At 39.1% G+C, this 62162-nt stretch overlaps 2 protein-coding genes and 1 long non-coding RNA gene across 3 annotated transcripts in view; all 3 read left to right on the top strand.

Annotated features, from left to right (window-relative positions):
- The first annotated feature begins 19525 nt into the window (after positions 1 to 19525).
- LOC145455264 (protein PTHB1-like) lies at positions 19526 to 45521 on the top strand. The gene is made up of 24 exons (XM_080333210.1): positions 19526 to 19800; positions 23271 to 23412; positions 24271 to 24449; positions 25245 to 25419; positions 25729 to 25807; positions 26820 to 26907; positions 27728 to 27826; positions 27889 to 28015; positions 29056 to 29237; positions 29952 to 30034; positions 30945 to 31004; positions 31067 to 31169; positions 33032 to 33142; positions 33200 to 33340; positions 34683 to 34772; positions 35070 to 35227; positions 36944 to 37096; positions 38004 to 38183; positions 39979 to 40107; positions 41913 to 42012; positions 42075 to 42204; positions 42762 to 42907; positions 42969 to 43037; positions 44238 to 45521. The coding sequence occupies exons 1-24, from the start codon at positions 19689 to 19691 to the stop codon at positions 44360 to 44362; spliced, it is 2961 nt and encodes a 986-aa protein (XP_080189336.1). The 5' UTR covers positions 19526 to 19688; the 3' UTR covers positions 44363 to 45521.
- Positions 45522 to 49062: 3541 nt separating this feature from the next.
- LOC145456588 (uncharacterized) lies at positions 49063 to 50411 on the top strand. Its single transcript, XR_013920654.1, has 2 exons — positions 49063 to 49203; positions 50220 to 50411. It is a non-coding gene; the product is annotated as an uncharacterized LOC145456588 (long non-coding RNA).
- A 9761-nt stretch (positions 50412 to 60172) lies between these two features.
- Positions 60173 to 62162, top strand: part of LOC145455560 (uncharacterized) — a 13063-nt gene continuing 11073 nt past the window's right edge. Inside the window, exons 1-2 of the mRNA XM_080333546.1 lie at positions 60173 to 60422; positions 61825 to 62162. The exon at positions 61825 to 62162 is cut by the window's right edge and continues 399 nt beyond it. Coding sequence (XP_080189672.1) covers positions 61851 to 62162 — 312 coding nt within the window. The 5' untranslated portion in view covers positions 60173 to 60422; positions 61825 to 61850. The remainder of the gene's footprint in view (positions 60423 to 61824) is intronic.

Genomic DNA, 62162 nt, shown 5'->3' with positions numbered 1-62162 from the left:
ACGCGAGTCTATCTAGTTAATATACGATAGGCATTGGGTTATATACCATGTACGAATAGAGATCACGTGATCACGTGCATGCATCATCGGTAAATGAATTGAACAGCGGTACCAGTACAAAATGTAAAATTAAGGCAAGTTTTTGTTGCAGTCAAATCCGTGGAAAGTTGTACTTATTTTTCATAAAAGTTGCAGTGAAAAGTTGCATTTATTTTTCACAAAAGTTGCACCAAAAGCTGCAGTTATGGACAAGTGCCTAGAAAGTATTAGGGTATAAGATATTCGAATCGTTCTATATTCAAGGCAATGCAGCAAAACTTAATGTTGGCAACTTGAACAAAGTCAATAGCCTGAAAAACTTGACCCGGCGGTCAAGTTCGAGTGTACGTCAAATCAGAAAGGACCTCAAATTTAAACGACAGTGAAATAATCAAGCGATCTATTTACATATAGTAGCAAATATTTCCAGTAAGAAATTATTTGTATAGAAAATCGAAAAAAAAACTTGCTAGAAGTTGCATGAAAAATCGAAAAGAGTTGCAAAATTTGCAATATAATAAATCTTCAAACAGCTTAGATTGGTATAGGCCTACTACATAACTTCTGAGTATTTAGGAATCTGCCGAAAGTTTTAAAAAAAATTGCAAAAACTTGCCCTAGTAATAATTGTAATATTCAACTGTATAGAATAGCCTATATGTTAACGCTGTAAGGTCGAATCCCGTAGTCAATGATATTATTTTATAAGGGGATATGGCTTGGAAAAGGCAAAAATCTTTTGTCGAACGCAAAATGTCAGTTAGTCTGTGATACAGATGACCACCATTTATTTACAAGGCCGCATAGGAAGCCGCGAAATTGCCGAATTGGTAGCAACAGTCAATGCTCAAAGTTTACGAATCGATCCACTATGGGATCAGCGAAACTCTGTCGCGGTAATTGTGATTACCATATATAATCGCGATATGACTTTCGCAACTATAACCGATTTAGTTGGTCGAGTGCGGAGCTGAACTACTGGTGCGGTGAACATCCGGTTGCAGATCACATTCATATTAGTGCCGCACACTGCATTCGTAGCTCATGCAATTAGCGACCAATTCCACGTGTCCGGTGTAAATATCGGACAGGTAGTGAGTAATTGTCTTTCGAAAGAGCATTTCGGAATTCAGCAATTCACGCGGCAGAAGTCGGCAGAAGTATCACGACAACAAACGAAATGCACATTTACTAAACAAGAAAAATAATAACAATAATAATAATGTAATAATTACAATAAATGCGTATGCAGACAATAGGAATGCAACAAGGCAGGCAACTAATCAGATCAATGACGTAAGGAATCTACCAAATACAAGTATATTCATGGAATGGTATGACCTTTGGACACGGCAGACACAATGTGGTGCATTCTCACGTCCAATTTCGTGGCGCAGCAGATGATTTTAAATAGTATCCACGCTCGATAATCTCGAAATTTCGCGATTTGGCTATCAAGCTGATCAGCGGAGCAGCAAAGATAATTAAGCCAATTAGGGAAGCATACTGCGTCCGCAGACATGCAAACACAAACACCGCAGCTGGATGAATCCGATTGTTTGACCAAACACTTCAATTTGTACCCCCCGTAGGCCTACATGACACCGGGTGGTGTTGTTCACGTGCGGAAATAAATGCTCAATGGGTGAAGGGCCAAGTGAGTCATAAATCGTGATATATTCGTCATCACTGCTGACTGTCAACAAGATAAAATGCTTTCGCCAAAGTAAAGGGTATAACAAAACAAACGAGTTTTGGGTTTGGTTAGCATATTTTGGGTATAGCGAACGAAGCGACTCCCTTTTATACGATTTATTTGCCAGTATTTCTGCCGTCAAATCCGGATTGGCGCAGAAAATTTGTTTTTTGGGGTTTGTCTTGGAAGCAATTAAAGCGGAATTTTCGATATATCGGTATACCATTGTGACTGTCAACCAGCCATTGGGATCGGAAGTGGTTTTTTGCCTGCTGGGTCCGGGTCTGTTACAGGTAAAATCAGACAATGGTCTTGTGGAGAGTATATCGGACCAACAAATGACGTTTGTGTCACATTTAACGGCTACAGTATTCATATCTTCGATATTTTCCGCTTGATGCCAGACTTTATTGGAAAGTCTAAGGCAACACCCTTAGAATGTTTGTGGTGGTAACAGCCCAGGAAAAGGTGCATATTTCAGATACGCAGGTATTGTGTACGCGCATGCAACCAGCATGCTATTAGTCGATTCCTGTTCTCGAGATTCCTGCAACGCAACGACTGATGACACTGAATTTTTGTATTTCAGCCGAGATTTGTAGATTTCGCCATGATAATACGAAGTAATGATTTTTCCGGTTTTGTTCTTTTTGAATTTGGATTCAATGAGTTCCGTTCCAGTTCCAGTGTTTTCAGAGCCAATTTCATCATCGAGATTAACTAGACCAGATAATGGACCATTAACCATGAAGCCGGATTTTTCCACTGTGTCATATAGAACTGCTTCTGTATTACATTGACAGCAGCTGTATAAAGCTTAACAAAATGGGAAAGGTCATTGGCACGAGAATTTTCGAGTATAACTCTTTTCAAATATCCGAAATGCTGCTCGATACAACCTTGTGTTCTGTTATTTTTCGACACGTTTTGACATTCAAGACCGCGGATCTTTGCAAATCTCGACGAGAAAGTATTAAAGAGCGCTTGTTGTTCCAATGTCGTTTGACCATCTGCTCGGCAATGGCGAGACAAATCACCCAGCATCAATTTGGAGGTCGTGGATATTTTACTCAAAATAACACTTATTACTTTGTCGCAAAATGTTTCGCTGTAGTACACGTTACTGTCTTTGTGTTTCAAGCAATCTTCTGATTTCCGGAATTGATTTGCCATTGCCTCATATCGTTTAAAAAATGGAGGTCAGCACTAAATAACCGTGCTTCAACGAAGTAATTATTAAGAATGGAATCCACTTACTCATATACACGCACCAATATTATTGATCAAATACTTTGATTTGCTCAAAAACATGTACGCTCCGTGCGACTAGGTCCGAAATGCACACTATGCTTTTCAACTGGAATTTTGGATGCGTATTTTAAAGTATTTCGCTGACTATACCTTTAATGATGTGATAAAATGAATGCATTTTTAGAATAGTATGATACTCTATGTACATCGTGTGCAAATATAACCGTCTTAATGATATATTGCGATGCCCTAATGAGTGATAGGAATAGTTTGTATTGAAGGTTGCGTTGCCGCTATTGTGAAATCGTAATCTTGGATGCGTATTTTAACCCTACTCCCGCGGTCGGCCTCCAGGCCAAATTTTAATGCATCAACCAAAAAGTTCATAAAACGCGAACAACGGGACTTGAACCGACGCCCAATATATCGCCGTGATCAGGAAATAGCAGCCTAACCAACTGAGCTACTCGGAAGGCTCAGGCGAGAGAGGTGACGATGATATTGAAACCAGTGTACGCGATTTCTCAAAAGGGAAAGAGAAATTTGTTATTCGTTTTCACGTGACGTGATACATAATCCTTCCCATGGTGAATGACCACGTGGTTGTCTTACATATCAATTTCAGCATTCAAACAAGACATTACTGAGCTTGAAATCTTTACGCAGCCTTGCGCACCGCGACTGGGAAGTATTCGTTATAAGCGTTACTCACGGCCGCCGCTGATTACGTCATCGCGATAGAGGCAACGCGCGTTGTAATTCGTGTTTATTTGGCTTTGCCTGGTCCAGTTGTATAAGTCCAAATCCATGTTACTGATCTTATAGATACTATTGATCGTACATAACTAACAAAACCTTCAATTTGCAACTGCACAAGGCCATCGGAAGTATATATAATGCCTTGTTTGACACTTCTCATAGGCGCGCGATTTCTCATGTTGCTTCATTTCATATCAACTTGAAACGTGTTCTACACATCGAATGTCCGATACAGGTTCGTCAGTATATGAGCATATGATCACCATCTATTCATTGAAGTCTACAGTAACTTCGTATAACATATAAAACGGATGATTCAACTGTCTGTATGATGTTGTTATTACAGGCGCGAGTACCGTACACTCGCGGCGACTTACACACCCATGTCTGCAGTGTTTAGCACTGGCGTCGTGTAACTTATATAAGACCAACCTTCGTGATACTGATCTTGTTGAAGTGTTATGGACTGCATCTAACTATGTATGTGACATTCAACTGTATAAGACAATCGTAAGTGAATGTATATGGCCTTATGCGGTAATGCTCATACGTGCGCGGCATTTTTCACGTAACAGAATATTGCTTCATTTCACACCAATTTGAAGCGTGTTCTATCCAACTAATTCCCGATATTATGGTTGCAATGAACTCTTGCGATCAACAACTACTCCAAAACGACAACTGTGTCTGCTTACGACGTGTATAACGGAAGATATAAGAAATTATAAGATTAGCGTTCATTCATGCGAACTGAGCTACACATTGTATTTTGCGGGAAACGTTTTTCTGAATTCAATCTGCATTTTGAACAGGTTATGCCATAAGGCAATGGGTTATATATAGCTGGTCGTATGCCTATCGACATTCGCTATTCATAGACGATCATTGTAACCGTTTATGAACCCTACAACGCAAGATGTCGTTAATTGATTGAAGCGTGTTTGTGAAAAACTGTGCATGGATCCTATAGGATCCACCCGCGGCGAAAGGGTTAAAGTATTTCGCTGACTATACCTTTAATGATGTGATAAAATGAATGCATTTTTAGAATAGTATGATAATCTATGTACATCGTGTGCAAATATAAGCGTCTTAATGATATATTGCGATGCCCTAATGAGTGATAGGAATAGTTTGTATTGAAGGTTGCGTTGCCGCTATTGTGAAATCGTAATCTTGGATGCGTATTTTAAAGTATTTCGCTGACTATACCTTTAATGATGTGATAAAATGAATGCATTTTTAGAATAGTATGATACTCTATGTACATCGTGTGCAAATATAAGCGTCTTAGTGATATATTGCGATGCCCTAATGAGTGATAGGAATAGTTTGTATTGAAGGTTGCGTTGCCGCTATTGTGAAATCGTAATTTTGGATGCGTATTTTAAAGTATTTCGCTGACTATACCTTTAATGATGTGATAAAATGAATGCATTTTTAGAATAGTAGGATATTTTATCTACATCCTGTGCAAATATAAGCGTCTTAATGATATATTGCGATGCCCTAATGAGTGATAGGAATAGTTTGTATTGAAGGTTGCGCTGCAGCTATTGTGAAATCGTAATTTTGGATGCGTATTTTAAAGTATTTCGCTGACTATACCTTTAATGATGTGATAAAATGAATGCATTTTTAGAATAGTAGGATACTTTATCTACATCCTGTGCAAATATAAGCGTCTTAGTGATATATTGCGATGCCCTAATGAGTGATAGGAATAGTTTGTATTGAAGGTTGCGTTGCCGCTATTGTGAAATCGTAATTTTGGATGCGTATTTTAAAGTATTTGAACAGTTGGTTTGTGGTACAGAACTTGAAGATAGCTTTCAATACAACATCCATTGTAGTAAAATATTTATTCAACTCGAAGACTTTTCGGGTGCCTCTTTTCAAGAGTTAACGGCACACTAAAGGGATTTAAACAGAATGAAAAGCAAAACCAAAAAGGCAAAGTATGACGCAACAATCAGAAATTACATACCATGAAGTCCGCAATGTAACGATGGCAACAATAACAAACTTGAAGAGTACGATACTAGTAACATAGCATTTTGAAACCAAACAATAACAAACACGAATTAGAACGCACTAATGGTAAATTTGTAAGTTATACAGAAAATCTTTTTGCCTACATAAAATAGGCTTGGTCAATTGGATGATTGTTGATTCTAGGGCTTTCAAATGAAACAAGGATCTGCCTCGCGCAATGACTGTAAACATTTGGTCATTATAGTTTTGAGCACAAGAAGGGTTCTCACTTAAATGTTGCCCAATTGCCGAAGCGTATGCTTGGTAATCGTCGTAACAGTCGGTTTTGGCGGCTGATTTGCATTGTCGTGCGAACTCCGTACGGTCATTTGCGCAAGTTTTTGAGCGAATCAATTTGGGAATGTGTTGCGTTATCCGTTCAAACAATCTTTGTGATGTACGTCCCACATACCTACTATCACAGTGGCACTTAAATTCGTAGACGACGTTACTTGCATTTAAAGCAGGAAGTACATCCTTTCGGAAGTTTGGCAGAAGTGGTTTGGTTGTATACACCACATGCGCATTTACACTATAATAACAACGGTGCACGGCCGATTTGATCAACTTTTCAAACCGATTCGACACATTGCCTAGCCAAGGTAGATGTAAAAATGCCGGGCATTTTTCCGGTCCATAATTGGGAGGTTGATCCGAACGTTTTAACACTCTTGCGAAGGAATGCGTCGAATTACGCATAGTGCCGAAACGCATCAAGATAAGAATAGATAAGTCTCGAGCGCGTCATAACCCTAACATCGAACGGGCCTTTCTTTTCGATGAGATCGAGAAGAAGCAATCATCTATACCGCATTGGTGGATGAAATGTCGATCGCTTCAGCGAGATATTAGAGATTTTTTATCATTCTTCGACTTGATGCGTTTTTGCCGTTATCTCAGTGTCATTGATGTTCGTAAAGAGAAAGAGAACCAAAGAAAGTATGACCGTAACCTAAGAGTTTTATTTCGGAATCGGTTTGGAAATTCACCAAGGACTGGAAAGAACATCATAACCAACCTATCAGATTATAAACTTAATGATATCGAAGAATTTGTACTGTCACACGGACTGGATTTTTGTTTGCCTCCCAACAACGCAAAGAGAGAAGAAATATTCGCCAATTTTGAGGTATTAGTTGGTCAACTAAATCACCATCGACCGTTATCCCTCGACCATTTTTCCGCGATGAAAGCTAAACTTAGCGATCTTGCGCATGCGTATTGTGGCACCCCCGTGGACTGCGGAGATTTCTTGATGAACAAGGATTGCCTTAAAGCCATCAAATCCTTGCGTTGCAATGAGAACATCTGCATAACGAAACCAGACAAAGGTTCTGGTGTTGTAATTTTGAACCGCGCTGATTACAACTTGAAAATGGAATCCATTCTCCAAGATTCGTCTAAGTTCATTAACCTTGGTCCAGCTGATACTAACGACAACACACGAAAGCTCGAAATGAAGCTGCAACGTCGCCTTCTCAAATTGAAAAAGGATGGACTTCTTCCTGTCAATCTGTACGAGTCTTTACGTCCTTCGGGTTCGCAGCGGCCGCGTATGTATGGTTTACCTAAAACACATAAACATGACGTGCCCTTGCGTCCCATACTGTCTATGTGTGGATCGGCGCAGCATAATTTGGCCAAGTGGCTTAACACCGTCATTGAGCCAGTTCGATCCATGTATACACCCCATTGTCTTCGTGACTCTTTCACATTTGTGGATAAATTGAAGTGTGCTGAATTAAATTCTTCCAATGTATTTCTTAGCTCTTTCGATGTGAAAAGTCTTTTTACCAATGTGCCACTGTCGGAAACTTTCGAAATATGTGCAGATGCGCTTTATAGTAGCTCCCTTGAACCTCCTATAGTACCACGTGAAATATTTCTGGAATTGTTGCGAACTGCTACAAGCTGTGTTGAATTCAGCTTTAACGACGTGATGTTTATGCAAATCGACGGCATTGCCATGGGATCACCTTTGGGCCCTAGTCTGGCAGATATATTTGTGGGTACCATGAAAAGAAAATGTTTGAAAGCGTCCCAAAACCTCTCCTTTATTATAGATATGTCGATGACACCTTTGTTGCTTTCAATAATGAGCGAGAGTGTAATACGTTTTTTAAAAAATTGAATTGTCTCCACCCAGCTCTACAATTTACTGTGGAGAAAGAAACTGATTCAGCACTTCCATTTTTAGACGTGTTGGTTGAGAGATCTGGAAATATGTTTTTGACGTCAGTGTATAGAAAACCGACGTTCACTGGCCATTATATCCGTTGGGATTCTTTCTGCCCGAAGCGGCGAAAACTCAACCTAATATCATCTCTGGTTTATCGGGCCTTGCGTATCTGTTCGCCAGAAAAATTGCCACGTGAATTGGATGAGATCCATTTTATCCTATCAAAAAATGGCTATCCTGAGCATATATTGAAATGCTCCTTCGCAAGAGTGTTAAAACGTTCGGATCAACCTCCCAATTATGGACCGGAAAAATGCCCGGCATTTTTACATCTACCTTGGCTAGGCAATGTGTCGAATCGGTTTGAAAAGTTGATCAAATCGGCCGTGCACCGTTGTTATTATAGTGTAAATGCGCATGTGGTGTATACAACCAAACCACTTCTGCCAAACTTCCGAAAGGATGTACTTCCTGCTTTAAATGCAAGTAACGTCGTCTACGAATTTAAGTGCCACTGTGATAGTAGGTATGTGGGACGTACATCACAAAGATTGTTTGAACGGATAACGCAACACATTCCCAAATTGATTCGCTCAAAAACTTGCGCAAATGACCGTACGGAGTTCGCACGACAATGCAAATCAGCCGCCAAAACCGACTGTTACGACGATTACCAAGCATACGCTTCGGCAATTGGGCAACATTTAAGTGAGAACCCTTCTTGTGCTCAAAACTATAATGACCAAATGTTTACAGTCATTGCGCGAGGCAGATCCTTGTTTCATTTGAAAGCCCTAGAATCAACAATCATCCAATTGACCAAGCCTATTTTATGTAGGCAAAAAGATTTTCTGTATAACTTACAAATTTCCCATTAGTGCGTTCTAATTCGTGTTTGTTATTGTTTGGTTTCAAAATGCTATGTTACTAGTATCGTACTCTTCAAGTTTGTTATTGTTGCCATCGTTACATTGCGGACTTCATGGTATGTAATTTCTGATTGTTGCGTCATACTTTGCCTTTTTGGTTTTGCTTTTCATTCTGTTTAAATCCCTTTAGTGTGCCGTTAACTCTTGAAAAGAGGCACCCGAAAAGTCTTCGAGTTGAATAAATATTTTACTACAATGGATGTTGTATTGAAAGCTATTTTAAAGTATTTCGCTGACTATACCTTTAGTGATGTGATAAAATGAATGCATATTTAAAATAGTATGATACTCTATGTACATCGTGTGCAAATATAAGCGTCTTAGTGATATATTGCGATGCCCTAATGAGTGATAGGAATAGTTTGTATTGAAGGTTGCGCTGCAGCTATTGTGAAATCGTAATTTTGGATGCGTATTTTAAAGTATTTCGCTGACTATACCTTTAATGATGTGATAAAATGAATGCATTTTTAGAATAGTAGGATATTTTATCTACATCCTGTGCAAATATAAGCGTCTTAATGATATATTGCGATGCCCTAATGAGTGATAGGAATAGTTTGTATTGAAGGTTGCGCTGCAGCTATTGTGAAATCGTAATTTTGGATGAGTATTTTAAAGTATTTCGCTGACTATACCTTTAATGATGTGATAAAATGAATGCATTTTTAGAATAGTATGATACTCTATGTACATCGTGTGCAAATATAAGCGTCTTAGTGATATATTGCGATGCCCTAATGAGTGATAGGAATAGTTTGCATTGAAGGTTGCGTTGCCGCTATTGTGAAATCGTAATTTTTGATGCGTATTTTAAAGTATTTCGCTGACTATACCTTTAATGATGTGATAAAATGAATGCATTTTTGGAATAGTAGGATACTTTATCTACATCCTGTGCAAATATAAGCGTCTTAATGATATATTGCGATGCCCTAATGAGTGATAGGAATAGTTTGTATTGAAGGTTGCGTTGCCGCTATTGTGAAATCGTAATTTTGGATGCGTATTTTAAAGTATTTCGCTGACTATACCTTTAATGATGTGATAAAATGAATGCATTTTTAGAATAGTATGATACTCTATGTACATCGTGTGCAAATATAAGCGTCTTAGTGATATATTGCGATGCCCTAATGAGTGATAGGAATAGTTTGTATTGAAGGTTGCGCTGCCGCTATTGTGAAATCGTAATTTTTGATGCGTATTTTAAAGTATTTCGCTGACTATACCTTTAATGATGTGATAAAATGAATGCATTTTTAGAATAGTATGATACTCTATGTACATGGTGTGCAAATATCAGCGTCTTAGTGATATATTGCGATGCCCTAATGAGTGATAGGAATAGTTTGTACTGAAGATTGCGTTGCCGCTTTTGTGAAATCGTAATTTTTGATGCGTATTTAAAGTATTTCGCTGACTATACCTTCAAGGATGTGATATGTGATGCCGCTATTGTGATATCGTAGTGCTAATGATATGTTGTGATGGTCGTATGGTCGGTGCGAAATTCGAAACTCAATGTTTGAAACCCTTCTAAACTGAGATTATTGCCGTCCTTATTTTATTACATTACTCATATCACCACTTAATACTCTAAATCACGATACTGATGCGATACTACAACATGAATTCATATATTACCGTGTTGAATATTTGATATACTGACGGGCGACGCACTCTCATGATAGTGATTCAGCATAACCGTATATATGACGTAAGCATATTCCGGCGGCTTCACAGTGGTGTTCCATGTGCACTGCCCAGGTGACACACTAACTAGATATGTCATGCAATGAACGTACGTAGAGTCAGTACACAACAAGACGTACCGTATTTATTGTCAGTGTGTCAGGTATGTTTCGTTTTGTACTTGAAAATCCAACTTAAAAATGAAAATCTGATTAGTTATTTGACGGAAGGACAGTCTGACCTCAACATTTACTGGACCACGATCTGCTGACATATCAATCTCGCCTTCCGTCACATGCCACACGACTTTGTCGCTTATCATTTTACATTATCTTCTTTTACTTTCATTCACTGTGCTGTGCATGCCTCCTCTTTACATCGCCTAAGCCAGGTTGGGGTTTGGTCTCAAAGTCTACTACTGCTCGTTTCGGCACCATCCTATCTTTCATTGTATCGCAGTCTGACTCTTGTGATTTTTGATATGAAATTTTATGAATAAACTCGAATTGAACATGCAAATAGTTTCGATAATTGTCTAAGCTGCATGAGCTTTTTTGTCATCATTGCAAAAGCAAAGCGGTGTCCTCAACAGGATATCAGAATATACTCTGACAGCCATCTACAATTCCTGTAGTTACATAACCACAATATGACCTGTACAATTATGACATGAGGTTTCCTCATCTTTTATTAATTTTTTTTATTAAATGAATACACCACACGATTGCGATATAACGTAAAGATAGGAGAGCGCCGTAACGACTCGCAGTAGTCTTCAAATCAGACACCCACATTGGCCTACAGCATGTAAATAAGAACCGTGCACACTGGATAAAAGAAATGATAGCATAAAAGTATGCGACAAAAATGAATGCTGCATGTGTCGATATGTCAGCTTGTGTTGCTGTAATCTAGAGGGCAGACTAGCATTGATTCAGTAGAAATTGCTTGTTTTACAATTTGAATATGGACGTGCTCGACGACTGTTGGATAACTGGCGAGATGCTGTTCCACACTACGGGTCCATCATACGTGATATGGTGCTGCGTTTTCTTTTAGTTGTGGTCAACGGGGGTGAAGCAAACTTGTATTGGAATGCAAAATTGGTAGAATTATAGCTACAGTTATTTCCAAATTAGATTACAACTGCAATTATAGCTACACAGTTTTTTTTAAAATTAGAATAAGAATTACTCAATTCATGAAAATTAGGAAATTGAATGAAGTTCGGTTCATATCAAATCAGAGTTCATTATCATAAGCACGGGAATATCAAATGTGTGCAGCAAAAACTTGACTAATTTCGCATTAAAACACTATAAACAGTTCTGTAGCATTTCAGGAAAATCATAAATTACATTAGAATTACCATTAGAGCAAAGAGACATGTAACAAATTAAACTAGAATACCCAAGTCCGGTCTCATCGTCTTGTCATGTTACGTCACAAGTCACAGTTAACTTGCCATCGACAAAAGTCATTGCCTCAACGCAGTAGCGGTATTTGCGGGTTGAGTATGGGGCGTTGATATCATTTACAAGCGCCACAGTGAAATTTTACGTTTTTTTTAGCAGTATCTGTACCGAATCTGCCTTTTCGGGTCAACTGTTTGATTTGGAGGCCCGACTTGTTTCTTGGAGACAGCGATGTGCTTTGATCGCCTCGACAGAAAATAATTGAAATTTCATCGGCAAAGGATTCCGTCGTTGTAACGATTGGTGATAGAATTTTCCATAGCCTTTGCTGGATTGGCTTTTTCAAGTCGATGCATTCTTCTCAATTTTGTCTCGGCAGGGACTGGGCCGGTCTGGAATAAAAATAGGGGGGTCAACACTAGAGTCAGGCCGATTCGACATCACACTAATGTTATACATTTCTACTCCAGTTCAAGTCTAAGTAGCGATTTACAAGTAAATGAAAAGTAATGCCTAGTTTCGTCGAAAATCATGAAAACTATGAAAGAAGTCAATTACATGTTTTGGAGTTTTGGAAATGACCTCCAAGCCAGATGCCATATCTCTATGATGTCGGCCGAATATATCACTATATCACGGTCATCGGTGCATGTACTAGTTATTAGTTGTATTGGTATTGGTTCAAATATTCGATATTGACCTCAAATCCTAACATGATCTGTGGATCTCACACCTATTTTGCGTCACCCTTTTGAAAGAAAGATATGAGGCTGGCGACGCTCGGCCAGTATACAGAGGAGTCAAATAACGAAGTACTACTACTGTATGACTTACTCAAGTAGTTGTGTTTTTATGCTCTTGCACTTCTGACCAACAGTATTTTAGAAAAAAACTACTTATTGCAGTTTTAATTTTGTAAAATACAGAGTAGTTTTGTGACACTTACATTACGCACTCTAATGGTAAAATTTGAAACACTTTTACTCGACAATTTTCAGTGTTTTAGGCAAAACCAGGCTTAGGATAGTTAATTCTTTACTAATGCGAAAACAGCTACTTCTACTTCTACTAGAGTTGCAATTTACGATGTTTTTACTTTGACCAAGTCCGCTTTTGAAACACCGACGTAGATTCCCCCCCAACCTCAACCTTCACCCACAATCGTTACCCAATATCACATTCTCCATCTGGTTCTTCTTACTTTCTGCATTATCTTGTGATCACCCCAAACCAAAGATGGGGTCGGTGGCACGTTCTGTTACATCACGCCTCCACTGGATGGGTGACCCTTGACTTTCTGAGTGCCGGGCCAGAAATCAGTCTGGAATGAGGGAGCGCCGGAACAAAACGAGGTCAGTTTTGAGACCATCGTGAAACAAATTGTGACACTCACTCTGGTTGGATTGTTGCATCCGCTGGGCCCTGGTATTGCATGCAAGAGTATCTGCAATCTCAGGTGTCGTTTTAACACCCTGTCAACAGGGGGATCAAATCATGCACCCATCTGTTCAAAAAATCATCAAAAAGGATTTGTCCATCAGCATATATCAGATGGACCGATCTGTATCATTTCATGAGTGAATCTCTAAATGTAGCCACTGTATCGCTTTTAATGAATATCATTCCAAAACCGTGAATATTTGTTTATAATGCGTTATTCGCAAATATTATTCTGATGATTCTGAAAGCGATCGCTATTGATTGATTATCAAAGTATTCAATTAATGGACGTCATAATCTACTTCCAAAACCTACTTACTTTTATTTGAGTTCTTTTCGAACCGCACATATTTTACTTGTACTTCAAGCTGTTTAAAAAAGTCATGTAAATTGCTACTTCTGCTTGCAATTGAGTAGAAATTCAGTATATTACTTCAATGAACATGATAGAGCAGGGGTGGGCAAACTTTTGAGCTGGCGGGCCGCATTCAACATCTGAATCCATTCGCGGGCCGCACTATATAAAATCGGGATTATAAACCAAAACGCAATATTGATATTTGATTATATAGTGAGGACATGGAGATAATATATGTGCTTATTTAAAGCAAGCCAAACATTGCTTTGATGATGTCGTACACGTGAGATTTCATATTCTTGCGGACCTCAATAACCAATTCGTCAAAACTATGGATGAAAGTCGGTTGGCCCGGTTCTTAGAACAGATTTACTAATTCCACTTTTGGTTCAGTTCCAGGGCACACAATGCTGACAGCATCATAACCACGTTAGCGTCAAACACGCTTCTACTATGTCTAGATAAAGTATAAATACCCTAATTCCACGCATACAGACAACGAATCTATGCCTAAGACACGCCCGAATCATTCTTATAAACACAACACTGAAATAACTGAAAATGTAGTGGCCAATCTGAAATCCCACCCGTGATCCAATTATGTCAATCTCGTTGCAGCTATCCCGCTGTGATATCAAGTATTTACCTCATAGATCAGTGGTTATCAAACTTTTTAGGACACGCCCCCACCCTTATGATGGTGAAAGATTTCGCGCCCCCTTATCGTCATATCACAAAACGCTACCAGGATGCTAGCAAACCTATGGGGTAGTTTGATGGCATGGAAGGTACGAGTGCGGATGAGAGATATTTGGACGTAAATCGCGCGGAGCGCGAAATTTTTTTTAATTGAGCTCAGCTTCGCCCCCCCGCCATCAGATGCTTTCACACCCCCTAGGAGGGCGCGCCCATCAGTTTGAGAACCACTGTCTTAGAATAATCATGGTGAAATATATACCAAGAAAAGTTAATCAAGTCCCTTTATTAATTCGATTTTTAGTACGCATTTTATCAATGTTTCTAAAAAATTTCCTTAGACTCTCGCGGGCCGCACAGAACGGTGCTGCGGGCCGTAGTTTGCCCACCCCTGTGATAGAGTATTAGAGTAATGGCAGAACGTCGGCTTCTCGATCGGTAGGTTGTGCGATCAATCCCAGGTGGGGTCAACCAAAGACTTGTTAGTGAAACTGGTATGAACTGCTTCCCTACTATGCGCTCAGCACATCGGGGTAATGTTCAGAGGCATAATGCTGTTGTCGATTCGAAAACCTTGCAATTCCTTCACATCTCCAAATTCAAAGCTACTTGAGTGTGCTGACGAAAATAAACTGCCTCCTACTTGACAAACATCAAGGATTACTTTATTAAAATATGATTATTACTGAAGGCCCGCCACGAATGTTTGCAAAGAACTGGGGCACGGGTTCCCGGCCTTTTTACACAGTGGTCCTCAATGACAGATGTTGTTTCAGTCAGAAAACTGGTAAATGCAGTAAGTGTAGTAGTTGAAATTGATACACCCCAAAATAATCATGAGTATATCAATTCGTTATAAGTCATTCAGTCAATGCGATGGTTGAGCTTGTTTTTGCTCTTACAATATCTTAATCCCTAGTTTGGTGGAAGGAAAAAAAATAAACTCAATATCAAGCAGTTGCTAATTGCTATACTAGTATATTTATTCGACTTTTTTCTTCTTCCTTTTGCTATAGCGAAGTAGCCTAAGATATGATAAATTTTCTCAAATGTTCCCATTGCGCCCCTGAAAAAAGGCTCATTGCCCCCATAGCTTAGGAACCCCTGATCTAGGGGCTTTGCTGATAACTTTATTGTGACAGGACCAGAGATCACTAATGTTCATGGCAGTGTTGGGATCAAGTCACTACCTTCGAGTCACGAGTCATTGCAGATTTTGACTCGAGTCAAGTCAAGTCACTCGATTTTCAAAGGTGACTCGAGTCAAGTCAAGTCACCCGATCTTTGGACGTGACTCTAGTCAAGTCGAGTCAAGTCAAGTCAAGTCAAGTCACGAGTCAAGTCACTAGTCAAGTCAAGTTGAATTTTTAAAGTACGATACATGATTCAAGGTCACTGCATTTTGCTAACTGTTTTAAATACAGATGGAGTGCCCATTTATTCTGAATCGAGGAGCGACAAAAGAGTTGATTATACACACATGAAGGCGCTCTTTATCGCTCATGCATACGTAGAACTGTCAAACTACGCAAGTAAAGCGGTAGGCTATATCCTCAGTCTATAACAGGGCTCCGAAAACTGCGACTCGTGAGCCGCATGCTGCTCTTTGAGTCTTTGATTGCGGCTCTTCAATGAGTGTGCAATGTTCAATCGGTGATAATGAGCGTAAGCAACGGTGCCTTTTCCGTCAAGATTCGCCCAATAATCCCAAAGCTAGAATTGAAACGTCATTACGAAACTAAACACCAAAACCTTAATTTCCAAGAGTTCCCCAAACAATACATATTTACGAAGTATAATGATTACCGATCTCAGCACTGTGTGACGTCATATAAGTCCGATTTCAAACACCTTGCAGCTTAGGTTGAGACGCATCGTCTTATACGGCCGTAAACCAAACTTTACGCTGATTGGTCGAGAGACAATGGCCATGGATACGACGCAGCAACGGAGGACGCTGCATTTACCTAAACCTATAGTCGGCACTACGATGTATTCCTATAGCCGTGTAGACTGTATAAAAACGACAAGATTACAGTAAAATGTTTATTTCTTTATCCATAATAAAATTAGGAAAAGAAAATAAAATATTTAATAACATATACTGAAATATAATGCCGAAATACTGCAGTGAATGCAGTGCCACCAATGACAATGAACTGGGGAAGAACAGATCTTTCCATTCATTTTCTTCTAACGTAAAGGACAGGAAGGCTTGGGAATGCAGAGTATAAGAAGGCATAGGACTATTTGTGACATACATTTGGGCCTGAATTTGATGCCAATAAGAGTGATTTACTTGTAATTATCTAGCAGCAGTCAAATATAAACTAATTTTCTGTGATTTCTGCCCAAGTTCAAATTTCATGAGCTCATCGCATGTGCTGTTACGATACCTCAAGCACACCAGTGCGGATGAGGTCTGCTCAGCTAGAATCACTCTATCATGTGAAGCGCACCCAGATATCCATATGGAAAAAGAACAAGACCGATCTTTGCTACATTCCCATGAGTGATGCTTAGTAGTCTTGAATGGCCCTTTCTTCGTGCAATAACCCCCACGATATTGAATACCTGTTCATACTGTATTGTCCTTGAAGTGATTTGAAAAGAGATGTTGCATATGGAGTAGGCTACCTGCTGTCTTGTTCCCCTCAAAGCACTCCAAAACCCTACCAAAATTGCTACTTGTGAGTCGAAGAGCCCTATGTATTTACCCCATTCTGCACATCCTCTCTGTTCTGATGTCCTCTGGGCTTAGGTAGCTAATCTGCATATGACTGACTTCGTTGGCTTCTAACCCTAAGATTCAGGTGATGGATTTGAAGATTCCATTTCAAGACTACACGATGGCGATTCTAAATCATGATCACCCGATAACAATGTAAGATTTGCATGTGCAGCATCCGCAACATTGGAGGAAGACAGTTGACACGGCATGGAGTTCAGGGTCCGCCTCTTTGCAATGCGCATATCTTCTGCTTCACCACGGAGATTGCGACTGGGAATCGCACCTCTCTTTAGACGTGACTGTATTGGTGTATCTATAATGCACTAGCAGCAGAATCTTCCTTGCAAAAGTGGTGGGAGCAAATTATTATTATTATTATTATTGTACACAACAGTGGTGCTTTTAGTCTGTTTAGGGCTTTGTGCTCCACGACATGACAGTATTTGAACTGATCAATGCATTTATTCTTGTCTTTGACATTCTTTCCACGACTTGTATCTTGGCTCACTGTGATTTCTGGGCTTTTTAAGTGACTGCAACTGCAGTGAGGTCGGCGATGAGGAGCAAATGAAGCTTGTGGAAGTAGGATTGAAATCCTGCCTCCTTACTCTGCCTTCCCAAGCCTTCCTGACCTTTGCGTTGGAAGGAAATGAATGGAAAAATCTGTTCTTCCCCAGTTCATTGCCATTGGTAGCACTGCATTTATATACTCAGCAGTATTTCGGCATTATATTTTAGTATACGTTACTAAATTTTTAATTTTCTTTCCTAATTTTAATATTGATGACGAAATAAACATTTAACTGTAATCTTGTCGTTTTTATACAGTCTAGACGGCTATAGGAATACATCGTACTGCCAACTAGGCTTAGGTAAATGCAGCGTCCTCCGTTGCTGCGTCGTATCCATGGCCATTGTCTCTCGACCAATCAGCGTAAAGTTTGGTTTACGGCCGTATACCACACAATAATAAACTTCATTAGATACCCTACATTTCCTCGTGACGGAATAAATCACAGTATAAATAAATGTTTGTGTTGTGACTCTTTTACGGCAAAGATTTTTGAAATGCGGCTTGAGGGTGAAGCAGCTCTGCCCAACCCTGATGTATAATTATCAGCCAAAATATAAGATAGCATATATGAAGCATCAGGAAGTTCACTAAAATGATATGGAGCAATACCCTACCCCAGGGGTCACCAACACGCGGCCCGCGTGGTCATATATTGCGGCCCGCGACTTGATTTGAGATTTCGTAAGAAAGCTAATAAAACATTTTGAAATGCTAAAATTGACGAGTAATGGCCTAAACACTGCCAAGACCGAGATGATTAGAGAACGGCTTATGACAGTGGTTCTCAAACTCGCGGTGCGTTTCGTTATGGGGGCCTGAAAGCATCTGATGGGGGCGCGGAGCTGTGGTCGAATGAAATTTTTTGCGCGCTCCGCGCGATTACCTCGAATTCATAATCATACTTATTGCTCTGTGTATAGTCCGGAATTCATATTATACAATCCTACCATCATCATTCATAACCTTCCATGTCATCATACTATCCGTTGGGATTGCTAACAGAATGGATTCATTCTGTGATATAACGATAAGGGGGCGCAAAATGTTTCATTATCATTAAGGGGCATTTCTGTGGGTTTCCTCGCAAGATCAAGCTTTACGTGGAGATGGTCTTTCAGCTCGTAACGTATCTAACCCCCAAATGCGTTTCCAGGTATCGTGCATAGCTCACAGAGTTCACAATAAAATGAAATTGATTACAATGATCTTTCGTTGTATTGTTATTTCTTTAAAATAAAATATTACTTCTTTTGTGGTCACTATGCCCATCGCCTATGTTAGGTAGCATAGCGTTGTACTGACGTAGCGTTTTAAAACGTGGTTGCCTGCTTTATATCGATATTGAATTCTTGCGGCCCGCGGCAGCCACGAAATTTGAAAAGTGGCCCGCAACCCGTTTTGAGTTGGCGACCCCTGCCCTACCCGCATGGCGATGGATTCAATTCACCTTGCGTTCTGACGAAGAATATGTTACGATACTGATAAATATCACAGTTCGTTGAAACGATGAAAGGCGATATCATTTCATTGGGGTCGGGAAAGTGGTTCAAAATGTCCGAAATTTTATTCGAAATTTCAATAGCAAAATATGGACCGCCTGACAAATAAATCTGCTAGCGATCGAAGAAGATCAATTTTTCAGATACTTGTTCATTGATTTTTACAGATCAGTGGTGTGTTCGAATCATTATAAACCTAACGAACCGTAACTTATCACAAATTCTGTGGTCGGTTTTTGTTTCCATAGAAAGGAGTGAAGCTAGATTTGCAAACTTAGCCTACTTGTACGATAACTTGACAAGAAAGAGTGCAGATATATGGTTATTTCGTGAAGCAATTAAATCTTAACTACTTCCTGTGCGACCATATCTACTTCCTGAGATATTGTCTCGATGTCGCTATTCAAGTCGATTGAGTGGTGGAGTGCACTTCATAGCAGCGACGAAGAATGTGATTTTGGATGCTTATGCGTCGGGGATATCACGAATGCACACGATGGATCAGGTAGGCAATTGGGCGCTTCTTCGTTTTACGATCAGAGAGAGCCAGTGTTCCCCCATGACACCAACAAATGTTTCACATGAACACGAACAAAAATTTATAAACGTCAAAATAAATTGTTTATTTTCTGTGTGTGGTGGGGGTGTTGGGCTTGGGTATCCCAAGATTAGGGTTGGGGGGATATTAGGGTTATGGGTTAGGGTTGGGGAAAGGGGGATTGGATGCGGGTTAGGGTCAAGGTTGGGTATCCCAATATTAGGGTTGTGGGATCAAACAAAAACATGGGGGCTCTTTAATAAACTTTTTAAATCAACTGAGCAAAAAAAATTTCCAACTAAAATCAGCATAGACAATACAACCGTAACATCTGAACTTGACATATGCAAGGCTTTCAACCAATACTTTGCAAATATTGGCAGAAACCTTGCTGACAAACATGTGCCTACCAATAACTACAAGAAATATCTCAATAAACCACAACAGAACTCTATCTTTGTCCAGCCAGTCGTTGAGAATGAAGTCATTGCGATAGTTCACTCATTTAAGAATGATACAGCCACAGGCCCTGATGGTATTCCAGTCTTTATTCTGAAAGAGATCATATATACAATATTACCTATACTCACTAAACTGATCAATAAATGCTTCGAGCTTGGGATCTTCCCTGATATTTTGAAAGTAGCCAGAGTCACGCCTGTTCTGAAGAAAGGCAATCCTAAAGATCTCACCAATTATAGACCAATCTCTATTTTGCCTATTTTTTCTAAAATTATAGAAAAATTAATACTTAAAAGGCTAACTTGCTTCGTTGTGAAATTTAGCATAATATCCAGAAAACAATTTGGCTTCAGAGAGCGTCACTCAACCCAGCATGCAGTTATAGATAGTATAAATAACATCTCTAAAAACCTTTTCAGTAATCTATCCACCATCTGCATCTTTCTAGATCTAAAAAAGGCATTTGATACAGTGGATAGATCAATACTCTTGGAGAAATTATCTCACTATGGAGTTAGGGGTAACATGTATAAGCTACTACAGTCCTATTTATGTAATAGATGGCAATTTGTTAAAAATGGTGAAGTCTCAACAGATAAGCTCGAAATTGAAATGGGTGTACCTCAAGGATCAGTTCTGGGTCCTTTCCTATTTTTAATTTATATTAATGATATAGACAATGTATCGGACTTCACAATTCAACTGTTTGCAGATGATACATCTCTCATGCTCTCATCTTGTAATACAGCTGACCTTGAGTATTCATGTAATTCAAATCTAATAAAAATATATGACTGGATGTGTAGCAATAGACTAACAATAAATACTTCAAAAACACACTGTATGTTCTTTGGTAAAGGTACTACAAAAGACATAGTACTGAAGCTCAATAATCAAAGACTTACTTTCCAGACGTCTCTGTCCTATCTTGGCATAATTATGGATAATAAGCTATCCTGGGGTGATCACATTAATTCAATTTGCATTAAACTATCGAAAGCCATAGGAATCTTAAGAAAAGTTCGTTTCCTATTACCACTTTCCACACGACTAACAATATATCAAACACTCTTCCACTCGCACTTGACTTACGGGGTCGTATTGTGGGGTTCAGCTAAAGCCAAATACTTGAATCGGATTAAAAGCCTGCAGAATAAAGCAATTAAATTGACTTGTCTTGCCAATCGCAGAGATAGTGTAAATCCTTTATATAGTCGCTTGAACGTCTTGAAAGTTGAAGATATCCACTTTTATGAAATAGGTAAGCTCATGCATGGCTGCTACAATGAGAGCCTACCAGAAATCTTCCTAGACTATTTCACTCATCTCACCAGTCACCATTCACACAATACCCGAGGCTCTTCTATGAATCTATTCTTACCCCGAGAACATCCTAAGACTATCGGTTTCCAAGGTCCTCGTATATGGAACTCCATTCCACCCCATATTAAAGATAAACCACTCCATATCTATAAACAAATGTTTCACGAATATCTTGTAGGAAAATATGAACATTCTTAATAAATGTGTCAATCAGCATCTCTTTGCCTAGTTTGTGTTCCTGTAGCCAGTGCAATTGTTTTATCTCGTCTATTCAGTTTACCTGCTGTGATCCCACTTAGTTTTTCATCTGTTTCTGATACATTGCGTATATGTTATATTTTTTGCTTGCAAATGTGTTATATTATGTGATAAGTTTCATATTACAACCATCCTTTCAGGCTGTAGCTGACTTGATGATCTCCCGATCCCTTCGCTACAGCCTGGTTCTGAATTATATATACTTTGCTTTGTATTTATCTATATGTGTATTATCAATGTTCATGGACCGAATAAATTCTCTCTCTCTCTCTCTCTCTCAATATTCGGGTTGGGGTGAGGGACACGATATACAACTCTATTAGCCCCCTACCCTAACCCTAATCTTGGGATACCCTAATATCCGCCCTTCCACAACCCTAATATCCCCCAACCCTAATCTTGGGATACCCAACCTTGACCCTAACCCGCATCCAATTTTCCTTTCCCCAACCCTAATATCCCCCTTCGCCTAATATCTCCTCAACCCTAATCTTGGGATACCCTAATATCCGGCCTCCCACAACCCTAACATCCCACAACCCTAATATTGGGATACCCAACCTTGACCCTAACCTGCATCCAATCCCCCTTTCCCCAACCCTAACCCATAACCCTAATATCCCCCCAACCCTAATCTTGGGATACCCTAAGCCCAACACCCCCACCACACACAGAGAATAAACAATTTATTTTGACGTTTATAAATTTTTGTTCGTGTTCATGTGAAACATTTGTTGGTGTCATGGGGGAACACTGGCTCTCTCTGATCGTAAAACGAAGAAGCGCCGGCAATTGTAATAGTATGCGATTTAATCATGTGTTCATCATCATCATCTATTTTCAGCGGTTATCACATTTTTTCATGGCATGTGGTCGTGTGCTATGGATTGAGATGGACCATAAAAATCTTTGACATCAAGGATTCGAAATTGATTTGAGTCATGCTTGAAGCTGTGTTTCGAATATCAGATCTCATGTTTAAAAGCGATTCAACAGAAATAATCACATTCTGGATACATTGTACTTTCTCATTCATGACGTCGGTTTATATTGACATTGCAATTGCCCAATTTGACCAAGTCAACAGACTTGCATTTGCATGCTGCACAAAGATACCTTAAGATTCAGATCAATTGCTTATGCAAGCATATTAGCAAAGGTATCAGGCCTATACCATATAATTATAACTGTAATACATGTGCTCATTTGAGACGGTGGCATTTTGAACTATGGTGTCTTATTCAAAATAATTTTTAAAATATTGAAAAATGCAATGCCATTTGATTTAGTTTTGAATAATACAGTCCGTTTAAATTGGATTGGAATCAATCTGACCATATCTAATTGTTGATTTTTGGATTCCTAAATGTCCCTTGTAATTTTCTACTTCACAGAACAAGTCGCTGTTGGAAACTACGCTGGTCTACTGCGTATATATTCTCCGAGCAAAGATAACCAGGCAGCTGCCAATGATCTCTTGCTCGAGTCAAAACTGGCCGGACCGATATTGCAGTTAGCGTCTGGAAGATATGTATCGTAAGTTTCATTTTATTTAGGTATTTCTAGCCAATGGTATGGTTCCAACATTTAAGCTGATGCTACAAGGATCTTATCAATCAATATATTTTAGCAAAACATTGCCAAATTATAGCGAACATTATAAAATTTAGAATTGCGTAAATTTCCATGCGAAAAATATATTGTGAAAGGTGTTGACTATTCATGCTTTTATGTAAGATATTGTATTCTCACTAATTGCAAATCCTTCTCAGATGTTAGTAAAAACCTAAAATTATGAACTGTCAAACTTTCCTTTACTCTGACAAGATTTGTTGTTATGGATGTTTGTGGCGTTCATTGTTTCGACTGCATTGGTAATTTTACTGCAGGGTAATATTCTGTACTGAGATTCGGCATTTACCGGCTTTCCAGGCTTTTTAGACAACACTAACGCGAATCAGTTGGCGAGGAGGAGCCTAGGTAAACCAACACTTTCGTTCTGGAGTCAACTTTGGTCGGACTCAAACCCTCAATCCATTGGTGTGGTAGCTGTGGAACGTACCACTAAGCTATCTCGCCACTGACGAAAGGTGTAATACACATGTTTGTTTATACTCAGGACGTAAATTCAGATAACCATCACATCATTGCTGCTTTACTCACGGACACACCTTGGTCATGATCCTTGATCCAATGATTGACATGGGCCTGTTCATGTCTAAATCCAGCCAATACCACTGCCATAAAGCTGACTCCAACATATTGCAATAAATTCATGACAATGAAATATGTACCAATTTTTCGTTCTCGCAATATTGTACTCTTATATGCATGGAGGCCAGTCATATTTCTGTGATATTGAGAACACATTTGCTTTATATTTTACTTTTCCAGTGTCTCGAAAGATGTACACCTTGCCGTTCTGCAGCCTAGAAGTATTTCAGTGTATTCCATTGACATCAAAAAAGGCGCAGTAGACCATGGGAACCAGGCTGTCCTTAATAAAGTATATGAGCACAAGCTGGAGCGGACTTCTGCTAATTTTACGTCGGGATCTTTTGGTGGAGTCAGAGGTTTGCTCTATAAGAAAAAATGAATGACTTTGATAAAACAGCAAAAAGACGTCATTATAATGATTATAGACTTGCTATTTTATCCAGAGCTCTATGATCCTAAAGTTAACTTATGTCGCCAAAACAATTTTTTTTTCATTAGACTAGGGTTATTATTTGACATTCGAATGTGCTTATTGTGGCGTAATACAACCACTTTATTTAAAGTACTGTACAGCTGCTTAGTTCTATGCAATTATGTTGTCGATACTTCCTGACAAGAGTCAGCTAATGATTTTAGAAGAACAAACTTTATTAGGGATCAATCCTGTTTTGTTTCGTGAAATTATAGGAGGAAATTAGCAAATTTATTTTAACCAAGGTTTCTGATTAATAGTTTTTCAAACTCTCCCATAGTGTAGAAGTAATTGCAAATGAGACATCCTTTTCCTATGACGACAACACTTCTCGGGAAGCAATGTGGAACTGTCATGAAGTTTAGAGGTACAGAACATCAGTATAAAATTTAATACTATATTCATATTGAAATGAACCCGAATATTTTCGGCCGACATGTGAAGGGTAATCGTACAATCGGAAATCGGTAAACATACAATCGTATGACCAAACAATTTTTGTGAAATCTTCACATTGACAACAAATATCGTCTTCTACATAGAACCAAAGTTCAATTTGTCAAATTTGAGGCACTGTCATATTTTAAAGATATGCCAACTCACGAATGTCATTGAAGTTTTGACTTAATTGGTAATTTATCTACTTTGCCTCAGTATTTAATGTTATCCTTGCTTGCAGAGAAAGAATTGATTTGCGTGCAGTCTATGGATGGCACGATATCGATATTTGACAGCGAGAACTTTGTTTTCATGAGGTTTATACCAGGGTTTGGAATGCCTGGGCCTTTGGCGTACTGTGCTGGAACTGACTCATTTCTCACGGTCTCCTCAAACAGACAACTGGAATCGTACAGGTGAGGGCACTGTGTGAGGTGTTGCATTTGTACTAATTCAGATATATTTTGGTACTTGACGGTTAGAAATTGCAATATTGGTGACCAATCTGAACCTGTGAAATTGTATGTAGTGGGATGAAAAAGGCATATTTTTGCTCTTATGTTAAAAATTTTGTGACTTAAATGCCTTCCTCAAATTATTGCTTACAATTTTGCGCGATCACAATCTGATGTGACCTCCCTGATATCACTATGATGGTCACTGCGTTGTAAACAATGAACTGAAGTGACTTGACCAATCAACTGACTAGCCTGTTTTATTTCCAGTTACCAGGTTCTAGCCGTTGCTGCCTCTTCCAAAACCAAGGAGGAAAGTCAAAGTGTCACTTCTGGAAAGCGAATCAAGGTATCTATTACAATTCCTGTTGGATGTAGGCCTATAATTATTTGTTATTGCCTTAGGTGCTGCCAGCTCCTTGTGAATGGGGCTGCACACAATGATCCTAGTATTCAAATCTAAATCGAATAACAATGGTAATGATTCGAGGGGAGCAGTGAGATAATTTTCCAGTTTTGCTCGTTTTTGCAATTATTTCTCAACACTTTCTTGGACTAATCTCAGTTATTGCTAGCATACAACACAAATGTAGGGTCGTATGCACCACTGTGTGCCCGGAGTTGAACACAACCTGTGCTTCTGTGATCAATAATCAAGTTCATTGTTCATGACTGAGCACCATTGTCACGTATGAAACGTTCATATGTATTCATTTCGAGAGTTCAATTCTTCAAATCTCACCCTCACTGGCGTAAATATTCCAAGGGCAAGTTACAATACGATTACAAGGCGCCAGCATATTGTTAATATGCAGTAAAATGCATGCCTATCAAATCAGGTTGGAGTTCATGGCAAGACATGGACATGTCCATGAATTTTTGTAATCATTAAAAATCCGCAGTTAGACCCCCATGGTCTATTAGAACATCAGTTTGATTTGGGCACTTAATGGGCACTGTTAGTGCTCCAAAATGCCTTCCAGTTACTGTTTCTTCATCCCTCCCAGTAACATTAATTTTTCGCCAGGATATCCAACTTCTAGCTTTCAACTTGTCCTGTTATCGGTGTTGTCGAAATCGAGTTTGGTAACCATTCTATTTTTTGTATTATCATCTGGGAAGCTCAGTATGAAGATATTCGAGTTATTGATATATTGACCAGTTTTAAAACGCAGTACCAAGTAGCTTATGAAATAAAGCGGTGCAGTTTTCATACTTCAAGCTTAGAATACGACACTTGTTCAAAAATTAAGTAATTCAATAGTATTTTAATATGACTGAGTGTAAAAGAGAGAGAAATTGTTTAATCATTTTCTACTTTTCCCACATGCTTTGACATTTGTGCAATTCTCTTTCAACAGGTCGACTGGCAGTTGAGTCTTGGCGAATGCGCGCTAGACATCAGAGTCGTCACTATCCCAAGCGCCGCAACGGTTATCATGGTTCTTGGTTAGTTAGTAGTTAGTTGTTCCTATTTTTAACTGCTATGTACTCCGCCTTTTTGACATATTCTTTTACTTTATACCTTCTTGCTATGTCTTACTATATATGACGATAAAAAAATAAGCATAGTAGTATCATTACTACTATTTGGTTTACGGCTGCCCGAAGCAACTCTGTTTAACAATTTGGGTTTGATAGACCATGTCATACATATGGATTACTAAATTTCTGTAAGTCTGCTTCTATAAATTCTCAATTCATAACATTGGGATAGTCTGCTATTTGGCATTATCTGCACTTGCTTAAGACTAGGTAAGGACACAATGATTTGAGTCGAAAAGTGAAGTTATATGCTCCTTGCCATTAAGAATTAATTTATCGAAGAGAATTGTAGTTTCAATACTATTTTGCACTGTGAACCTTGATTGCTCGTATCGCAATATACGAAACGTGTAGTATAAAGCGACGCATGTTGCTGCAGATAACATAACTGTAAAGTTGTGATCGAACTACAGCATTATCTCAATGTGCAATGAACTAGGTATGGTCGAAAATATATCATACCATCTTTAATGTGATGTAGGCCTAGAACTGGCATTATATTCTTTTTGGTCGAATAAAAGTTACATATTTGAGCTCTACACTTCTCTCATATAGTTATAATAGGGATATTCAAATATTTGACTTGACTCGGAGCCTCATAGTCGATTCAGAATCGAGTCTCTCTGAGCGCTGGATATTGCCCAGTCATATTCAAGCTAGATCTGGAAAAGCACATAACAAACCTTCCAAGTAATATTTTAGTCAATTTTGACTTCTGATTCAGGGGAACGCAATCTCTACTGTGTGGAAGAATCCGGGCAGTTAAAGTACATGAAGAAATTAGGATACAGCCCAGCGTGCTTTTATCCTTACGTTCCGGCAGGTTTGGATATTGTACATTTTAGTTGTCCTGCTCATTTAACACGATAACTTTATCTGGTTTAGAATCATCGAGCGTCAACTGCGTGGTGGCAACGCACTCTAAACAGCTTTTGGTTTATGAAGGGATCATCGTGAAGTGGGCCACGCTCGTTGATGACGTGCCGGTGCATGTGTGTCTTGGAAATATTAGGTCTGGATCGTTATTTGCTCGCTGGAGATTGCCTTGCAATTCGTATTGAAATTAAGCTAGTGCTGGACGCAGTTAATAACATTTAATCAATCCAAACCGAGTGTTTTGAAATAGAGTGCAATCCAGCCTCTGACAAAACAGACACGGTCTAATCACAGTTTGTGAAAATCGCTCTGTCAGGGGTGGAATTAATGTCTGTGATTTCTGAAATTCAAATTGTAATCGATAATTTATGTCTTGTCAACTTCATCGTGATCTTTCATTTGCTTATATACTTGTACGGTATTGTACACGCACACAGAGTATTCTACTTACCGTTGATACTTGATACTGAAAAGGAAGTAAAGGTCACAAATTTCAACTCCATCGCAAGTAGGCTATAAGTAGCGAGTTGTAAGCAATATAAAAACTGCTTAAAGAGGAAGTAGAAATGAAGTTTTGAAATTTACTCAAGTGAGCAGTTTCAAAACATAGATTTGGTGGGAAGATCACAATATGTTTTGACAGTTAATCAGAGGTGGATGCTTCCGAGATTGAAGGACGCATCTTCGCGACTAACGAAAAATGACTGATGACGAATGAGTGCATGTTTTGAAAATATTCAGATGTCGTCGTTTTGATGGCAGTGCCACTTTTAAGCTCGCTGCTAACATATCCCCAAACCAGCTACTTTATAAATTCGAAAGTGCGCAAAGTAAGTGTTTTTTCCTGAACACTACAAGTAGCCGAAGAGGAGATTGTCTAAAATATAAACATTTGAAAAATAAGTAAAACCTAAGCCGTAAACGTAACAAGTATGGCTACCTTTGGTTGCACAACTCTTCAAAATGATACGATTTGAAACTGCCCCCATGATTTCAAACTGTTAAACTCTATATCGCCGATTAACCTCAGTAGCTTTATCCTGGTTTTAGCCTACGTGGACTCAATTCTCAGAGCTTGAGACAAATTTCATAAGCATCCTATTTGAAACGCGTGTTTGATTATTAGGAGTTTACTAAGCCTTTTGTGTTTAACTGAAGACATTTTTTTCCTTGCAGCGGTAACGAAGGACTAATCGTGACGTTGACGGACAGCTGCCGCGTGTCTTGCAGTTATCTGGGCACCCATCCGTCCATCTTCAGCTTGCCCCGGTCCAATGCTAGAGAAATGGATCAGTCTGCCATCGACAAGGAAATGCTGGCTGTCAACGATAGAATTCGGAAACTGCATTCCACCAAAAGTAATACTCGTCGCTATGAAAACATATGGTAGCAGACTTATAATTATAGTTTACTATGATTTGATGTGATAATAACATCATTAAATGTCCACGTTTTCGCAAATTCACTGATTCTAATTGTAATCTGCTTTGGAAAAAAATGTATAGCTATAATTCTAATTCTAATTTAATTTGTAAAAGTGGAAATTTTCTAGTTTTCCAAGTTGGCTGTTGAAAATGTTTTGCCGATTTTCGCAAAATAATAAGTCGGTGAAAACCAATTGACCGAAACCAAGAAAGACATAAAAAGTAGCCTGTGTTTGAACCATATGTTGCATACTCTTAGATGTTAATCGTCGGTGACTACGAATAAGTGCAATTTTTATAAATGAATATACTTCAGTTAAAGTGATGTACGGTAGGGTTTATTTCGCCCATTTGTTATCGCGAAACTACCTTGTATTTTATAAGAAGTAAATATTTTTGCCTTAAAATTTGTTTAGTAGAAGTTAAGCTGTCTAATATAACTGCATGAAAAAGTAGGGCAAGTTGCTTGAGTACTATGAAAACTTTTGTTATTGACCGCCTCTGCCTATGAGGATTTATGATAGAATATTACTGCTGTCTTTAGCACATAGACCTACACAGTAGTGTAATTTTGCGATGAGACTGGTAGAGCAAATTTTTACTGACTGATTTGTCTAAGCCATTGAACTGTGCGTGTATTGTTTTTAGAGGATGACATCATTTCGAAAAATCGCGACAATGAAGACATAAAAGTGAAAATTGACATGCCGCCGACCATTGACAGAGTGTCTGTAAGTTTGCATGTTTAATAAAATGATTTTATATTTGGCAAATATATTTAACACTATTTCGTATCAAGAATGATTGAATGATGTCAAACTGCTTCACTCAGATTTAATTTCAGAAGCATTAGTGTTGTGTGCTGCCACCAATTACAAATGATAGTTTACCCATATGACTCTGGGCCGTCATTCATCTGTTTCTTAGGTGTGAATAACTCAGATTTAGTACAAAACTAAGTTCTCTCGCGTAAAAACATTCAACTGCCAGCTAGAGCGGCGATTTTTCACTAGTTTGATGTCCAAGTTTGTAAAATGCATTGTAAATTGTTTTTTTTTTTCAGTTGGCTTGCGTCACAGAAATAGGTTCTGACCTGAATCGCAGCATGTTGCAAAATAATGACTTTGTTTTCAACAGAAATTGGGATGTGTTTTGAACTTGTTTGATATTAATAGGAAGTGTAAATGCCGTAAATTTCTACTCGGTTAGATGTAGAAAATGAACATTTGAGTAAGTGGTTTCTAGATGTGGATTGGATCGAGGAGTCGCAGTTAATCGGGGGTTACCGCTTTTGAAATCGCAGGCCGCATATTTTCGTGTAACTCAAAATCGCCAATGACACTACAAATACGGTGGGTGAATTGTCTGAAAGATATTTATTGTTCCCCCAGTTATCATAACCATTTCAGTCATAACAGTGATGCAAGCCTAACCAAAAGTACTTTCTATTTTACAAAATCTGTGGTCTTGAAAGTAAGTAGAAGTGGAAGTAGTCTAAAAAAAGTAAATCATTACTAAAATCGTATTAGCTGTGTAAAATGTATGAAATATATGATATATAATGTATATTATACAATACAGAAAATAACCATATCATTTCTGTGCTGTAATATAACAGTTCACGTTGAATTAAATCTCCAGGTCAGTGGACCTGATGCGCCCCCGTCTGTGGAAGGACAGGTGCCATCCATCACGGTCCAGGTAAAGAAACACATCTCAGTTTCAAAACTGGGCTGTGCATAATTAGCCTGCTCTGTTTCCAGATCATGTTGAAAGCGTTGCGAAGAGTCAATAACGTTTCCGTTATGATCCATGTGGATGATCCTTTGACGTGCACTCAAAATCATATCAGTATTCCTTCCATCGGTAAGGACCAATGCTTTCCTACTGTGAAATTCTACAGTTTTAAAAGTAGCCTTGATGACTAGTTAATTAAGGATGATGTGTCTGAGCTTTGTAGATTTCATGATACAACTACGTCCCTAATATAGAACGGTTAAAAATACTACAAAAAGGTGTATTTTCAATTCTATTTTCCTTTATCATAACACAATAGCTAGACTTCCACGCAGCTATCAGGATTTCACTCATAACAATTATGCAGAACCGCTTACAAACAACTTACCACTACAGCAAGATGAAAAGGCTCTTCGAAAATAATACTCAATTAGTAATAAAAGCAGTAATTGGTTAACCGTCACATAACTAGATTGGTAGTTTGTAAAAGCCTGGGTTTGAGTGGTACTATCAAAGAATTTCACAATTTCTACTTGGTAATCGAATGTTTATGATCAGCTGCTATCCAGTTTCAACAGAACCACTGATGTTGAGTCTTTATCCATAATGCAATGCGATTTAACTCGATTCATATTCTGACTCAGCCATATAAAAGCGTCGCCAATCTTATATTTTGATATAATCAAACCCTTCTCTTTTGATCGACAGATCCATTAATACAAGGTATCTTTTTACAGCTTTTCTAAATCTGTTGCACTGTTGTTCTGTCCGTTTGATCATTTTCACCTGTGGCTCATTTTTGTCCGGATATCCATGCATGATATGTGTTTTGTCCTTGTTTACATGTTGCATCGATTTGTTTCTGTTTCTTTGTTCTCATTAGCATGTCACTCTTCATTATATGTTATTTTTCATCTTGATTTGACCTTTGACCTCACTCTTCCGTTTGACCTTATTGTTAGGTTGCAAGTAATCAGGCTGCTGTCTTGGATATAGAATTTTTAAATTATCTGGCCGATAAGAGAGAAACCAGTGCTCTTCAACTTTGTTCGCAATGGTACACGCTTTCAACGTTTACTCAAATCCCGTAGGCCTACACCCCAGACAATACAGTACTTCGAATCCGAAGTAATCCTAGTCGGAATCAGATACATAAGGCTGGTATAGGAAACGCTAATGCTAAATACTAATCGTCGCCTGAGATTACCTGGCCACAACTTGACACAGTTTTTCTCAATCGGCGTCGAAGCATTTTCAGGGGATGCGCGCAACATCTATATTTGCAACATGATTGATAATGATCTAATAATGTAATTAGTCTAATTTGTTATTTTGTAAGGTAGTGTAGATCATATGAAACAGTTTTGGCTTCAAAACTAAAACATCATGGCTGACATTAGGAAAATGGCCATTTGAAGTGAAATATCTTAATATTCCAGCTCATATTATTGCGGTATCTGTGACACTCCATCAGTAGCTTACACCCTGTCAAATTGGTACACCCTTATGCAATTATGGTACACCCCAGGTTGTACGATACGCCCGGTTGAAGAGCACTGAGATCAGTTTAGTATGCTTCAACTTCCATTAAAAGTACAAAAATATTCGCATAATAATTATACCTGGGCAGTCACAAAACCGACTAAGCAGTTATCAGACTTGCTGCCCATCTAGATTGACATATTCAAGAGAGAGAACCATGCAAATGTTTATAAACGTATTAAACTACATATTATTTGCCATTTGTTGTTCGATAACGTTAAATTTAGCATTTGTTTTTTAAATACTCAATAAGTTTTAGCATTGTAAGGTTTGAGATTTTACAAAATCAGTAATCAATGTATTGAAATCCAGTGATCTCGCATATATTTGAATAGTTCTTGGCCAAATCGTACAGGCCTACCTGACTGATTCAGTACAGAGAAAAGTATTAGCTGTCCAGTGCAGTATCGCATCAAATCGAGTAATATTAAAATGTTTGCTCTTTTCAGCCGAATCCGACCCGATACCGTGTATGACTGTATCGTTCTTCCTTGGAAAAGAATTTTCGCCGGCCTCACTCAAGTTTGAAGTAGTCGTCCATTATCAACAGAGCGGAAGTGGTAAAATGGTACCGGCTATTCAAAATGTGAGATCGCTAATCTCGTAATGTTTTGTAGGTAATCCAAGAGTTGCGACGGCTGCAGCAGAATTGCCGATTACATTGGTGTCGTGGCCGCACGATCCGATTAAGACAATGCAACACAAAGTCACTCTCGAAAGCAACGTACGATGCGTTAATCTGCTCGATCTATTCTCAGGTACGTTTTCAGGCGATGGCCAACTACTCAGAGCCCAAAGTTTTTTTGTAGCTTTCGTTGGCATGAGATCGTTGACGTTGATATTTTAGATAAATGTCACTTAAAATGGCAGCAACGATTTAAATTGCAGATGGTTAAACTACGGTTTGCCAATATCCCGTATAGGTTGGGCACAGTGATTGGAGTTCTCAAATCTGAATCGAGTACTAATTCTAATTGTTTGACTCAAGTAGTGAGATATGGCTTTTTCAAGTACTTAAATTATACGGTCCTAGTTACGAAGAGGTAATATATCAATGACAATTATAGTTTTTGATACTATTTCCCACTGTGGAAGCCTTGAAACATCTATAGGGAAAGGACGTAGTTTATTTTTGTCCTTGATGTTTTTTTTTGCGGCATATACACCGACTCATGATACACATACACACGATCTGCGCATATGCATATCATGAGTGCATGACGTGCATATGCCGCTGGACAAGGAAGGTGCAGATATAGCCTTGTACGGCTTTCTAAGTCTTGCACCACCCCTCCATGCTATCCCAGTAATGCATGAGCGCCAAGCAGGGAAGCCATGGATACCAGTGTTACTAATCAGGTCTTTGGTCTGACCCGGCCGGGGATCGAACCCACGACCTACCGATCAAGAAGCCGGGAGGAGTATAGGGAGTATCGTACCATACGAAACATGTATTGCAAAGCTGCGCAATTAGGTGCTGCCTACTTCCACAACTTAGTCAAGTGATTATGCGTCAGACTAGCCTACTTCCACTTCCAACTGCTTACTTTTGACTCTTTGGATTTTTTTTAAGGAGAGTTGTTTAGTGATGAGCCTGTATCACTTTTACGACCGAAATTGTCATAACAACTGGACGAAATTGCGCCTATTAGTAGTGTCATTAGTCATTTTGCGTTTGTTGCTATTTACAATTGAATAGTATTGATATTGAAATGAACCGGAATACTTTCAGCCGACTTTTGTCAGGAGTAATCCTAAGCAACTAGCGCAGAATTGGCAAGAACATTGTATATCAACAATCGTATCACAAAATATGACATCAGCGGCTTGAAAATTTGAACATTAATCAAAGCTAACAGATAGCTTAAACTCAATGTACTAATTTTAGATCATACACGAACTCCTTTTGTTGACGGAAACTCGGTTGGCATATTTAGATATAATCCGACCATTGCTATGCTTGTCATGACAATCCTTGTAGTCTGGTCTTTTGTCAATACCTGTGTTATTTGATGTTTGTTGCCTTCAGAGTGTGCGGTGTATGCATGCTGGAAATTTTATCGAAAAACAAGCGGGTGTCATCGGATTTATTTTGTTTAGAGCTGACGAGTGCCGACGCGGGCCCTCATTGCGTTGGCCTGAAACTTATCCACGGTGCGACAGCTACCATACTGACTTCTAAATCATCAAGTAAGTCGGATTTCGATTCATCTCTGCGACTACAACAACGCTTATACATCCATCGACGATGCAAATCTGTGTGTGTGTATTGAATATCAGACATCTTGTGAAAGTGATTTTAGAAATAGATCACACCCCGTTCTTTAGACCTTCTCTAATTGAAACAGGTTTTGTTGTCTGGTCACTGCTTTGGTATTATTGGTTTGTCAAAGTTTACATGAGCCACATACACTGGCACATTTCTACTTTCTTCCAATTCATGTTAATCATGTGCAGGTATTTGTAACCATGTCAACTTTCTTGCAGACCGATATCGCGTACAGAGCGACGCTTATCAAGGATTATGGCTCGTCACGAAGGATCTGCTGAGACGCATACGGAATTATTCAACATCGCACAAAATCACTCACCCGCAACCCGTTACTTTCGACGAAATCTACCCTGTAATGGACAGACACTTCCAGGTATTCAACATTGATGCATTCGATTTTTGTCGGTATGAATTAGGACTGGGCAAAGTAATTCGATTTTGAATTGAATATTAAACTTCGAGTTGAGTATTGGCTATCACTAGGGCAATTTTTTTTTGACCTAAAAAACGGAAGATTTTGACCTAAAAAATCTAAATTTTGACCTTTATTGACCTAAAAAAACTGAAATTTGACCAAATTTTGACCTCACGTATGCAAATTAGGTGTTTTCGCATATAATGTTAAAATTGTACTACTTATCTTCATTTCTGGTTGGAACTGTCTGTCCTTACAAAGTAGATTGGCCTGAAAAACGTTTTTGGCTCAAAAACTGACAGATTTTTACATGAAAAACTAGTATTTTAACGAAATCTGGCCCTATGAAGAATTCCAGTAGTTACATTACGTATTCTGGTGGAAATAATTAAAATTTGTTGTAGTACAACAAAAGATACTTTCCTACATTCTCGGGTAGAAAGTGTCTGTCCTTACTACGTAGCTTGCCATGAACGGAGAAAGAACGTTCAACAGCAGCATTTGTTGGCTGACAACACTCAAGTTGTGTGCACACTGCTGGTGACACACCGTGTTGCTTCATTCTGACAATGTTGTCTATATCACAATTTTTCAGCTTGCGCTTCTTGATATAAGAACCATGCAATGTCCAAGCAGTCTTGCTTCAGCTAGGATATTGCGGTACGTTGACCATAAAACCATGTCACTATTTGTTTCATTTGACCGTTTATGATTCACAATGAGCAGACGATGGTCCGTTTACAACGGTAGGCCTATAAAGTAGGCTACAAGCTGTAAAATATCAACTGATAAGTTCTCCGACAGCGCAAAATCTACGATACAAACGAAATGCAGAGGTCAAAAAATGTTTGACTTTGTAAACAATTTTGACAAATTTTGACCTAACGCTACAATTTTGACCTAATTTTGACTTTTTTTGACATGTCAAAAAAAAATTGCCCTAGCTATCACTCATTATGACATTATGAATGCTGTGGAAAGTTCAATTATGTAGCTTATATGCGACCACAATGAATCTAATCCCAAATCTGCATGACATTCAAGATGATTTGGCATTTTTCCGATCATACCTATAAGTATCAGGACAGACAGACGAAATCCAATAATGTCGTAACTTTACTGTTCTTCGATGTTGCAAGGAAATGACTGTCTTAGCTGTCCTAGTATTAAGTCATATGACCTGGTTCGAGTCATGCAGAATGAATCGAGCACCAGTCGGGTCCATTAAAAAATTGACTCGGGTCGAGTCATTTTACGCATTTTAAAAAATGACTCGAATTGAAGTCGAATCGGACTCGAGTCGAGTCATGACTCAAGTCATTACAATCCTGATTTCCAGTAACCTGTGTATCTTTGCACGACATGTTTCATATGCTGCGCTATGACCAATCGAGGTTTACAGCCTTTCACAGTGGAAAATGGTATCGAAACTATGTACTACTACTATCGCCACTACTGCATTGTCTGTGATAGATTAACTGTTGTTGCTAGTGGCGAGGAGCGTTTAATACCTAAAAATTCAGCTCTCACTCCACCCGACTCGAATCATCAAAATGAATGCTAGATTCAGACTCGTGTAAGCAAATCATTGTGCCCAGCATTGGTAACAATTTTCGGTGACTTGTAAAATGTACATTATGCCAACGAGTAATCCTTCTTACTATTCTCTGTTAGTTACGGATGTCAAGGTTGAGTGTGCATCAGCTGCTTGATCAAAGAGCAAAGCAGTTCCGAGCCATACAACGACGGTTGCTGACAAGATTCAAAGACAAAACACCCCGGCCTCTCAACTGTCTGGACACGCTGTTGGAAGGGACTTATCGTCAGGTGGGCAACGTTCGGATGCCTGCTATCAATATATCTTGCCAAAATTGATAACCCACGACTTTTTCCCGGCACGTTTCTGACGGTGTTTTGTTTGCAATGCGCACTGCACCACGCTTGTTTCAACAGTCCTTGTCTGTTGAAAAATGTTAATTTGATCATTCTTTTTCCACTGATGCTGTTTCGTGAAACTTCCGCTCTCTTTCGACAATGTAACCCCTTTTTCAAGATCATTAATTATAGTATTAAGATGGAACCTGGTTATTGTGCTGTATAGTTATTCTGCGTTTCAGACGAGATGCATGTTGCAACGCATTCAACATTTTTTTGACGACTCTGTCACGTGATCTTACTACACCACATTTGGAGCTACTCACTTGCATACTTTTCAACTTTAGAATTTACTTCGGGTAATTGAAGCCATTGAATTAGTTGCTATTTTTACTTGTTCAGCACCCAATTACATAAGCTACTACGGTACTTAACAATGTAGCAGTGTCTCTTGGAGGTACAGAATTTCAGTATATGCAGTTAAGTATTCTAATCATTTTGAAATAAACCAGAATATTTTCGGATGACACTCATCAGGGGTAATCGTCAGCAACAAAAAGACAATTTAAGGGAACACTGTATATCAATGATAAATTTTGTGATACGATTGTTGATGTACTATGTTTTCTTTAACTCGCTACTAGTTGTAGCGATTACTCCTGACAAGTGTCAATGGAAAATATTCAAGTTTATTTCAATATGAATATTTATGCAATTACCAGTGTGGCTTCTGCTTTTGCTCAACGCGTTACTGATTACTATGCTATGACCTTATCCCTGAATAATCTTACCCGTGTTCCGCTAATTTGTGACTCTACGAAGCCCCAGTTTGTCAATAGGAACGATTTATGTTTCTCAGATCCAAGCGCTGGCCAACGCATGCGGCGAGAATGCCTACATGCTGCTCATGTCCAACGTTGAACTTTTGTGCTCGTTGAGATTGGTGATCTTACTGACGAAACTGGCGCTGTCTTTGTCGGACACAGAATCGGAGCTTCTGGAATCCGTGCTTTGTATCAACTTGAGAGACGCAGACATGGTGACTACTGAGCTTTGCATTCAACGTTCTGAGCTTTAGATCAGGGATCTGCAAATATTTGTGCCGCCTCCCATAAATAATTGTTTCGATTTACCACGACTAAAAGATTCCGTAGGGTGTAATCTTTATAAAATTCTCGGGCTGCGTGATATCGAGTACATGATTAATACGACTCAGAAATGAGAATCGGATAATCTCGCGCGAAATAGTGCGAACATTGACTAAAAAATTGTACTTGAATGAATATATGATGGACTGATTGGACAGAAAAGATATACAGGGTCGATACCCTATCGTTCAGCTGTAATATGATTGCTCGTAACAATGCCAATGTCATATTCGTGGGCAATTTTACTGTGATTTGATTGTCTTAATCTTCTCGGAGTCAATTACTATGTAGCGATGTGATAGGAACCAATTACTTTCAAAGGATTGGGTTAGCTGATGTGTTGATGCTATGCTTATTTTTATGTCAAATTCAAATCAAAGTTCTAGGGTCGTACTGTTTGGGTGCCAATCTTATGGATATTGACTTCATCAAACACTCTCTATCTCACAGTATCTTGGTGAAAGATACGTATCTGTAGATGAATATCAATATTCGCAGATTACATAATATCAATTTCGAATTACGTAAATTCGAAAACTTGTCCAAGTTGTGAATCAGAGTCTATTTGGAACATAATGAGTCACAATTTACTTACAGCTCATTATAATTCCAAAATGTCTATCCGTCTGCCATTATACACCAACCCAATCATTAGGAATTGGTAACTTTGTGATGAGATATCTCCAAATTGCGTGCTAATGATAATGCCGATGAGACTGCCTGGTGTGTGTATCCACATTAATAATAATTCTTTATTGATCACGATCCGAAATGTTTTGCTGATTGTAGGTCATATTTATGTTATAGCAGTATGATTATGTTATGCAAGTATATACGATATGTTACTGCATAAAATGTAATGTAATAAATGAAATAATTATAAACTAATGTTAAATGCGTATTTTGTCGTATGAAATAAAGATTCTTGATTAGTCATCTGACATAGAATACACGGTATTTTTGTGACATGTCACTTGAATAAAATATTGCATGAGTGTATATTATCAATTATAGGTTACATAATGATATATTCTGTCTTTGATTCAGTCATGTCTATACAATTCCGTTGTGTCTCACTATTCAATTAAATAAGATATCCATATTGAAAGAAACATGAATATTTTTTGGCTGACAGTTATTGGGGTAATTGTCTGCAACTAATAGATACCAGTAATGGAAAAGAGCATTGCGTGTCAACAATTGTATACAATGTTCTTTCCAATTCTCTACTAGTTGCTCACGCTTACCACTGACGAGTGTCAACCAAAAATAGTCGGGTTTATTTCAATATGAATATACTATTGAAATGAATACTGAAGTTCTGTTTCTCCAAGAATCTCTCTCAAACCCTATTCATTTTGTCGTGTTGCATATAATGTTTTACGTTTTCAATCTGTTTCATTTTTATTTGGACTTGGACATATGAAACAGCGTACGATGTATTCCGTATGAACAAATTTCAGTCATTACTGAATTAGGACTTTGATTTGGTCACGATTTGGATTAAAGAATATTAAGTCTTTACTGTTAGAGCGCTGTACATGATATCGATACCCGGCAGATTATACAACTATTTTATGTCAAGCGATGTTTTTGGGTGAATCCTGTATATTTTCGGCAGTCCGCCCAGTCACACAAAACTGACCGAGGCGAAGCGACAATACAAATGTGCGATGCCATTTTCAGGGGTGGGAAGAAACGGTGGAGACTTCGATTTCCGCTCTGCTAAACTCTGTGCTGTCAAAACGAGGGAAAGGTGATGAACACCGGGTTGCTTCAACAGCACCTCCGGAAATTCCGAATGATATATCCAAGGTGGGTGGCAGGGTTGTAATGACTCCAGTCTGACGCGAGTCGCGAAAATTTCGAAGTATAGTAAAGTTATCACTAGCGCAAGTTTTTGTTGCACTAAAATCGCGAGAAAGTTGCACTTCATTTTGACAAAAGTAGCAGTAAAAAGTTGCATTTATAATTTTTGTTGAATTAGTAGGGTATGAGATACTTGAAAGGTTCCGTTGTGTAACCTATAGTTCCTGCAGCGCCGTCAAATTTGTTACTTTGCTATTTCACGGACATTCTGGCGAGGCCGCCAAAAATTATATATGATCCCGGTACACAGCAAGAAAGTTAGACAATGAGGGAATATTTTCCATCAAAAAGCCGAACAGCATAGCGAATACCCCCTCCCCCTAAAATAAGTCAAATAACACACCCCTCACCCCTTAGGTCTGCAAACTTGACCCAACACGTTGCAGATAAACTTGGTTACTTTAACTAAATGAGTAGCCTGAATAAGCTGACCCAGTGAAGATGCAATTTTCGGAGGTCTCGTCTGGGCGTTCGTGAAATGGAAAACTATCTCAAATTTAAACGACAGAATTAATAAAACGATCAATCTACATATTGTTCGGACACGGTCGTGCTTGGCAGGGGTAGTTGAACGTCTTGCTTGCAAGCCACTGCGTCACGGATAACACAGTGAGATGCATCTAACCCATCATATAGCTCTTTTTTGTGCAAATCAAAGAGAATAGAACCATACTAGAAATGGTTTATAGAATGTTTTTAAATCACTCCTTCACATTTTGACGCAATATTTGATAATGGTTGCAGTCAAAATTGGTGTGAAAAATATATAAAAGTTGCAAAAAGTTGAACTATAAAATCCCTCCAAATTGCTTAAAACATCATGGTACATAGATTATGAGTATCTAGGAAGCTGTCGGAAGCTGTAAAAAAAGTTGCAAAAACTTGCCCTAGTTATGACACTATCATTATTTCGTCTGCCAGTACTAATACTTGAAAATGCTATCAGAAACTGTTTAAAGTGAGGAAAACTAGCATATTCTAAATTCGAACCATTCGATATCACCAAACAGAGTTATAAAAATTGGGTTTAACAAGACTACAGATCAGTCAACACAGTGACTTGGACTCGGACTCGAGTCAATACACTATGACTCAGACTCAACACTCTACTCACAGACTTAGACTCGGACTTGACTCGGTTGTGATTTGAAAATGACTCGACTTGACTCGAGTCAAAACTATAAAAGTGAGATTGACTTGTGACTCGGAACCTTGTGACTTGGTAACAACCCTGGTGGGTGGCCGCTGCTGTTGATGGCATCTGTTGCTACTCAAGTAAAACTGGAAGTAACATGAAAATTTCAAGTCAATTACAAGACGTAACCAATTCCAACACCTTCAAAACCACTTTGAGTGAAAGCGTGAAATGAGAGGTCTCACTTAAGCACTTTGAAAAAGTACAAGTACTCCGTTACTGAGTACCTCTGTGTGTAGAGATAGCAGTGGTTCTTGTCCTTATTTAGTCTCACCGTGCCACATAAGGAGATAACCCTTTGCTATGCCTGGATTGCCAACAAAGGCTATTACTCCATAGGTATCGGAAAATTGTTCTTTGTTACCACCCACCTCTGCTAAAATGAATTTTTACACTCCTTGGTTAGTCCTATTATGTATGCCGCATGATTATGGTTATGGAAAATGTAACATATAAGATCTATAATAATGGCTAACATCGATTCATCGGCTATCTTTGTATTTTGTGATTCCTGTAAAATTTTCACCACGTATTCTTGAATCGACCTGCTTTCCAGCTTAAAGACTCGATCAAAACCATGTTCGACCGATTAGCCAGCGGTAAACGTCTCATACTGTCGAGCTCTCGCGAATCCGACGCGGGCCCGATTTCTAATAGTGAGTATTGCTATGTTTGCGTGTAGATCCGCGTTTTCATTCTTTATTCCTATCATCGACAGTATCGGTCGGACATCCTTCGACGCGTGGAGATAAAAAACTCAACTTTGCAACTACGAGGGGCGGAATTGGCGAGGAACCCACCACACAAGAAGATGTCGATAATGAAGCTTTTCTTGCAGATATTTTAAAGTAAATATTTCAAAAACACAGTTTGATAAAGGGCTATATCTGGTAGAAATGTGAAATTTACAACATGCGCTGAGAATATGTTGTGTATTTAATTAGGGATGAGCACAATGTTTCCAGTACTCGAATCGCAATCAGGTAGACTAAGGGAACAGATTGTTGTTCAGAGTTACTAACAAGTAAACATATGAGAACCATTGATGTACTCAAAGCACACAGTGCGCAGAGTGTGCATTAATATTATGAAGGAGTAATTTCTGTGAATCAATTACTTTTTAAATGAATCATGTTTCATAGACTGTGTAGCGTACAACTAGTTGTCTGCACCTTCTCTATTTAGTAGCAGTACTTGTAACAACGTAGCATACTAACATTAGAAATTCTTTCAATGTGGGAGGCTTGGATTTCGAAATGTTAATAAAACAAAGATGTGGATCGCTCTCTAAAATGTTTGAGAAGAACTGCATTTTTTGATACATATACGGCTTCCTCATTGTTGAAATCTTCATTAATGACACTTACTAAGTAGACTACGCTCAGCATGCTCAATGTGCTTCCAGATCAACCCCAGTATCATCGGTACCCCGGAAAGGCCAGTCGGACATTCTCAAGCCTCCTTCGGAATTGGAGTTTAGTGAGCTGCAAACCGGTGACCATTCCTACAACGATCCTAAACCGCCCAAATCACCAGACATTGAATCTTCGAGTAAGATGCTATCTCCACCTAGCTAAGTATGCGACGTGTCTTAATTCTTTTTTTTACGCAGTGAGCAATCTGTCTTTGAATGCGCTCGGCGGTGAGGAAATTCGGGATTTAAAGTCAGTCGTTACGGACGGTGAGAATTATTGCATGATATCGATATATTGTAAGCAGATGTGGTCAGTAACAAAGTACTTCTGCTTTTTCAGAGTCTAAATTTAGTAGCGCTTACTGAAGCAATCACGTTTTTACACTAATCACTTTCCCTTTAAACTTTTGATTTCGTAGAGTGGAAAGTAGTTTTGAGATATGTCAAAGGAAAGAGCGTTATGTATTTTTGTCCATGATGTTTTTGCGGCATATACACCTACTCGTGATATACATACACACGATCTCTGCATCTGTGCATATGCCGTAGACCAAGGAAGGTGCGGATATAGTAGATATACCATATTGTGGAAAACTGAAAAGAGGACACTTTTCAAAATTTTCATACTTGCAACACCGGAGGAAAATCCTGAAATAAATTTTCCCACTTCGTGGTCGTTTGACTGAAGTAAAAAAGGTCAACTTTCCGGCTCAGCTTTTGAAATAGCAGCCGAAGCGGTACTTCACTGCTAATTTACTGTATCTCACTCGAATTTTACCCTATATTCACACAAAATTCTCATTTGGGCGTCCTCCGAGGACACTTTGAAAAAGTCAAAAACGAGGACAAATCTTCTTAAAAAGGACGTATGGTAATGTTAACCCTAAGATATAACCTTGTATGGTTTCTAAGTGTTGCACCACCCCTCCATGTTATCCTGGTATACCGAGCTCAGCGCCAATCGGGGAAGTCATGGATACCCGTGTTGGCGTGTTACTAATCAAGTCTTTGGCCTGACCCGGCCGGGGATTGAACCTATAAACTACCGATCAAGAAGCCGGAGGCTCCACCATTTCTCTAGCTTGTCAGTCTTGTCTCCATCATGTTTATAGGGAATTTGCCAAAAGAAATGGGTAAATTAGCCGTTGTATCACTGTCACTGGATCTGCTTACGAAAATTGCAGCAATTTCAGTGGCATTAGTCATTCTGCATTAGTCGCGAAGACGCGCTCTAGAATTTCATAAGTAGCCACCTACATACGCTACTAAAAGCGCGCGGCTGTTGACCAAATCTAGTTATTAAAGCTGCTCACTCGATTACTTACTTGCTGTACAGACATTTGCCTTTCGCATGGTCTGATTTGATATGAGCTGAACTTGATTTGCGCGATATCAGTAATTTTCTAGTCGCCCACCTCTGCTTGGCACATTGTATCACGTGTAGATTTTCCCATGTTTCATTCTTAGAACCATCAATTTTCATATCAAAACAAGTTCTCGGCGCCACAGAAGATCCATACGGCGCCGACGAAGATCTCATCGAATCCTCCTCGTTTTTCGACAACACGGCAGACGACACTTATGCAATGTGATCGAGTCTCTTGCTGCTATAAATCTATATGCAATCCACCTGATGCAATTTGCTGCCTGTAGGCAGTCTGCTCAAACTCATCCGGTGCTGGTCCTGAATTTGTGTCGTAACTTACGTCTGTGCTATGTCTCAGTAAATATATCTGGAGTTTCCAAATCTACAACGAGTTGGTGGATGTCAGTTCAAGAATATTCGTTATTACTTACGTAATAACATCTGAGATAAATGATAGATGACTAACCTACCAGTAAATGCGAAACGGTCGACTGTACGTTTGGGTAAACAGATGGGCTAGTAATTCTCATGGCTTCGTAAAAAATATGGTAAAGCATGAGACTCGAACACTTATTAAAAGTGGTCTTGAACGTGAGCACTGTGTCGGAGAATATAAATTCTAATCAGCTCGTGGGGCTGCAACTACCAAAATGGCCGTGAACGGTTCAAGTTTGTATTGTTTCGAACTCGAACAATCTGAGTGCCTTAATACGATGACTATAACAGTGACCCATTGTAGCAATCAGGTTGTTCAGAACAATGCAGATTTCTAGCTGTTCAGTCATTCCTAACGTACCCATCAGTAAGGTAGTTATCTACAGATAACACACATAGACGTCAACTGGAGTAGCGTTTAACCCAAACATTACCTGCTGTTCTATCCACCTGGGATGTGCCATAATTACCAGCCCTTTATGGAAACAGCGATTGATAGGTTATATTCAAAAACGAATTTTCCTTTTGCACCTGCTTGGCATGGGTTTAGCCTTGGGATCTAGAACAACTTTTGCACTGCTGTGCTTTTTAACATAAGTGTTAAATTATGACATCATAGCCTTGTTGAAAAGTCATTCGTCCGTTTGGAATTATTTCCTGATAGCGTAACGTTTCTGTCTCCCGCGCAATGTCGAACGTTTCACGGTGCAAACGCGCTCATTTCAATTGTCTGATCTGAGAGTTGGACCAAAACTTATGTCAAACATTTTGCTTTGCATTTGGGTTGTTATTATGTCGTAACATACCTTCAGTAACAAGTTTTTGCGGAGTGCTGTCTGAATAAATAAAATTCATGGTATTTATGCATGATATTTCCGCTTACTTCATGGCTTACTTGACTATTTTATGATATGAATTTTGTAATAAATGTTCGTAGCATGTCGTTGTGATTTGCAGATCTTTTTCAGTGTCAAGCGTTGGCTTTGTCGGAGAGTTTTCAATTTTATCTTGGAATGAAGTCCAATGTATTTTCCTTGAAAAATATGCGAACGTTATAAGTGAAACAAGATTTCCATTCAGATACTGACTTTATTGCGTATAGTGGTGTTTCCAACTGCGCGTCGGGTTGAACAAATTAATATCGGTGTTGTGGCGTTTGCGCTAGCTTCGTCGGCATAGTTATTACGAACTGTGCATCACTCCAAACAACCGGACCACTTTTGCTTCTGAAAAAAAGAGGCGCCTCTTCTCGTGCCACTTCCCTGTTGGATGGACTAAGCCGGATAGTTGGAATGTTCGACTATAAACACAAAAAGCATATGCCCCCTCTTCGGTCCATCTCAACATTCTCAACGCAGTTGTTGCAGATGTCGAATTTGTAGTTAGTTGTGGTCATCGTCGTAGCTGCCGGTAGCCGGTATAGACGTTTTGTAGTCGTTATTTTATCGTTTATGATGGTTGGTGGATGGTTTGGGTTGTGTGTTGGGTATTCGTCGAGGAGTGATATAGGTTGGGGAAGGGTTGAGAGAATGGGATGGGAGGTTAGGGTGTTTGGGATAGGTTGTGGGTGATATGGCTGGGCTGGATCGATAAATACAATTTATCGCGTATTATCGGATATTTTGGATTTTGCGGTAAATTTCACTTCTTATATCGTTGCGGCGTTGGTCAATGTTGTGGGCGTATTCGTTTTGGATTTCGAATGCATTTTCCCATTCCCACACTAGGGTTTTGAAATTAATAAACGCTTTTATTATTGTCGGAGCTTGCGGTCCGTCGTACACGCTGCGTATGATTTCGCCGGGTGTAGCGTCTATAGCCGTTTGCAATACGTTCTCGAGATCCTCTGAGAAGAGAAAACATTTTTTGTAAGTTGCACATTCCGCGAAGGTATAATGCAGATTATCTCCTTCGTGCTGTCAGAATTTGCATTTGATTTTCATGCAGGCGTCTTTTCTTCGTATCCAAACCGCGTTGATTTTTCTGGAGCCTGTAAAGTTGCTCTCAGTGTCAATGCGATACGAAGTCTCACGTTGCTTGATATTAATGTGATCTTTGATGTTGGGTTGGTATAGCCATATTTATTTCCAGTCCGCCATGCGACTTCCTCCTTACTTCGTCTTCTTTTTAAAAGGTTTGTGGTAGATTTCCTTCTGGCTTATAGTTCTTGTACATCTTGCGATTGGCTTTTGATTTCGTCGAAGATTTCCTTTTCATTCCTCCATTACCCCGTCAAGGGCCGCCTGGTTGGATGGCGCCGACGCACGAAAACTATCTTGCAAGGCAGCATCACTTCCAATCCTCGTATTTTGTCCTGGCGCGATATGCGCCGATACCTTCATCATCCTTTTCTTGCGTGATGATCGTAACTTGCGCTCAATAAGTGTCACTGAATAATTAGTCTTTAAGTGAGAACTGCGTTCATTGCGAACGATATTAGAAACTGCGCCACATACTACAGTTGCGAATTGGCAATCAAGTTAATCAAACAAGATAGGTGCGCCTTGGAGAGTCGCTGCAGTCTATTCTTCGTTTGATTGTTTATTTGGTTGGTAAGAAATGAAGTCAATGTTCCATAACATAAAAAACGGGCTCACCGATTCACATAATATGAACTTGAACAAGATGCCTGTCCTGATTGGAAATAACGAGAGGGTTCGTTTCTGATGATAGAAGTGTCGCAATCGAAAAATTCGTATAGCATTTCTGAACTATTTGATTGTTTCATCTAGAAATAATGAGCAATAATTTATGTGACATTAGTGGTGTTGCTAACCCCATAAACGTTCTGGTTCGAGTGAACACAAACATATGACGTTCCCGTAGTTCAGAGCCTAGTTTACAAACACAATAACCTCCGAAATACCGTGGTTCGCGAGACGAACGTGAACACCGAACCATCCATAGCATGAAAAATCATTCGCCTCATGAAACATGTACATTGTACAATTGTACAGCAAGATTGTACGCACACTGTACATTAGCAATGTACATGATCCGTATTTTATAATTCTACTTCAGCTATCGACTCACAGAAAGGGCTGGACCGGATTTTTAGTCAATGCAGGATGCAGACCACGACAAGATTCCGAATTTATAATTGCTTACGCTTAGATTCATTTCATAAGGGCGAAGCATGGTGCACTTCCGTTATGGGCTTTATATAATATTAGACAATAAATGATAAATCGATAAATCTAAAATGTGTACGCAGCGATTCTGGCGTCAACCTCGGTGGAAATCGAAGCGGCAAGATATTGAACAAACCAATATGTTACGAGCCAACACTGCTTCCATATGCAACACTATTTCATATTGTTACGCTACACTCTTAGAAATATTCGTAGATTTACCCAAATTTTACCGGTAAATTTGTCCCGTCAGTTATATTAACGGTAAATACCCGTTAAATTAATATGCGGGCACGTCAAAAGTAAATTTACTTGTTTTTAGAGGGTAAAAAAATTACAGATTAAATTCGTAGAAGCAATTTACGGGATAACCAGTATTTCAGATTTACTTTTGGATTTGTAAAAGCAATTTACTGGATAATAAGTATTCCGGATTTACTTTTGCATTCGTAAAAGCGATTTACTTGATAATCATTATTTGCAACATTGCTATTGAACTCACAATTCGATCATTTTACACGCTTACGGTCTTATGTACATATATATATGTGATTTTCGTAATTACATCATGTTTCAATCATCAACCAAATTACGACATCGATGGCCGTGCTGATTGCTAATCGGTGAACGGTATCCGAACATTTGGGCATTGCAGATACCATCGTTTATATCGCTTCATAAATAGTATCCTTTGAGACATCAAGGTCTAGCAATAGTAGCATGGCAAGCGAATTTGGTATGTTATGTAGTTTTACTGCAGGTATGATCTTTTGTGTAATTATCTGTTGGACCAGTTCTGCCACCATTGTAGACTCCTTAACGCATGTACGATGCAAACTATATATCGAAACACTGGAGCTGGTGTTTAGCCGCCATGCTCCTTTGCCATTGAGACGAGAGTAGTAAACGTCCTTTACCTTTTTCCTGCGAATGGCCTTGTGAATTGTTTGATCATGAATTCGTAGCTGCTCGAGCGAACAGTACATTGTGACGTCATACATATTCCAGACATAGTGGCGTCAGACGTCAGACATATCTGAGCCTGAACACGTGCGGCTGAATGTTCCGAGATAGAGATTATATCGACGCGATGTTTTCGTATTGGATAATAACAAGATGCGTTGCTGTAAGATATTGAGGGTTTCGAAGCCACAGCTTAACTCTATCTTTAGAATATTGCAGGTGTTGATAGCAGATATTGTAGGTATAGCAGTATCCGAGCTCAAATCTGCCAAGTTATTCTCAGTCCTGTTTCTGAAGACGTATGTATTTTCGTTACAGTTTAATGGTGAACAGAAGCTATGGCTTATAAGAATGTATTACATTTTCTGACATTGAACTACACGAAAATGGAAGCGTTATGGCGTCGAATGCTTATGTGATAGAAAGGGATCATTTCGCCTCTCGCTTCTAGCACGATGCCGTGCGAAATACATTGGACGTGCGATGCAAAGGAGTATTGCCAGAAAAGTTTGCAATCACGCTGGAAAAGATGATTCAGGTACGAAGTCCTAGGCCAAGGGTATTCGTATCAAACTCAACTTGCGTCGCTGGCCAGATTCAAACTTTCAAACCGCTCGCGGGCCGGATCAGTCAAATCATTCCAAAATGTTACGGTAGATCAAAACGCCCGACTTTACTTTTCGCTTAAATAGTTTATTATCAATCCTGTATACATTTTGGTATATTACATAACATTCACGATCATATCATATGGATTCTAGCAGCACCTTTACTCGCAAACAACGGAAGTTTGGCAAAAATTCGAAGATTGATCGTTTGAATTCAACCGCTTAAACACTGACTCTAACCACGGAATAAGCTGACATATTTGTATGCTCCCTTTGTTTTAATCGTAATCTGCCGTTAACTCATCGTATGCGCTTTGAGGAACACAAGTGATCTAATTGTAAACGCAGACGTTAGAATTTGGCTCATTATTAATCGTCATTCGGGTTTCTCTGTCTGTCTGGGGCCTTAGAGTAGAAGTGATACAGCAGTGCGACCAAATATATTTGAATTGTATTTTTTATAACTATTATATTTTCCATGCGACCTGCATATAACAGTTTTTTTTCACTTCACGAATAACTACTTTTTGGCTCATTTCTTCATAAAAATATGAACTCAGTGTGCACTTTTTGGAGTTTTTGGAATTGGATGTCAGTATCACCAACTTGTTCCTGATGATGAATAGAGTAAAACCATAACACCACTGTCGGATAATTATATCACGGTCTATGATCTTGACATTTGTGGCCTTGCGGTAAGCATTTCTTACAATAATATCTCAACATTTGTTAGAAAATGTGCTGGGTAATACAGGGTCTTTTCAAACTACTCAGAATTGCTTCGCAGGCCGCATGCGGCCTGCTGGCCTTATGTTCGACATCGCTATCCTAGGCCATCATTATTTGAGAAATCGACAAGAATATGAAAAGTCGCAGTATGTCATACTATAGCGTCTCAAAGTTTCCAAATTGTAACGGTGTTGATGACAGCATAATCTTTGTTCAGATTATAGAAGAACCGACAAAAGAGCATGGCCCAAAGTACAGTCCTTCAACTGCTGCTGAAGTTTTGATGAAGCCCTCTTCATTCAGGCAGTTGCTGACCGATGATCTCCACAAGAAAGACTGGATTTTCGTCATGATCCACACTTACTTTTTTTTACGTGTTCCCGCACCAAATAAACCTGATTCAAATTTACTGGTCTCAGGAACGTAAAACTGCTGCAAGGGACCAGACGAGTATATTGATATTACAGCAGATTTCTGTTACCTTAGGTTACGGAAATTTTCCGTAAAATTTCCTATGGTCAGCATATGTAAAATCATATTACGGGGAGAGTTATTTCGAATTTACTGGTCTCATCAGCGTAAAACTGCTGCACTGGACTAGACCAGTAACTTGGTATTACAGCCGTTTTCCGTTACATCAGGTAACGGCAATTTTCCGTAAAAATTTTAACAGTCAGTCTTTGTAAAAATAAATTACGGTCAATAATATTTACGGGAAAATATTTTTCAAATTTACTGGTCTCAGAGTCGTAAAACTGCTGCCAGGACCAGACCAGTAATTTGGCATAGAATATTTTTAACAGTGTAATGCAGTGGTTCTCAACCTGGTGGGCGCGAGAAATGGATAAAGTCTGTATGAATTCTGACTAAACATGTGTTTCACAACCATTCTCGTCGATCGATTGTTGAAGATAAACTTATTTCGTATTCAAGAAAGCTTACCAAATTCAAACGCCAGCGCCCAACAGTCGTGTTCAACAGGCTGATTTCTACTTCATTTGAGCAAATGTTTGATATTCTTTGAAGATTTCGAGCAATTTCCACGAGTAAGTCATTCATCACTTCATATCTTTGGCAGTAGCCCAAAGCTCGGTATGCTGGGTAGCTGTTGTTAATAGCTGACGGACTGCAATGCCTAAGACAGACTTAGATGCAATAAAGGTTGTCCGGTTTCACCCTCAAATCGGCTGCCCTAAATCAACACAATTTAATGCAATACCAAAACTGATCAAATTTAGCATGGCAGGACAGAACGACGCCGCGCTCTCTATAGTCACTACCAGCATTGGGATTAGTCTCAGTGCAACCTACCTCGAAATAAATTGATGTCCTGTTCAATGTTTTTTTTGCTATTCTCAAACAAGTTTGGGGAAATTTGTCAAGAATGTTTAAAACTCAACAACTGGAATGCGGATTCAAACTTGGCTTAAGATATGTCATATGTATGCCATTAGATCAGGGATGGGAAATCTGCGGCCGTATAAGGGAATTTGTGCGGCCGTCGACACCCAATACAATTAGTATGTGTTGGCGGCCGTCGGCGTGCAAATTGAAATTACGAATTCACTCCCGACTTTTTGAGAGATTTTAATTAATCTTGAAATTTTTTTCGCGCTTTGAGCAATTCAACGTTACTTCATTATTCGATTTTAATGTAGTAGCTCCCTTCTCAATATGAATCGGAATCGGAATCGTGTGCTCCTCACGAACGAAATTTGTTTATGGCACATTTGGGCGATTTCAATATATTTATACATACAATGGACAATCCGGATGGGCGGGGGGTCGAGAGATAACAGCATGCAACAAAGTGACTAATAACAATTGGCCCACTCGAAGATGCATTATCATTTATAACTTGCCTTAAATTTTCGAAAGCACTGCCTCCAAAAATTCCACGGGGGAATCTAATGACATGGGCTGAGAAAGGATAGATATTTCATAGTAATATGCGATACTTCTACTATCAATTACGGAATTCATTCGTGAATCTGAAAAATGTTCGAACTCCGCGCGACAATAGACAATCCCAGCAACTATTCATAACATTGCCATTCGCGATTTCGGTGCGTACAATAGGCCGTTGTGAAAAGTAGGAGAGTCCGGAGTTCACCGGGAATGGATATGGACAAATTAACATAGGTTTTGCGTCCAATTATTTCATTACCGATGTGCCCTGGAATGCGGCCTTAGGTTACATAAGAAATCGAAAAGCGGCGTAATTAGCAAAAGGGTTTCTCACCTCTGTATTAGATGATGTGCTCTTTTTGACATGACGATAAGTGCAATGGGGTCAGGGGGCGCAATTTTTTCGACCATCGCTAAGGGGGGCGCATGTCCAAAAAGGTTGAGAACCGCTATGCTAATGCATATTGAATTGAAATTTATGAAAATCAGGCCTTACATCAGGGAATTATATCGCGGTCATAAATCGTATACGGGGCTACATGCATGACCTTCCTACGTTCGTACGTATACATGCACAATTTGAATTAAAAATGTTGTACTTGATTTATACCGCGGTATAAGTCTGAAGTAGGTGCTGCTTTCGTGTTCCCTGGGAGCATATTCACAATCATATAGTTGGGGTGGTATACACGGTTGAAAATACACCCTCCTTTCGCTAAGAGGGTACTGTCCACTGTAGCCGGGTATTGTATTCAGAGTATAATGAACCATGACACGTAGCCTATAGCTTACATCCCCAGCTTGAAATGATTATTAGTCGTAATCAAATGAAGAATACGTCACATTATATATACATATAGGTCTAGCTCTGTCTGCGTTCAGACTTTGAGCACCATCACCGAGGTGATGGAAGTAACCATCAAAAAAGAGAGCATCAAGGATTTGAATTATAAATTAAATTTCCCGTGAAAGTGCTGCTTTTGAGAATGTCCTGATGTCGGTGTCGTTCCGATTGAGGACATTGTTCATCAGCGTTGCAGAAGGTGCTTCTTTTTTCGTTCTCCTTTCATCTTCAAACGTGATTGACTTCACGACACTGTCATTAGGTTTTCGAATTATGTGTGCAAGAAATTTAGCTTGTTGGTGATCAATGAATGATGAGAGGTCTTCAGTGCGACAGATTCTATGAAGATTCTGATTGCTAATTTTGATTGCGTGATCGGCTTCCCTTCGAGTGTAGCCTCCGTGTACCATTTTTCGCAAAAATTGTCTGTAGCAGACATCCAGGACGCTTCTTTGATTTTCCGAAAGAGAACATACACTGCAGCCATATGTGAGTTGACTTCGCACAAAGGCATTAAAAATTTTTATTCTTGTGCCAATCCAAATTCTGAAGTTTCGAAGCAGGTATTTATAGGATTAGAAAGCTGCATGAGCCGAGCTGATCCTATTGTTGATTTCGGATATCCCCACATTCGTTTCGTTATAGTGAATGATACACCCAAGGTATTTGAAAGTTGATTGGCGTAATGCGACTCAATGAAGAGTGGACAAGTATTATCGCAATCGGACGACATTGCTTAATCCAGCGTTGATTTATTTCAGTTGCATCACTCACATGGTGAATATGAATTGTTAAAGGAACCCAACGTAGACGCAAAGGCTGATAAATATTCTTCAGATCGCGGCTTATTGGATCGAACACTCCGATTATTCTTAAAACCTCATCTATTCCTCGTACCTTTGTTTAGATGGCCGTACGTGCGGTCGTTGGCTAAGTGCTCTTATATTCATTTCGCTATTACTGTCGTCACATACTATACGCTACTTGAGGAATTGGTTTGCGAGTTAGCTTGACGAAGGTAAAGGCGAAATTCACAAGAAAATGCGCTCATTACAAGCCGAGGATATAGCAGTTAGAAATATTAAGAATATTTCCGATGTTTTAGCCATTCTCCGTATTTATTTTACAAGGAAACGGCACTAGAAATATTTGAAACATTTACGGATGCATCACAGGCGAATCACGTATTAGTGTTAAGATGAAAAGTCCGAATTAGCCAGCATTTTACCGACTTTAAATATAGCGTATATGATTTCAATATTTGTTGAGTTTCGGGAATGATTTGAAAGTGATTTAATCTGCCGAAGATTATTCGCTTCTGTAACCAACCAAGAGTTTTCAGCTCTTCATTTATATGGTGAGAATTTATTTGTAGATTATCTTGTGATCACCCTTTTGCTATTGACGTTGTGACGGATAATAGAGTACATAGAAGTATCCAAATATAAAAAAAATCAAAATTAATCAATATAGTCCTACAGATCAGAATGTTGTACTACGCGTTGCATTTCTACGTTAGTGTCATGCCTAAAGATTTAGAATCGGTTCACCGTGACATTCGATTTATTGTGGACAGAAATAAAGCCTGTTTCTCAATTTATGACCGACCAAGCCTTTATATATATATGCATAGTTAGACTATAGCTACAGTACTTACCTATGCATATGCCAGTGAGGATAAAGCTAATATATGTCGCCATTCGTTCATGATGTGATAATCCAAATAAAATTGTGTTTCGTCAAGTTAGTGGTGAATTGATTCAATATTACTGATGTACTGGCCCGTAAGATCATTCAAAATGCCTTTCGCGGGCAACACTCATACATTTTGGGTGGAGGTTTTGAAGCGAGCGCGCCCCCAAGCGGTAAAGTTTTTTGCGTAGACATCAAATGAAGCGGTGTTCCGCTGTCACGTGTCTCAGGTGCTGAAATGACGTTTAAGACAAAACAAGATATCATGTATTGTATAGGATGATACGGTTTCTTTGGATTTGCATATCCATCGTATGTCTGAATAAGTGATTGGCGACCATTAGGGTATTAGCCGCACTGTAAATTGGGGAGAGATATGCAGTAGAAAAGGGGTGCATTTAAAACAAACCTGTTTTAAACAGTGTTTTAAACAAATTTCATTTTGAAAAAAAGTTAACGTTGTTTAATTATGCCATAAATGTGTAAATTCTCTCGAAAAACATGTAGTATTAGACTACTGACCATTTGTATTCAATATAGTCGAGGTATATTATATGAAATGGCTGAAACCCTCGAAATCGTCGTGGATTCGACAGTTATACCATCTAGATATATATCAATGGTACGGAATGGGCGTTCTGATGATGATTACCGCCGACTGTAAAAATGCTGCATAACGATGTAGTCCTGGTTAAGGATATTTTTGGTTTGTTTACGGATGTGATCGGAAGCCCTTTTCCTCAAAAAAGTCATATATTTACCCAGTATTTGCAATTGCCGATGACAATCCACGGTGACGTCACAATTAAAGATTCGTGGCGTCATGGTTAGTAAAAACAAACAAAAAACATTATAAACATGTTATAAACATGTTTGTTTTAAATTTATTTTTGTTTTAAATGCAACCTACAGATTGATTTAGAACAACTTCTCTAGTCCGCAAGGCGGATATGGGATAAAGTAGCAGGCCTACTTGGCGGGCCGGATCCCTAAATCGACACATTAATCGCGGGTTTATCCACCTATATACAAGAAATAAATCGAATTTAATGTAAACGTTAAGCTAAGGGCAGGGCATAGAGACCAAAAGCTGTATTCAATGAATTTATTAGCCTAATGTACTTTAATAGCTTTGAACTCTGACTGTATGCCAGACGTAGAAACCCTTAGTAAAGACTGCACGTGGACATCAGTTAGATTAGAACGAGGGTTTGTCATGTTAATGTTCATTGTCGTAAAGGTATGCAGACCGTCGGGCCACATTACCATGTAAGACATGAAAGTGTCTGCGGCCGCTTGAAATCCCGCGAGCCGTATGTTACCCGCCCCTGGTTTCTACCTTGACGTCTTTCACCGTCTATTTTCGCATCGCATGGAAGGCGGGCTCACCCATTCATTTATCCCTTTCTTTTCACTAAATCTTCCCGATTTCTCAGCCTCACATTGTTGCAAACCGAGCGTTGAAAGTAGATAGGCTACTCCACGAAGGAGTCAGACAAGTGTGAGAAATTATTACTATCGTACACCACCGCAGAATTAGCCCTGCACCATGTACATCAGTGGTTCCCAAACTGTGGTACGCGAGATCTTTTCCAATGGTACGCGAAGAGTTAGGCGGGTTTTCATGATGTTTAGTCTAAATTTTTCTGTCTTTTGCTGTGGCAAGAACCGCTGTAAGTATACAATGTAAATCACTCCGATCTGAAACTATTTCATCGCAATCAAGTACGGAGAGCAATGTTTGTTGCAATGTGTTGTTTGTGTGAAAACCCTTTCTAACGCGGTCATGCAGCTCAGCGTGTTAAAACGGCATCGTAATTCAAAACTTACAGAAAACAAAATTCCTGCCTCGCCATGGGGTGTTAGCAAGGGTTCTCGGCCTTAATGACCGTGAAGTCCTACAGCTGGAATCGCCTTGACATAATCTAAGATGTGGAGTAACACGGATAGCTTGAGCGTGCAATCTAACCAGTTCCATCTGTCAAATTAAACTGTGTTCTTGTAATTAATTGATGTTATGATACAGTAAAAATGGCATTACTGACAGCGTCATGTAATATTCACTAGCGAATGCTAGCGTGGGTAAGGAAAACGAAGGTGCGATATGATATCTAGTCAGCCCTATTATAGTTCGAGAGGATACAGGACCGGTTTAATTTAACAACGGCTGCCTTCACCTCATCATTTTCGGCCCACGCTAGCTGTGACCAGTGCAGTGGATTTTTATTTCGATGTCGAGTGTTGGGATTTAACCTATGTATATAGTCATTGTGTGCAGAGTTCATTCTTACTTCGCTACTCATGTCGCTTAGATAAACCACGCGCACGCAGCACGTGTAACGATACTATAGGTTGATTTTTGCGTTGCCGACATGTGCAGAACGGCTTGCGGTGATTGTGGGCACTCGGAAGCGGAAGTCTGCGCAAGTGCGCATTGTCGCGTACCACTGGGCTCGTTAGCTCGTGACGGCTATCGTTTTTCTTTTGATAAGTAGCCTATAAACTGTTGGGAATATAAACTTTCACTTTCGCACCTTTAATTACATTGATTGATTGATAGTTCCTTAGTTATAGGTAGAGTTGCATTTAAAACAAAAATCAATTTAAAACAAATATGTTTGAAACAAGTCCCTTGTTTAAAACATTTTTTTATTGTTTTTATTGTTTTTTAAGCCATGATGTCACGAATTATGGCTTTACATTGACAATTGAAATAATATGGTAAATATAGCTCCTTTGACGAAATATCTGTACTATCGCTGTTGTTCAACCGACTATTTTGAGGATTTCAACCATTCCACATCGATGCACGTCGGCTATATCGGGTGGTAATTGTCCGTAGGCTCATGTAACATGTTTTTGGAAAGTATTTACACAATTATGGCATACTTTTAGAACTTAAAAAACACAGAAGGCCTATGTTTAAAACACCGTTTGTTTTAAATGCAGCACTACTTATAGTCAAGGGATGTCAAACTAAAATTATGTCGCGGGCCGGATTCAAACCTTCAAATTTTTAGTGGGCAGAACCATTTGCATATCACTTGAATACTTCATTATCAAGCATATATAGAAAATAGTATATTGCAATTTTCTCACGGATCATAGGGGTTTTATTCTAACAAGTAGCAACATCGTTATTCGCGAATGATGAATTGATGATGATGATTGGTCGGTTGAATACAGTTTTGAACCACTGCTAAAACAGAGGCGGTAACGACGATATAAGTTGGTATATTTCTACGCTCCTTTTGCTTTAGTCGTAATGTGGCCTTAGCCTTGTGTATGCGGTGTGAGAAATGCAAGAGAGTAAGCTGTAAACGCGGACGTTGAAATTTGTTATATTCCTATTAAATCACGATCCAAGTTTCTCTGGATTCCAGGGACCTTTTAAGTCCGAAATGACACATCAGCGTGACCGCTGATATTTGAATTATATACGATCTAGCATTGCTATTTTCGCTTCTGTGAATAACTACTTTTTGGCCAATTTTCCAATAAAACTCTCAACTCAGTGTACATTTTTTGTCCTCTCGGAATTGGGTGTCGATGTTAGCGAAAGAAATTGCGTATTCACACACGTGTACCAACCGTGATATACGGGTGTGAATATACGCACATAGTAAACGAAACGGGAAGCTACCTCACAACAAATATTCGAAGACATCCCTCCCAATTGAGTATATTTTTTAAAGTATTCATAAATGTTGTTGCACCTGTTTTTCGTACATCATGGGACAGTCTCTATACCTGATACGTCCGTAACCCACCTCTGTTGGGAACACGATATAAATATCATAAACAAGATGATTCTACAAGTCGAACACAGTCCATACTTGATATTAGCTATTTTTTATTCGCCCCCGTTACTATATCTGTTTACAAACAACATTATTTCTGAGAAATGATTAATTTTATCAGCATCATATTGTTGTGCCGTATCGGTGTATACTAGTTACGAAATATGACATCTTACCAAATGGCAACCCTGTGATTAAGACCCCTTGCTTTGAAGGGTTAGAATGTGCAGAGTTATACTATAAATGAAATATATCTAATAACATTCTTAGATATAGCGTCAGCCGAGCTTATGAAGCACAGGAAATAAAACTAGTATGGCTATTGTCGCTTAGTGTTGTGATTATAAAGGACTATCTGAGTTGGTTCTCCAATTACAGTGACGGTACTATTAAGTATCCGTAATTAAGATACGTTACAATAATATTCTTATAGCTATTCGTTTGTTATAACAATGATGTCTATCCATGTCTTCGAATCGTTTCAAAGTAGATAAGAAGAAGAATAACGGTTATGCTTTGTTTTCGGCTATGGTTCGTTTTAACGTATCGCACAGGAAACAGTAAAACAAAAGGCCTATACAACGCGGATTAGTAGTTACGTCTAAACGTCAGGGGCGGGACTCAATGTGCTATTCGATCGATGGTACATTCCAGAGAACGTCGTATCAAGAAAAATGAAGACTAGTTTGCGGCCGGTTGTAATATGTCATCAATATTTCCATGTCTTCGGAGTATTTTTCACGGATTTCTGTAGTCCTTATGCCCGGTTTGTAGATACACAAAAGGTTATATAGGGTTACACACAGATGTGCGAGCACTAGGGTTTATGATTGTGCAAAAGTGCATGAATACTATCGCCCATTAGACACAGTAGTTAAGCCGCGGGATTGTAATAGTAGAATATACTATTCCAGTATTTTGCTTAGCGCCGGATTTATACGATAAGGCTAAGGGAATCGATTTCACTGCATGCCGATTACCATCACCGGCACGGAGCGCGTAATAGTGATTAACAGGAGTCGCAAAATTCGATGTGATAGACGGGTTAGCCAATGGTTCGATGGTTGAGGTGCAAGTTATCGCTTGAGATCGACAACTAATATTAGTAAGCGCACTTTATATGAATTCTATGGTTGTTTACTAAGTTACTAGATCATGTAGTATAGTCCCATCGCCAGGGAAAAGATGGTTCAACAACGAAGTTTGGCGCGTGCTGACAGATGACAACGGGTTATTTTAAATGCCATTTTCATACTCTACGGATAAATCTTAGTGAGCTGAATCTATTTCTTCGCGATCAGGCCTAGGCCTCCCGCAATGCTAAGCATACGGTCATCCGAAACAAATTCATATCTTCGAGCCTACAATGTACTGGGTAATATTCCTTGCAGCATGTCGTAAAACTGATACATTGCTTAAGTCGGGACATGGTGTTTAGCTTTTGTGAAAATCTTTTACGCATTCATATGGTTGGCCAGCGTGAGATGAAACAGACAGGTAGCAGGGCTATTACTATTAGTCTGGCTGTGGCGTGGTATGCCCTACCTACGATATAATATCATCGGTCTTTGACCGTTTGCGATGACTCATGTGACACTATTTCTTTCTCCTCGGTACCCTATAACCCCGAATCAATGTAAGTTTGTTTGTTTGTTTTTGGGGTATTCATGGTGTTTGTCGACTACTATGGTCATTTACACCAGGGCGATATTCTTTGTATTTTCCGTAACTGCCGACTTATAGTACGGCCCACCTCTAGGCTTTTGTAAGACACCGCTAACGCGGATGAGGTGGCGAGGAGGAGCCTAGGTAAACCTCCAACATTTAGATATGATATATAGATAATATGATATGATATAATAGATAGATAATATGATATGATAGATAAAATATATAGATAATAATCAATGTAAGTGAACGATCTATATAGATCGAACAATTCCTACGTTACCGCCGGCACGTTGCTGCAAATGACTGTTGTAGGAAGGGTATATTGTTGCATATGCTTGAAACTTTAATATTCCTTCATTAGTTCTAGTGCGAATATGTACCGGTATGTATAGTTTGTATACTGTATACTGTTAGCCGACATCGTGCTGCGAGGGTCACGTGTACTGATGTTTCGCGATAGTTGTAGTTGGTCCTCTGACGCCGCATTTAGTGTCGCCAAAACCAGGTCAGTTATCTTAAATTGTAGCTGTGGTATATCCTATTTGATATAGTTCAAATGTGTGATAAATTTCCAACTTTGCGGTGGGAGTATATGAAGAAGAAAAGTTCGAATCATCATCAAACAGTAGGCCTATATTCATACGGTGTTTTAAAACGGCATGGGGAAATATACTAAATAATAGGCCTAGATTCCAGGTGATCTGTCCTCGCAATTACTTGACATGCCACTCGAGCAGCTATTAGTTAAGTAAACTTTAAACAAAATGTTTCTCAAGTAATATCACTGGTACGTATGTATAATGGTATAATGTATATGTATGTAGGTAGGTTTATACGGACTTCTCGCCATGTGATCAGTGGATGTCATTTCGTACAAAGCTTAGAACTAAAGTCGGCAATTCTTCAAGTCAATACACCTGGAATCATATAAAAATAATATCGGCCGGGTGTAAAATTACCAATGTAACCGACACATCATGAATACAAAAAAAAAACTGAAATGTAATGCGGTTCAGGCAGTGCTTGCAATTAGATAAATATCAGGTGGTTCCATTCGATCATGTCTTCGAGAGAACTGCTGCAGTTCTATTCCACGGGAAGCAGTTGAAATTTCACTTTTGCACTGTCAACATTCTAACAACTTCTTCTTATTCGTTGTTAGGAGTGCCAGTTCGCGGTTATCACGAGATCCAAAAAGTCCTGACATTAACCGCGCGGATCTAAGACCATTTCCTATTAGGAAACCAATATAGCCGAATCAGAGCACAGACAAACAAGTTTCCCATCGCAGTGATTTGATAGTCAGGAGTAATGACAAATGGGAAGGTGAATAATCTTGCTTTTCGCGAGCGAGAAAACAAAATCTGCCTACTTATTGCGGAAACAATAGAAGCGAACTATACGCGCGAGAGACGTAGACTGCATGGCATATACAGGAAGACGGGCTATGTACAGATTGGCACGAGGGCCGAACCGTTTTTGTACAAGTGTGCGGATATATATGACTAATAAAATTGCACGACCAGAGGAAAACACAGCCTTTTTCGCGCCGTAATCTCTTGTCGCCGCGACCGTCACGAGGAAGTGCGTAGTATATTCTCAGAGTGTATATAAATTAACTAACTTTTAGTCCGTAATTGATATTCTGATGCAAATGGCCCGTGGTGATTATCATTAACTTACTGGTTAGATCGCTGCGTTAAATTATATAATTAGGAGATATAACGGCAGAATGGCGGCAAATTATATCGAAATTGCCTTCTAATGAACTCACATCCACTTGAATGAGAATACGTTAGTTCGCCGAACGGGGTCTATAGACGTGTTTCCACGAGTGTTCGTATAATGACCGACATTGACTGTCAGCTAATCAACTTTGGGATTAACGCCTCTTCCCTCGTTTTCAGCGTTAGTGACGCCCGGCAGTGCAAATATGGACGCGTTAGACTTAACCACGGGCGAACGCATAGCAGGGATTAAGTTTTCGCCGAAAGGAAGTCGCAGAAAAGCGGCGACACCTCAACGAAGACAGCACGGAGAAGGGGACAGTAGCGGTAATTCGGATAAGAATTCCGACAGTGGGAAGACAGATAATGAAAGCTTGGATGGAGATGACAACCAGGCAGAGTCCAGATCGTCTGTAACTCCCCCTAGACCTCCAAGTGAAGGATCAGCCAAGCCGGAAGACTCTAATCAAAGCATACCGGCTTCTAATGGTCTTCCAATACCGCAAGTGCCGAATCTA

The sequence above is a fragment of the Botryllus schlosseri genome, chromosome 14, assembly GCF_051294905.1.
Source record: "Botryllus schlosseri isolate E-star chromosome 14, Bs_hap1, whole genome shotgun sequence".
Classification (NCBI taxonomy): domain Eukaryota; kingdom Metazoa; phylum Chordata; class Ascidiacea; order Stolidobranchia; family Styelidae; genus Botryllus; species Botryllus schlosseri.
The sequence above is the reverse complement of the archived record's forward strand: the minus strand, read 5'-3'. Positions and strand labels throughout refer to the sequence as shown.

Bases quoted from the DNA above. Each gene is read 5' to 3' on its own strand.
- LOC145455264 (XM_080333210.1), top strand. From the start codon at position 19,689: ATGTCGCTATTCAAGTCGATTGAGTGGTGGAGTGCACTTCATAGCAGC. The intron at 34,773-35,069 runs GTAAGTCGGATT...ACTTTCTTGCAG, and splicing joins ACTGACTTCTAAATCATCAA to ACCGATATCGCGTACAGAGC. The intron at 35,228-36,943 runs GTATTCAACATT...ATTCTCTGTTAG, and splicing joins TAATGGACAGACACTTCCAG to TTACGGATGTCAAGGTTGAG.